The sequence below is a fragment of the Moschus berezovskii genome, chromosome 11, assembly GCF_049115385.1.
Source record: "Moschus berezovskii isolate FMDL1 chromosome 11, NW_MosBer_1.0, whole genome shotgun sequence".
Taxonomy (NCBI): domain Eukaryota; kingdom Metazoa; phylum Chordata; class Mammalia; order Artiodactyla; family Moschidae; genus Moschus; species Moschus berezovskii.
In genome coordinates this window covers 60,610,843-60,682,372 of record NC_142470.1, presented here as the reverse complement: position 1 = coordinate 60,682,372, position 71,530 = coordinate 60,610,843, and the positions used below count along the sequence as shown (strand labels likewise).

The 71,530-nt window shown below is 45.9% G+C and overlaps 1 protein-coding gene and 1 long non-coding RNA gene across 4 annotated transcripts; one reads left to right on the top strand and one right to left on the bottom strand.

Annotated features, from left to right (window-relative positions):
• Positions 1-20,493: 20,493 nt before the first annotated feature.
• Positions 20,494-41,003, bottom strand: LOC129539913 (uncharacterized). Its single transcript, XR_008682546.2, has 3 exons — positions 40,811-41,003; positions 40,007-40,097; positions 20,494-20,640 (listed from the first exon to the last, which is right to left on the bottom strand). It is a non-coding gene; the product is annotated as an uncharacterized LOC129539913 (long non-coding RNA).
• Positions 41,004-41,141: 138 nt separating this feature from the next.
• IL1RN (interleukin 1 receptor antagonist) lies at positions 41,142-62,551 on the top strand. Of its 3 annotated transcripts, none has more exons than XM_055400952.2 (5): positions 41,142-41,212; positions 55,671-55,722; positions 58,171-58,259; positions 59,838-59,950; positions 61,057-62,551. In XM_055400952.2, the coding sequence occupies exons 1-5, from the start codon at positions 41,203-41,205 to the stop codon at positions 61,267-61,269; spliced, it is 477 nt and encodes a 158-aa protein (XP_055256927.1). In that variant the 5' UTR covers positions 41,142-41,202; the 3' UTR covers positions 61,270-62,551. The 3 variants fall into 3 exon arrangements, with proteins under 3 accessions (XP_055256927.1, XP_055256929.1, XP_055256928.1); XM_055400954.2 differs by lacking the exon at positions 41,142-41,212 and adding an exon at positions 55,463-55,537; XM_055400953.2 differs by lacking the exon at positions 41,142-41,212 and having other exon boundaries at positions 55,552-55,722.
• The last annotated feature ends 8,979 nt before the right edge of the window (positions 62,552-71,530 follow it).

Genomic DNA, 71,530 nt, shown 5'->3' with positions numbered 1-71,530 from the left:
GAAGGAGGAGACCTGGAGGAAACATCCAAGTATTTTAAGTAGGACCCAGATTTCAAGTCTGGGACCCTGAGATAAGCCCTGGACCAACTGGGCTGTTACTAGGTCTTCTGCTCTCTCAGCTTCCTCTTTGCTCTGCCTCTCACCCCTCCCACCCCCTGCCTTCTGTTTGGCCCTGTCCTGGCATCAGCTTTGATGCTGTGGTCCCCTGCTTCATCTTCCCATACCAGCTCCTCTCCTTCACCAGTGATAATAACTCAACTTGACCCAGCTTGGAACAGGGCCAAGGAGTGGGAATTGCTTGGGTATGCCTGGGTGGGTGGCGGGCACAGTTCACAAGAGAAGGGCCAGCAAAGATGACTTGGATCATATTCTCTATTTAAGTAAAAAACATTTGGAATGTCTAATATATGTCAACGCAGTGTCAGTGCCTGGAAGAGGAAGAAGATATAAGAGGTTTAGAAGACATGGCCGCTATGCTTTAAAGATGAAGAGACCAGGCATTATGAATAAAAGCCAGCATCCACTGACTGCTTCCTATGGAATGAATAGAAAACACTCCAAACAGCACTCAGGGAACCTTGGGTTGAAATAATGACGGGGTGTTCTGGCCCTGGGGATTTAAGAGTAAGAAATGGAAGCAGCTTCTGACAGACATATTGGGATGCCAGGAATATATTCTTCGCCCTGCCCCAAGTATTGTCTCTGAAATTCTTCTTCCTTCCTGGTGACCACGCCAAAGGCTTCATTCCACAACCAGCCCATCAGAGCTGTTATTATGCAAATTCCTGGGAGAGGCACACTTGAGGTCTTATCCACCACTGACATCTCAGAATGAACTGAACTGGTAGGTCCGGAGCCAGAAACTAGTAAACAGGTGATTAGAACACAGTGTGGTAACCTCTCATTCAGGTAGCACCAGGGAGCTGGGCTACCGTATGGTCCCATCCCAAGAGGTCAGGGAAGGATTTAAGGGAGGTGACGCATGCATGAGAGCCAGCCAAGTGAGTGGCAGGAGGAGCTGTGGCAGACACAGGTTTGAAGGAAGTCCTGAGTGCATCTGTGCGTGTTAGTGCATGAATCTATGCATATGTACCTACCCGTGTGCACGTGTGTATGGTGTGCGTGTATGCATGCGTGAATCTGTGTCTGTTTGTGTGCATATGTATGCTGTATATGTGTGTCAACAGAAAGTTCCAGACATAGGCAGTGGCTTATGCTTAGAGGACTTTGTCTTTATTCTGAGAAGCTCTGAAGAGACTTTATACAAGAGGATGATGTGTTCAGGGTCTCCTATAACTTGTATGTCCAAAGTCACATGAACTGAAAACAATGTCACACTTCCTTCATGACCCAAATGTTCACTTTGGGATTCCATGCCCACCCTAAAGTCACTGTATTACTGTAGCCCCTGCAAAACAAATGCTGATGATATCACACACTCCATAGGGTATATAATACATGGAAGTCTGGGGAAGCCTAAACCCAAATTTAGGGAGGAAAAAGTAGAAGTGAAGAGGAAAACTCTAATGGAAACCAAATTTTCTTGAATGCTATTGGGTCCACTCACCTGTGCATAGTGAAGCCAATTTACTGACACCAGGTTGTGGTGAAGGCAAGTGTAGTGTTTACTGCAGGCACCCAGCAAGGAGTCCAGGTAACTAATGCTCAAAAGGCCCACTTTCAATGGTTTTCAGGGAAAGATTTTTAAAGACAGGGTGAGGGAGAGCATCCCGGGATCCTCCAACATTCTTCTGATCGGTTGGTGGTGAGATAACCAGGAATCAACATCATCAACCTTCTGTTCCAACCAGTCTGGGGTTTATGTGCTTGTAGGGAGCACGTACAGTTAATTTTTACCTGGTGAGGGTTTCAGTATCTGCTAAACAGCTCAAAGGACATGAGTCAGAATATTATCTATAACCCTTAGTGCAGTGAAGTCGCTCAGTCGTGCCCTACTCTTTGCGACCCCATGGACTATAGCCTACCAGGCTCCTCAGTCCATGGAATTTTCCAGGCAAGAGTACTGAAGAGGGTTGTCATTTCCTTCTCCCGGGATCTTCCCTACCCAGGGATTGAACCTGGGTCTCCCACATTGCAGGCCAATGCTTTACCATCTGAGCCACCAAGAAAGCCCAGGGAAGAAAAGCCCTTAAGGAGAAATTAATTGTCCTTAACTTCATTTAATGGCTAAAGTATTATTATTTTGTCATGGTTCACTGTTTTCCTTTATTTTTGCATTTTTTCACTTCTCTGATTAAATTTATTCTTTGGACCCTGGGGATGACCTGTGAGGCTCAAGTTTTTCTATAAACAAGAGGCAGGCAGAGGACATGTGAGGTTTGTCCAGGGAAAGCCCCTATGGGGTACTGGTTGGTAACAGGATTTTGCTACAGTATACAACCATTTCTTAAGTGAGCATGTCAGAACTTAACATGATGAGCATAGATAGAAAAACTAATGTCTTAGAAACACTGGCATTTGAGTTATTGTACTGTATTCCCTGGTGGCTCAGATGGTAAAGAATCTGCCTGTGATGCAGGAGACCTGGGTTCAATCCTTGGGTCGGGAATATCCTCTGGAGAAGGGACTGCACTATTCTTGCCTGGAGAATTCCATGGACAGAAGAACCTGGTGGGCTACAGTTCATGGGGTCACAAAGAGTCGGACACGATTGAGTGACTAACACTTTCACACTTTCCAGGTGGATTTTACATTTGTGTAATTAAAAGAGTTTGTTAGTGATTTGACCAAAACAAAAAATCTATCTATCCCCAATGTAAATTCCAATCTCTGCCTGTTCAATAGGCACAATCTCTGAGCAAATCCGGGATCCACATCCCATAAGCCTATTTTGAGGCCCAGAACTTGCAGTGTGGTCTCTGGGCTGCAGGTGGCGACAAAGATCAATTTCCTGCGGTGCTTTTTGGGTGCGGAGCTGGGTGAGCAATTCTGTCCCCTACACTTGAACAAATTACCCTTTGGCGATTGTATTCTTAAGTCCAATGTGTTCTAAGTTCAACAAAGTTAGCCTAGATACCCAACTAATACCGTACTGTAATAAGTTGATAATAATTTTCATACAAAGAATACATAAAAGACAGACACAAAAAATAAAACATTTTAAACCTTACAGTACAGCACCTTGAAAAGTACTCTAATACAGTTAACAGATAACATGTAGAGGCTAGCATTGAATGAACAGGCAGGAAGAGTTAGTGACTGGAGGAGGGAGAGGAGGTGGGAAACAGTAGCATCAGCAACAGGACACGGAGGGCAAGCTGCAATTTCTCTCATGCCTGACGTTAATGGCACAGGCTCTCCTTGCTGGGACCAGACGTGTGTTCATGCCTTTGAAAGTTCACAACTTGAAGGTTCGTATAGTGGTGGTGCATGTATACTCAGTCGTATCCAACTCTTTGTGACCCCACGAGCTCCTCTACCCATGGAATTTCCTCGGCAAGAATATTGGAGTGGGTTACCATTTCCTCCTCCAGGGGAATCTTCCTGACTCAGGGATTGAATCCAAGTCTCTTGTGTCTCCCGCTTTGACAGGTGGGTTCTTTGCCAGCTGAGCCACCTGGGAATATAGGGACCTTATTGTAATTCCTCCAGTATTTAGTACCCACTGTGTGTCAGCTCCTCTCCCCGTGATAGAGACGCTGCAGTGAATCCTCCTCTCCTACACTCATCCCCTCCAACTCCCCTGCTCAGACGCTGGTCACAGAATTAGAGGGACAGAGGAGGCTGGCAGCCTGAGGTTTTAGCACAGGCTCTTCTACACTGAACCATTTCCTGCAGACATTTTCTGAGGGCCCATCATTCTAGGACCTGAGACACAGCAAATAGCACAGTCATATGAGCCTGTCTGCTCTGAGCAGACAGGTTCTCTGCAGACTCAGGTATCTCCACGATAAATATTTTCCAGACTGGTTCCAGGGGACACTATTTTAATGAATGTTCATGGGTTTATGTGGAAAATAAGACAGTTAATGTATGTGTCAGCTTGGCTGAATTAGGGCTTCCCTGGTGACTCAGGCCATAAAGAAACTGCCTGTAATGTGGGAAACCTGGGTTCAATCCCTGGGTCGGGAAGATCCCCTGGAGGAGGGCATGGCAACCCACTCCAGTATTCTTGCCTGGAAAATCATACAGAGAGAGGAGCCTGGTGGGCTACAGTCCATGGGGTTACAAAGAGTCGTACACGACTGAGTGACTAACACTTTCACTTGACTGAATTAAGGGATGCCCAGAGAGTTGGTTAACTATTACTTCTCTGTGAGAGCGTTTTCAGAAAAGTTTAGCATTTTAAAAGACAGATTTCTTTTAAAATTTTTAAATTTATTTTTGGCTGCTCTGGGTCCTTTTTGGTGCATGTGGGCTTTCTCTACTTGCAGTTCAGTAGTTATGTCCCAAGAGCTTAGTTGCTCTGTGGCATGTGGAATCTTCCCAGACCAGGGATCAAACCTGTGTCCTCTATATTGGCAGGCAGATTCTTTACCATCGGACCATCAGCGAAGTCTGAGATTAACATTTCCATCAGTAGAACCAGTAAAAGAGATGGCTCTCACCTAAATGGGTGGGCGTCATCCAATTCACTGAGGGCTTGAATCCAACAGAAAGGCCGAGGAAGGGTGAATTTGCTCTCTTTTCTTGAACTCGGCTGTTTATCATCTTCCCCTGTCTTTAAATAGTGGAGTTCCTGATTCTAGGGTCTTTGGAGTCCAGGACTTGTACCAACAGTATCCCTATACACACACAGCCCCCTGGACTCAAATTATACCATAAGCTTTCCTGGTCCTCAAGCAGACTGCAGGGCTTCTTGGCTTCCATATATGTGTTATGTGTGTATATATATGTATCTATATAAATAATGCATATATATATATGGAATATATATGTGTCTATTATATAATATATGTGTGCTTTATATATATGACATATATATATATATACTATATAACACATAATACATTACATATATATATATATATATATATATATATATCTCCTACTCTTTCTCTGGAGAACTCTAATACAGCTGTCTGATCTGTTCTCCTCTATGACTTTCCCTGTTTACTCTGCTTCAGCCACATCACACTCCTTGCTGTTTTTCAGAGACAAATGCTCCAGGCCGACACCACCCCACGGCCTTTGCACCAACCTTCGGTGTGGAAGTCTCACTTCCACAGGGAAGGCTCCTCTGATCTCTTTATGTAAAACTGCAACCTGTACCCCTCTATGAATCTCAACTCTCCTGAGCCCCCTCTTGTACTCTCACTTTCTTTCGCAATCTATGATTTATTATTTATGCATTGCTCTGTTGACAAAAAGTTAATCAGTAGTCGATCTAAGAAAGAAATGGAAAATTTTACTCTAGCCAACCTGAAGATTATAACCCTAGAGACAGTCTTTCAGAAAGCCAGTTAACCAGTCAGAGGTCAAAGAACAGTGATACACATTTTTGAGATAGAGGGTTACGTATCAGATGATATATTGACAGTTTATACAATCCAGATCTGCATGTACAAAGTGAGTAGTGGGTCATCATGACCCAATTATGTACAAGGTTAGGAAGGAATGTTATCTGTTAAGAGGTCTGGTTAATGCAGTCGCACAATATACACTAAAGGGGGGAGAGAAGACCTAAATGGACACGGAAAAACACTGTTTTTGTTCAGTCGCGAAGTCATGTCTGACTCTTTGCCACCCCGTGGACTGCAGCACACCAGGGTTCCCCATCCTTTGCTGTCTCAGAGTTTACTCAAACTCATGTCCTTTGAGTTGGTAATGCCATCCAACTATCTCATCCTCTGTCATCCCCTTCTCCTCCTGCCTTCAATCTTTCCCAGTAGCAGGGCCTTTTCCAATGAGTTGGCTCTTCATATCAGGTGGCCAAAGTATTGGAGTTTCAGCTTCAGAATCAGTCCTTTCAATGAATATTCTGGGTTGGTTTGCTTTAGAATTGATTGGTTTGATCTCCTTGCTGTCCGAGGGATTCTTGCCATAAAATATGAAATTTATTTTTCATCAGTATATTTCCCTCTTCTCCTTCCACTAGAATGCAAGTTCCATAAGGTAGAGGTTTTTGCCTGCTCTGTTCATTTTTATTTCATGACATGAAAAAATTCTTATAACATGTGTAAGGCACTCATCAACATTTGCTGAATGGATATGGGAATAAATGAATAAGTAAGTTGCAGGACTACTTGTTATGGTCATGGTACAGAGCAGTCCCAGGAAACTCAAATAGTACTCCACAAATGATCTGATTTGGATGTCAGGCTCTATGGAGAATAGCCCCAGGACACCTATCCAGATTTGTGAGGAAGGACTTTGGCAGTGGAAGGGAGTAGTGGAGAAGAATCTAGTTTCCAGAAGGAGGGCTAGTGGGAATGGATGGGGCCTCAGGGCTCCCAGCCAATGACTGAGGCCTTTTGCATGGTCTCTCAGTTACCTATTGCTGTGTAACAACCAATCTTAACTTAGTGACTTCAGTTCAGTTCAGTCGCTCAGTTGTGTCCGACTCTTTGCGACCCCATGAATCACAGCACGCCAGGCCTCCCTGTCCATCACCAACTCCCGGAGTTCACTCAAACTCATGTCCATCGAGTCGGTGATGCCATCCAGCCATCTCATTCTCTGTCGTCCCCGCCTCCTCCCACCCCCAATCCCTCCCAGAATCAGAGTCTTTTCTAGTGAGTCAACTCGTCGCATGAGGTAGCCAAAGTATTGGAGTTTCAGCTTCAGCATCAGTCCTTCCAATGAACACCCAGGATTGATCTCCTTTAGAATGGACTGGTTGGATCTCCTTGAAGTCCAAGGGACTCTCAAGGGTCTTCTCTAGCACCACAGTTCAAAAGCATCGATTCTTCAGCGATCAGCTTTCTTCACAGTCCAACTCTCACATCCATACATGACCACGGGAAAAACCATAGCCTTGACTAGACAGACCTTGGTTGGCAAAGTAATGTCTCTGCTTTTTAACATGCTTTCTAGGTTGGTCATAACTTTCCTTCCAAGGAGTAAGCGTCTTTTAATTTCATGGCTGCAATCAGCATCTGCAGTGATTTTGGAGCCCCCCAAAATAAAGTCTGACACTGTCTCCACTGTTTCCCCATCTATTTACCATGAAGTGATGGGACCAGATGCCATGATCTTCATTTTCTGAATGTTTGCTGGCCCTCAAGCTTGTTGAGCTTCAAGCCAAATTTTTCACTCTCCTCTTTCACCCTCATCAAGAGGCCTTTGAGTTCCTCTTCACTTTCTACCATAAGGGTGGTGTCATCTGCATATCTGAGATTATTGATATATCTCCCGGCAATCTTGATTCCAGCTGTGCTTCTTCCAGACCAGCGTTCCTCATGATGTACTCTGCATATAAGTTAAATAAACAGACTTAGAACATCAATTTATTATTTTTCATGATTCTGTATGCTGCCTACAGCCATATTTATTATGATGAACGTACTTGTGCTATTCTTCTTATATTGCCTTTGTAAAATTTTCTTCCTTCTCTTCCTTCCATGCATATTTTTTAAACTTTTTATTTTGTATTGGTATGTAGCCAATTAACAATGCTGTGATACTTCCAGGTGAACAGCAAAGGGACTCAGCCATACATATATATGTGTCCATTCTCCCCTACGCTCTTTTCTCATCCAAGTCACCACATAACATTGAGCAGAGTTTCATGTGCTATACAGTAGGTCCTTGTTAGTTATGCATTTTAAATATAGCAGTGTGTACATGTCTATCCCAAACTCTGTAACTATCTCTTCCTCCGGCAAACCTAAGTTCATTCTCTAAGTCTGGGAGTCTCTTTCTGTTTTGTAAGTTCATTAGTACCATGTCTTTTTAGATTCCACATATAAGGGATGTCACATGACATTTCTCATTCTCTGTCTGACTTACTTCACTCAGTATGACACTCTCTAGGTCCATCCACGGTACTACAAATGGCATTATTTCATTATTTTGATGACTGAGTAATATTCCATTGTATATATGTATCGTATCTTCTTTATCCATTCCTCTGATGACTTCCATGCATATTTACCGAATCCTCCTTTACCTTCTGTACAAGGAGATATATGTAAGGTTTGACCTCCTAGTATAGGAGAGCAAAATTTACCACCCCAAATCTCTGGCATGTGGATTATTTTGAGCTGAAAACAATCAAAGCCCCAAAGATTTGGGGTGAAAGTTTGAACTTTCCCCTAACTGCCTAAAAGAATGTAGGCAAAGGGCCTGTTCCAGGAAGGGAGCTGTCCCCATAGATAATTACAGCATGAACTAGGTGTGTAATCAGGAAGGGACCTATCAAAGTCTGTTTTTTAAAATTTCCCTCTGTTTCCCCTTGTCTCTGCAAGGCCAGCAAACATTTGTTTTTCCATCTCCACGTCAACTGCCTTTCTCCCCTTTGGAATCCCAAAACACCCTCCACACCCTCAATATCCTCTTTTGTCTGTAGCTGATATTTAAGGTGAGGGTTTCAGCCATTTTGATGAGTTTCACAGGTTTCCTAGGTCTCTCCCATGTGTACATGTTATTAAACTTTTGTTTGATCTTCTCTTGTTAAGGCCTCATGTCAATTTAATTCTCAGACCATCCGGAAGAACCTAGAAGAGCAGAGGAAAATGTCTTCTTCCCTAATACCAGTCTTCTTAAATTCTTACTTCATTTTTTGTTTTTTCTAATAATAAAAAATTTTCATTTCTTGCTCTCCAAATCCCTGAGTTCAGTGCTGTGCACACAGTGAAAGCTTAATCAATGGCTTTGAACAATTCTAAGAAAACTGTAGATGCAAAGAACATTTTCATCAATATCCTCAAGAATAATGATGTTTGGGGTCTTCTTTGTAGTTGTAATACAAGGGCTTCTCTTTTTGAGGAGTGTGTGGGCTCAGTAGTTGCAGTGCTGGCTTCTATTGTTGTGGCCCTTGGGTTTAGTTGCTCTACAGCATGTGGGATCGAACCCACGTCCCCTGCATTGGAAGGTGAATTCTTATCCACTTGACTGCCTGGAAAGAACTGACAATTTGTTTACTACGTTAAACTATCACTTGGCCTTAGAGCACCAGAGGTTCTCAGAGTCTCTTGACCACTTATATCAGGATCAGCTAGTTAAAAATGATTCCTGGGTCCCCACCTCCAACTGGCTAATACAAAACTATGTGGCTGAGCCGAGGAACCTGAATTTCTAGGACACCTCTACGTGATTCTTGGTAAGACTCTAAGGATCCCCAGTGTACATCAAACTCCCCTCAGCATTACCCCCCCACAGAAATTAGGTCCCAATCAGAGTACATGACACTCTGTATGGGTTTGTTTCCATGACAAAAAAAAAAAAAAAGAATGACAAAAATAGGAAGTTAAGAATAAAAACATAACTCTCCTGTACACAAATATGTGCCTCAAATGTGACCCAAGATGTCATTCTCTGCTCAGGCTTATTAGTCATAGAAGATGGAAAATCATTCTCATTATGAGAGGCTGCTCATCAGTCATTACTTCCCCATAAGTCCTGCAAGAGAGGCCAAGGGGTTGACCAGTATGGAAATTCAGGGAAGCTTTGTTCTGAGAATTCACTAGAATAGACTCCAGTGGGGCAAGAGGTGCTTTGCCCAGGGACAGATTAGTGCAGGAAGAGGCATGGTTTTTGGGTGATGGTTCAGGTTAATGTTACATGCATGCTTTCCTGTTCTGGAGGTAGGGTGTCTCTCCTTATTGTGTTGTTCATGGGTACACTTTTGTTGTACCTTGTAGGTGGCATTTCCTGAGATAGGACCAACCACTTAACCAAAGAGATGGGAATTTCCACCCTGAAGAGATCCTGAAGAGGGAATGAGTATGGGTGTGGGAGAGCCTCTATCAACATTCATATTTTATGGCACCAGACTGAGCTCCTAAGGGGTGAAGACTTTGGCATTTTCATTCCCATATGCTCATAAATGAATATAAGCTTCTAGGATCACCTCATATAGTTATGTAGGTTTTATCCCTTGACTCCAGGGGTCCCACCCACATTTCAATATTATACTCTTTACTTTTTAAATTATTAATTAATTAATTTTTGGCTGTGCTGGGATTTCATTGCTGTTCGTAGGTTTTCTCTAGTTGTGGAGAGCAGGAGGTACTCTCTAGTGGCAGTTCGAGGGCTTCCTAGTGAGGTGCCTTCTCTTGCTGTGGAGCACAGGCTCTAGTTGCAAGGGCTTAGTAGTGGTCCCTCGGCATGTGAACTCTTCCCAGACCAGGGATTGAACCCGTGACCCTTGCATTGGCAGGGAAATTCTTAACCACAGGACCACCAGGGAAGTCATATCATACTCTTTATTATTTACTATGAGATTGTTTTGACAGTTGGCAATAAAGTGCCTTGTACTAAAAAAATCCAGTATCTCTAATGACTTTCCAGCTGATGAGAACAAAATCAGGAAAGGAAGCCTTTTGCTAATTCTCTCCAAGGAGCCACAAGTGGCTGGAGCAAGGCATATAAAGAAAGAGGATGAGGAAAGGATGTGGCTTGGAAGAAAATAGGGGCCAGATCATGAACTTAATCATGGCATGCTGAAAGCCTGCTCTTCAGCAAGAGGCCCCTATAGATGATTTCAAGCAGGGGAATGAGATAATCAGGTTTATCTCTGAAAACAGTGGCTTCTGGCTGCTGGCTGGGGAACGGATGTTGGCACAGCCTCTCAAGTGGTTTTTCCTTGCTCCAGCATTACTCTTGTCCAATCCAACCAAGAGATGAGTGTCCAATGACTGTTGCAGGGGTTTGAGAGAAGTCAATTAATTTAAGGAATTTAAGTAATTAATTTAAGTAAGAAGGTAGAGTCCATAGATTTGGGTGATTAATTTTATGCAGAGTGAGATTGGTCCAGTTGTTAAGACTTCACTTTCCAATGTAGCGTGTGCAGGTCTAATCCCTGGTTAGGGAGCTAAGATCCTGTATGACTTGCAGCCCCAAAATCCAAAGCGTAAAACAGAAGCAGTATTGTAACAAATTTGATAAAGATTTTAAAAATGCTCCACATTTAAAAAAAAAATCTTTAAAAAACAGAGTGGGGATACTGTATGGATTTTTGGGTAAGGACATGGGTTCTGGAGAACACATATCTTTAAATTTCTTCTCTGCTACCTCTCATCTGAGTAAATTGAATGAAATAGACTTACCCATTTTTTTTTAAATTATAAATGTCAGGGAGTCATACTCTTTTATCTTTCCATGATACATTTGAAACAAAAGTGCCAACAACCTTCCTCAGTCTTAACAAGAAATCTTTCAGATCTTTATATCATTGAAGGATCTGGAAATGCTTTTTCAGCATTATTTTCAAGGCAACTCTTTCATTAATCCATTGTTGTGAAATAAGCCATCCTGAAATATAGTGTCTTAAAGAAAGAAAGGAAAAAAAAAATGGAGGCTGTACTTATCCTGCTTGTGAGTCTACAATTGAGCAGGGCTCGAGGGAAACTTTTGTTTCTTATACACACAATATCAGCTGAAGGAGCTCAGAGGATGGGAGCTGGAGTTCCTGGGTGCTCCATCACTCACAGGTAGGGAGGTGATACTGGCTTTTTGCTGGACCTCAGTGGGATTGTTTCCCAAAACACATTTGCATGGTTTCTCCATGCTGGCTGGGCTTCCTTACAATATGGTGACTGGGTTCCAAGAGTGAGAGAGCCAGGCAGAAGCTGCATAACCTTTTTTTAAATTAATTAATTAATTAACTTTTGGCTGCCTGCACTGGGTCTTCATTGCTGCGTGCAGGCTTTCTCTAGTTGCACAGAGTAGGGGCTCTGCTCTAGTTGTGGTGACCAGGCTTTCCTTTGTGGTGGCTTCTTCGGTTGCAGAGCACAGGCTATGGGTGTGTGGCCTCAGTGGTTGTGGCACAAGAGATTAGTTGCTCTGAGGCATGTGGGATCTCTCCAGACCACGGATCAGACCGGTGTCCCCTGCACTGACAGGAAGACTGTTAACCACTGGACCACCAGAGAAGTCCTGGAAGCTGTATAACTTCTGATGACTGGCTTTAGGAGGCATTCAGTATCACTCCTACCTCACTGTATTCATTAGAAGTGCATCACTAATGTCAGCCCACATTGAAAGGAAGGGAAATTTGACTCCACCTCTTAGTGAGAAAAGTCTCAAAGAATATGGGGGCATGTTTCTAAAGAAAAGCAACACATTAGCCCTTAAAACAACACACTCAAATTATAGGTGTCTTTTTCTAGCTTAATTTTAGAGGACACAGCAAGTTCTGAAGGCTTCAATGCTAAGATCTTTTTGTTCAAATATGGCTTGCAAGGGGCATATTTATTTTAACTAAGAACAGAAAAGTTGGAGATAGTAATGAATATTCATACAGATCACCATAATGCACAGAAAAACAATGAATAGTCTTGGGGTTATTCTTAATGTTTCTCAACATGGATCCTTTGAATTAGTTTCTGATGTATAACCATTCTTTATCCTATGGAAGTTTGTTGGGGGAAGTGAACACCGCTGGTATTGCTGAGATTTTTTGTTTGTTCATTGTGAAGACTAGCACTGAGGGGCACATTATTTGTATGACAAGCAAACAGCAGGCCTTTGGTATAATTTTACCAGAAAAAGTGGAAAAAGGGACTAAACAGAATTTTATTTATTGATACTGGAGTAAGTAGCATAAAATGTATTTCTCTGCCACATATAAACTTGGACTGGTTAAGGGGGTATAAACTATGAGTGGCCACCACATCATAGACTGACCACAGTCTTTTGGAAGAAGGCTAAGTTAACACCCCAAGCTATTAGCATGGGGCATGGCACACAGGGAGTCACAAAACGATGGAGAATGACTGATGTCAGAAGAGCCTTGAGGAGGCTGAATGGGATGGTACTCAGAGTAGAAGTGTAGAGACTGACCTTGGATAAGAGTAGGAATCTTTCTTCTACTGGATGACAGGAGAGAAGAAAAGGATAAAGATTCAATAGGTTTAAAGTGGGTTGATGGGTGGTTAAGAAAGTCTTCTGTTACTCTGATCTAAAGTGAGGGAAGAGGAAGTAGGGTAGAACACTGAAGAACAGGAGGATAATTTCCTGTGGGGATGGGCTAGCCATCAAACTATGGAAACATGAAAGGGTTGCTAAGCAACCATATAGGCCAGTTGGTTATTGTATCATCAGTGTGCAATGGGGTCCATGTTCTATTTTTATTTTTTAATATTTATTTGGCTGTGCTGGGTCTCAGTTGTGGTGTGTGGGATCTAGTTCCCCAACCAGGAATTGAACCCGGGTCCCATGCATTGGGAGTGCAGAGTCTTAGCCACTGAACCACCAGGAAAGTCCTGAGTCCATGTTCTCCCAAAGTGCTCACTGACTTTGGTGTAGGACTTGAGAGGGCAGATATTTAACAGATCCAGAACTTTGCCAGGAAGAGCAATGAGAGGGCAGAGGGGCCAAGCAGAGGGGAGTAATTGACAAAAGCTTGTCAAATTGGTGGGGGGCTGAAAAGAAGTAAAGATTAGAGGAAATGATGGCGTCAAGTCGACCAAAGGGTTAGAGATCTCTGGTGGCTGAAATACACAAATAGTGGGGAAGCTGGAGAGAGAGAGGAACAGAGGGAGAAAGAGGGGCGGGAGGGAGGCCGCGGAGATGGTCCGCTGTGGTCAGAGAGTAGGACGTTTGAATGTGTTAGAAGTGAAGAGGTTAAGAGTGATGACAAGGCACAGGGTGTGACCCTGCGGGTAGATCGAAAAGAAAGTAGAAGCAGAAGTGACTGGAGGTGAGAAAGTCAAGGGGCTGAAAAGCTGTGGTGCTGGTCATCCAAATGGATGTCCAGGTTCCCTGGGTTTAGGTCAAAGAGGAGGACTTGGTTCCAGTTGCTAAATATTTAAGAAGTGGAGCAGGCTGATCAAGAGATCAATGGTTGAAAGTTACAAAGAGAGGTATACGATGGTCTAATGATCAAAGAACTGGGCTTTTGTTTGTTTTGGTGGGTTTTCATCTTACAAAGTTGCTGATGACATATCTTATTATCAGCAAAGAGGGGACTGATGCTGGCCCCCAGCTTCCAGGCTGGAAAATATCTGAGGGTGGAGGCTTGAGTTCTTTCTCTTGAGAAGGCTACAGGGAAGCTGTGACTCCCAGAGGACAGCCAGGTTTCAGCCCAGAGGAAAACTGAGGGAATATTTAGAAAAGAGGGACTTTCCTAGTGGTCCAGTGGCTAAGACTCCGAACTCCTAAAGCAAGGGGCCTGGGTCCGATTCCTGACTGGGAAATTGAATCCCTCGTGTTGCAAGTATCCCACATGCTGAGGGGAGCCAAATAAACAAATAAATATTTAAAAGGTATTTAGTAAAGAGAATGAAAAGATAGAGTCACCCTTTTAAAAAATAACTGTGGAGCATTTGCTTTGTGTATGATCCTGTTTTAAGTATTGGGCTGTATTAAGGAATAAATTCCAGTGGCAAGAAATGGAGAACAAACATAAAGCAAATATACACTGACTATAATTTCGTTAGACATAAAAGCTGTGATAAAAGATAGGGCTTTTAGATGGAGAGTAAACGGTGTGAAGAGGAAATGGGGATCTATTGTCACGAACTGTTCCTCCAAACGGACGGAGGGTACAGTGGTCGTTGTGTCAAGCTGGGTAAACCCAGATCAATGTTATTGGGTCAATGCTTGCTAGAATAAGTAGCTTTGCTGAGTAGCAGATGGAGAAAAGCATGTTAGGATTTGCAAATCCTCACTGTGGGATATGGGATTTTGCAAAGTAACTGCCAGGGTTTTCATAGAAATTATTTCCCATATTGTTGTTTTAGTCACCAACTCATATCTGACTCTTTCATGATCCCATGGACTGTAGCCCATCGGGCTCCTCTGTCCATGGAATTTTCCAGGCAAGAATATTGGAGTGGGTTGCCATTTCCTTCTCTAGGAGATCTTCCCAACCTAGGGATCAAACCTTCATTGCCAGGTGGATTCTTTACCACTGAGCCACCAGGGAAGCTATATGGCCCCCTGGAGAATTTCTGATCGGTGTATGACCTCTCCTACCTGCTTGACCTCAAGGTCAATGACAGACACTTGCAATTGTGTCCCTTGGTTCACAGAACTGTGTGGGGTTTGGAGGCAGCTTCTAGGACATCTCGGTTTGCATGCAGCTCAGGAAGCGATGGAGTAAAGGGAAGTGGACAGCACTTCAGACGTGACGCTCGTTGAAACTTAGAGGAAACATTTTTAGAACAAAGAAAAGGAAGTTTTCGTTTACCAGGGGTTAGTAAATATAGGAGATTTACTTTCAGAATCGATCACTAAATAAGGTCATAGTAAGACCAGGAACAGTATCTGAGAGATAGAGCTATAATTGGTTGGTAATGGGAACTAGGAACTTCAAGGAGGGCATCCTCCTTCCAGGTAGTCCAGGAGCATCCATTCTGGGTTCCTGTGAGCCTCTCTGGTGCCGAATGGCCAAGGCCTTGAGACAAATATATTCAGAGGCTTCTTGCAGCTTCCCAGGTGGCTCAGTGATAAAGAACCTGTCTGCCAATGTAGGAAACAAGGGTTCAATCGCTGGGGTCTGGAAGATCCCTCGGAGAAGGAAATAGCAACCCACTATAGTATTCTTGCCTGGAAAGTTCCATGGACAGAGTAGCCAGGTGGGTTACAGTCCAAGGGGTTGCAAAGAGTTGGACACAACTGAGCACTTGTATCTTGCACTTGGAAATATCACTCAGGCCCAGACTGGTGCCCCCTCCCTTGTCTGATTTTCCTTTTTCATGAATCCTATGTATGTCCTCATTCTGTCTTCAATGGTGCCTCTTCTTGAGGGCATGAGGAAGATATATTTTTCTAGCTATTTAAAACCTTTCCCTTTTAAAATGACTAACTTAACTCATTATTGATTTATTTATTCCAACTTTTTGAGCTCTTACTCCATTAAGGTACTATTATAGATAAAAGATTTGAAGAAAAAAATATTAGAGTTCATAACCAACATAGGAAACAGAACATTTTTTTAAATGACATTATAAACTAATAAGTGCTATGAGGAACTGTATTCAATAGCCTGTGATAAACCATATTGGAAAAGAATATGAAAAGGAATACAGGCATGTGTATAACTGAATGATACTGCTGTACAGCGGAAATTAGCACAACATTGTAAATCAACTATACATCAATAAAATAAGTAAAATAATAATAATAGCAAGTTCTGAAATGTTGGGTTGCCCTTCACTCTATGCTCTCTCTTTCAGGTATCTCTCTCAGGCTTCAACCATCACTTAGGGATCTTCATCTCTAGTGCAGCCTTCTAAATTCCAGGTGTGTATGTCCAACTGCCAACTGGACACCTCCACTGGTCATTCACATGCCAACACAAAAGGACTTACCTTGAATTAACCATCTCTCTCCACTACCCTCAGGAACAATCTTTTCCTCCTTCTTCTTGTATCTTCTTTCTCGATAAATGGTTCTAGTGTTCCCCTTGTTATCTAAGCCCCCAAATAAGAATATCATTGATTGCTACTGTCCTTCCATATTCAAGAGTCATGTCCCATATTCAGTAGTCACTACGTTCGATTGATTTTATCTCTTAAATGTCTCCAGGGTTTTCTGTCCATCCTGATGGTCATCATCATAGTTCAGAACCTTGTCTCAGCATCCATGGGTTCCTTGAGACAACTTCCCAATCAGCCTCCTGACTGCAGCTGGCCTTGTTCTACACCTTGGTCCGCACTGCTACACCTGGATAGTATTGTACCTATTCTGCAATGGCTCCCATGTGCTCTTATGATGTGATTTAATCCTCAGTCATGTCTGACTCTCTGCCACCCCATGCACTGTAGACCACCATGCTCCTAGGTCTATGGAATTCTCCAGACAAGAATACTGGAGTGGGTTGCCATTTCCTTCTCCAGGAGATCGTCTGACCCAGGGATTGAGCCTGAGTCTCCTGCATCTCCTGCACTGGCAGGCGGATTCTTTACCACTAAGCCACCTAGAAGCCCGAAGAGAACGGATGACTCTCCCCACAAGATGCATTCTAAATTCACGCCTCCCATGGATGTCTCAGTCAGAGACTTGATGTCATGGAAAATCTAAGGGAATCTGAGAGATGTGTTTTCAGCTTCCCAGGTTCTGCAAGGACAAGCTGGAAGGAAGCTAAAAATGAGGCTGAGAAGCCAGGCTACCATGTACACTGCCCCTTCCCATGCCTACAGAATCATAGTAACCAGGCATGGTTTGTTAAGACCACAGAAAGCAGGCAAAGCACTACTCAGGGCAGTTGCCTCCTGCTTTCATCCACCTGTCACTCACCCGGTCCAACTGTGCAGGCTTTGCTGGGTCTTATCCCATGGTATTTGAAAGTTGAGTCAACGTTCTTACATTCTTCTCGAGGGAAGTCCATGTTCCTTCCTGGGTTTTCACCTTGAAGTTTGAAGCCCAATTTAGAATCAGCATGTGTAGAACTCATGCTCATGTGGTGGCTGACTCACAGTGACAGATCTGATATCTTCCCGTGTAGGGGGGTATAGTTGGCAGAGCACTGGACCCAAGTGGGGAGTGTTGGGCAGAAGTCTTGTCCCACCATGAACTCAGCTCTGCAATAGCTCTGTGACTGTGGGCAAATTACTTTGACATTGATCTCATTCAGTACTTCATGTCATCAAGATGCTTACCCATAGCGAGGGTGATTAGGATAACAGCGGCTTCCCCAGTGGCTCAGCTGCAAAGAATCTGCCTGCAATGCAGAATATGCAGGTTCAATCCTGGGTCAGGAAGATGCCCTGCAGGAGGGCATGGCAACCCACTCCAATATTCTTGCCTGGAGAATCCCATGGACAAGGGTGTCTATAGACTATAGTCCATGGGGTCGCAAAGAGTCGGATAAGACTGAAGTGACTTGGCATGCACAGGATAACAGCAGTTGTTATTGCTGCCACAGATAATGCTTTTTTTAAAAAAAATTACTAGAGTATAATTGGCTTACAATGTTGTGTTAGTTTCTGCTGTACAACAAAGTGAATTACCTATACATATACACATATCCACTACTTTTTAGATTCTTTTCCCATTAAGTCATTACTTTAATGAGTATTGAGTAGAGCTCCATTGAGTAGAGTATTAATTAGAGTTCCTTTATGCGATAGAAAAGAAGGTCCTTATTAGTCATGCCTGGCGTGCTGTGATTCATGGGGTCGCGGAGAGTCGGACATGACTGAGTGACTGAACTGAACTGAACTGAACTGAATGTGTATATGTCAATCCCAGTCTCCCAATTTATCCCTACCCTCTCTCCACCTGCCAAAGCAGGAGACATCAGAGATGCAGGTTTGATTCTTGAGTAGGGGAGATCTCCTGAGGAGGGCATAGCAACCCACTCCAGTATTCTTGCCTGAAGAATCCCATGGACAGAGGAGACTGGTGGCCTACAGTCCATAGGGTTGCAGAGAGTCGGACAGGACTGAGATGACTTAGCATGCATGCCCATCTCCTCTGGTAACTGTAAGTATGTTTTTTACATCTGTGACTCTAATTCTGTTTTTGTAAATAAGTTCATTTACACCATTTTTTAAAATTCCGCATATAAGTGATATCATGTGATATTTATACTGAGTGAAGTAACAATACTTTCTGTTCCTTTGCGTCATTCCCTTGAGTTCAGAGTCCTCAGTCGGAGCACCCAATCATCCCATCCTTGGTCATGTCCCTGTCCCAGGCTCACTGTCTAGGGAAGAGGAAGGGAGTATTTGGTTCTTTCAAGTTATGAAATGGAAAGCAAAGCCCTACTTCCTTCCCAGACGTGATCGGTGGAAGATTTATCCTTAGCGGGAAGCTTGTTTGGTTGGTGGAAAAAAAACAAAAGAGCAACTACACTACAGGCATATATTTAAAACAGGAATTATCCACTTTAGCCTCTTCCTCCAATGACACCCTTGAAATAATAAGTTAAATATAAAAGCTGTTTCTGTTTCTATTTGGATTGGTCAAAATGTTTGCTTTTGGTTTTCCCAGAAGCTGCTATGGAAAGACCTGAACAAACTTATTGGCAAACCCAATATTACACCTAAAAATAAACACATAATTATACTATTGAAATATAAAAATATACTCTGAGATCTGAAATTGGCTCATGGACCACCGGTGAGAGCTGTCACATGTCTTGTGACCACAAATGCCTGCACGGCAAGTGAAGTGTTGACAATCATAGTATGAAAAGTCAATCACTGTTGACAGGTCTGTCTTTATCAGCCAGGTTCTGCGGGGAAAGTAATGGAAGCGAACTCAGACGAATGGAAACAGAAAAGTAATGAATTGAAAAAATTATCCGTTTCCAGACCTGACAGGAAGGTTGGAGAAATGGACAGAAATCAAGGGAGGCTTTTGGCAGGCATGGGGGTGGGGTGGGGGCAAACTGAGGAGAAAAGAACCAAGATAAACAAAGGATAGAGAGAAAAGTCACTCACAGAGGAGAGAGCATTTCACTACATTCCATTATAGCATTTTGTTCTTTCTTTAAAGCTGGAGATGTTTTGTTTCTGCGTGCGCATGCACACGCTCAATCACTCCATCATGTCCAACACTGTAACCCCACGGACTGTAGCCCACCAGGCTCCTCCATCCATGGGATTCTCCAGGCAAAAATACTGGAGTGGGTTACCATTTCCTTCTCCAGAGGATCTTCCCATCCAAGTGATGGAACCAGGTCTCGCACATTGCAGATGGATTCTTTACTGTCTGAGCCACCTGGGCAGCCCCATTTTGTAGTTAGATCCATCCGTATTCATACCATCAGGGGCTAATTGAATCCTGTCTCAGGAGAAAGAAAAAAGAAGCAGAAAATGCCAAGTTGTGGTACCAGGACAGAAGCTCACCAAGCTAAGGGCTGGATGTGGTGGGAGATGGAAGGAGTAGGTCCTCATCTTAATACTGATTACCTCTGCCTAATGGTTGACCTTGAAGGCGCTGTGTTGAGCATATTACCTCAGGGCGCCTCACATCAGGGGCACTTTCAGAACCTATCTGTATGATCTGGCCACTCAAGATGGCTGTTCTCTTGCTCTCTGGACCGTGCCTGACCAGTGCCTGCTTCACTTACACCTGTGTCCCTAGGTACCTGCCCCAGGCCCTAGCAAGTGATAGCTTATCAAAGTGGTGGTGAGGAGCATGCCCTTCTGCTGGTTTCCCTAGTAACTATGAAGCCATCTTACATCAATTCCCCTATAACTGGCCATTTCCCCTTCTCTTGGCAGATAAGATGGCCACCATATCCTGCCCTGAGCCACACATGGTGGGGTATTGCTCCAGGACCTTGCTTCAGATGTGTAAGTTTCCCCATCCATTAAACCACTGATATTTATGTTGCCAACTCCAGCCTCTTTCTTCGATCTTGTAGCTGGGCAAGCTCAGACCTTGTAAGGCCTGCTTCAGGGTGCAGCCCAACAGTATCATACAAATGAAGAAACTGAGGCTCAGATAAGTTAGGTCACTTGCCTTGGTGAGTAGTGGTGTAGAACGGATTCCAGTTCAGACCTTCCTGACCAAAAGCCTATATTTGTCATCATCCGTACTCACTCTTCCTCCAAGCAGAGGGTGACTACCAAGCTCAAATAAGCAAGGGTTTGGTGCTGCTGGGAAGGTCCAAACAGCCTGTGAGGAGGAAGAGACTGTGAATGGCTGGAGCATCATGAAGGCTTCATGGAGGAAGCAGCATTCTGTGGGGGCTTTGAGGATCCACCAGGATTTCAGCAGGTGAATATAGGCAAGAAGGAAGACCTGGCAGTTTGAGGGAGCAAAACAAACCTAAGGAGTGGGGAGTATGGAGAGTTTTTGATATGGTGAAGGGACTTCCCTGGTGGTCCAGTGGTTAGGACTCTGTGTTTTCACTGCTCAGGGCCAGGGTTCAGTCCCTGGTCAGGGAACTAAGATCCCACAAGTCACGTAGTGTGGCCCCCAAAATAATAATAATAAAGATAAATTTAGAGACAGTAAAAGATCCATGTGACACATGTGGGAATTCATGGAGTGGTCTGAGCAGGTGGGTACCCTGTGGTGAAGACCCAGGTTGGCATCACGAGCAAGATGGTCTCCTTTTGCAGTTGGAGAGAGATATTAACATTTTTAGATTGAGAGTGGGTTGGCGGCAGGAGGCTTTCTATGATCCGAGTGATTATTTAAAACAACTGCTCACAGACTTTTGAATAATTCACGCCAATAATTGTTTTAATTGGGGAAATCCTCTTTTACTTTTAACAAAGACCTTAAGAAAAAACAGCAAATTCTATTTAATATCACTATTACTTCATAAAAGAAAGACCATTTTTACACCCTTCCTCTCCCCCAATTAGAATTGTTTATCCAATATACTGTATTATTAGAGCTACTTGTCCAGGGACTTCCCTTGTTGTCCGGTGTCTAACGCCCACCTGCCAATGCAGGAAACACAAGAGATCCAGCTTTGATCTCTGGGTCAGGAAGATCCCCTGGAGGAGGGCACGGCTACCCACTCCAGTATTCTTGCCTGAAGAATCCCATGGACAGAGGAGCCAGGTGGGCTACAGTCCATAGCGTCTCAAAGAATCAGACACAACTGAGGTGACTTGACAGGGAGGCAAGACAGTTCACAACAGCTGGAACTTCAGGGACAGAAAAGAAGAAACAGTATTTTGAAAGGGAAACAAGTGGATAATTGATATATGAGTACCTCCAACATTTGTGGTTCTTCACCAAGTTATTGCATTTAATCCTCATAGCATCTTGAAGGTGTTTTTTTTAAAAACCTGATTTCACAGGTTAGTGGCCCAGACAAGTGGCTAGAGTTTAGAAAATGTGCTAAAAATTACTCAGCTACTAACAGATGGAAACCAGGCTCATCTCTGGGTCCATTCTGATTCCAGACTGTGTGATTTTTATTGTTATGTGTTGTTATGTTTCGACTGCAGTTCTGAGGAAGGAAGTCAAGAAAGTTCCTGACAAATGTAATGATTCCTCTCAGTAACATGGAAGATGAGGTCCCCAGCATGTAATGTCAGGGTTAAGGGGTCACTTAGAGGTAACTTAAGTTCAGAAAAATGGTAGTAGAAGCTGAGAAGCAAATTTTTGGTTACCTGGAATAGATTCTTCTCAGAAAGACAGTTTCTTCATGTCGTGAGGTCATTGACTCCAAGACCAGTGGGTGTCATGGGTGATGTGGTAGTGACTCACTGTCTGTTGGTCCAGGACAGGGAGAGGGGGAACCTGGACAATGGCTCGGGACTCTGACTCCTGCTCCTACAATGATCTATTCCTGGGCCTTCCTTGCTGTGGGGGCAGAAGGAGACAGGTGAAGGGATTTCCCCAGTGAAGGAGAAACAACTGCTGATTTTCAGAGCTGGACTCATGTTGGCTCAAGGAGCAGGAGGATCTGTGCTTCACACACCTCTTCCTGGCCCAGGAAGTGCACCACCGATCTGAGATTCAAAAGACTTTGGTCTCTGGACCACCCTGGTGGTCCATGGTTAAGAATCTGCCTTCCAGTGCAGAGGACACATGTTTGATCCCTGGTCAGGGAATTAAGATCACACATGCCATGAGGCAAGTGAGTCCATACACCTCAATGAAGAGTAGTCCTTACTTGCGGCAACTAGAGGAAGCCCTCATGCTGCAACAAAGACCCAGCTCAGCACACCTCCCCTAAAAAAAGAAAAAGGCTTAAAAACAGCAAAAAGACTTTGTTCTTGGTCTACACCAGGGGTTCATTGTCTGAGTGCATACCTAACATTTATTGGGCATTTCGCATGTGCTAATAAGCATGTGCTAATAGCCTAATAGGCTAATAAGGGCTTCCCTGGTGATTCAGTGGTAAAGAACCCACCTGCCAATGCAAGAGCCTTGGGTTCAATCCCTGCATCAGGAGGATCCCCTGGAGAAGGGAATGGCAACCCACTCCAGTATTCTTGTCTGGGAAATCCCATAGACTACAGTTGGGCTATAGTCTGTGGGGTCACAAAACAGTCAGACATGATTTAGAGACTAAACAACAACAGCAAAGAGCCTAATGAATAGGTTTTCTTTAACCTCTAGAGTACTGAACTCTGCGCTTTCACCCCATCGATAGAGGCCTTCGTGAACAGAGCAAGCCCCGTGCAGGGGCTTTATTGGCTTTCTGCCTAAACCAAGGAATATCAGCCTCTTTCTCTCTCCTTTACTTTCTTATCAGTCGACTCTGGACCACCAGGTTCTGGTCTATTAAAGGACCTCAACAAGTGGCTCCCAGAACAGGATCTTGGTACACGTAGGCAGATTCGGACAGAGGACCCCAGGGCCTATTGAGGCTGGTTCAATAAACTGTGGAAATGGCACCCCACTCCAGTACTCTAGCCTGGAAAATCCCATGGACAGAGGAGCCTGGAAGGCTGCAGTCCATGGGGTCGCTGAGAGTCAGACACGACTGAGTGACTTCACTTTCACTTTTCACTTTCATGCATTGGAGGAGGAAATGGCAACCCACGACAGTGTTCTTGCCTGGAGAATCCCAGAGACAGGGGAGCCTGGTGGGCTGCCGTCTATGGGGTCACACAGAGTCAGACACGACTGAAGTGACTTAGCAGCAGCAGCAGAGTACTGATGAAAGAACAGGAGTTCAGAGAGGCTCTGTAATTTGTCCAAGGTCAGAGTTTGTGTGTGCGGCCAAAATCTAAAACCAGCTTTATCCAACTCTAGATCCCATATTTGATCCATTTTGTTATGAACTGAACGTGATTCTGATTTGGGGAAACTCCCAGTCATAGTGAAGAAATAAATAGAATCTCAATTTACCATAACGCAGTATCTACGCATATATACTAAGTCAATTCAGTCGTGTCCAATCTTTATGACCCTGTGGACTGTGGCCCGCCAGGCTTCCCTGTCCATGGGATTCTCCAGGCAAGAATACTGGAGTGGGTTGCCATTTCCTCCTCCAGGGGATCTTCCTGACTCAGGGATCAAACCCACATCTCCTGTGGCTCTTGAATTGCAGGTAGAGCCTTTACCACTGAGCCACGGAGGAAGCCCATGTGGAAATAAAAACAAAAAGGCAGAGAAACTCTGGGAGAAAGCTCTAACACTGATGGAGAGTCATCAGGGAGGTTTCCCAGAGGAGGTGGCCTTTGAACTCAAGGGTAAATGAGTTTCTGGCCAGAAGAAAAGAATTCTGGGTTGAGGGAGAATTACACAGACATGAAGTTGGTGGATCAGTCCTGGGTGTTCATTGGAAGGACTGATGCTAAAGCGGAAACTGCAATACTTTGGCCACCTCATGCGATGAGTTGACTCACTGGAAAAGACTCTGATGCTGGGAAAGTTTGGGGGCAGGAGGAGAAGGGGACGACAGAGAATGAGATGGCTGGATGGCATCACCGACTCTGTGGACATGAGTTTGAGTGAACTCCGGGAGTTGGTGATTGACAGGGAGGTCTGGCGTGCTGTGATTCATGGGGTCGCGGAGAGTCGGACACGACTGAGTGACTGAACTGAACTGAACTGAACTGAAGTTGGTGGATGTAATTGGCAAAAGTGAGTTGGCTGGCGACCACAATGATGAGTCAAGAGCTGATGGCATCAGGGGCTACTGTTGGCATGAAAGACAGCTGGAGAGCCTGTGGAAAGAAAACTTCTCACCACTGAGTCTTAAAGCCTTGCTGGTTGTACACTGTCCCTCGTGAGAATAGAGTAGGTGAAAATTTTAGGTATACTTCTTATTCTGCTCAGGAATCACTATGTAGCTCATTTAGTATGTCCCAGAGTAACATTTTTGGTGAGATTTGTTTGCTGAGAACTGTAAACTCTACACATGGAGTCACAAGCCTCTCAGTTTGTTACTCACACAATAGGATTATCCAATCATGAGGCATGGCCATCTGCTCAGAGTTTTTTTTTTAGCAGAGAGGGAAATTTCATCCTAGGTCCACATCTTCTGAGAACTTTGCACCTCAGAAATCTCCTTCCTTTTTCTGAGCCTCTAAGATGAAAACTAAGAGTGTGCTTCAAGCATTTTTCATGTCTGCTGCTCAGTCTTTAAAATTAAACATTTTATGGGGGGAAAAATAGGGAGTTTGGGGTGGACATGTACACTCTGCCATATGTAAAATGGATAACCAACAAAGACCTACTGTATAGCACGGGGAACTCTGCTCAGTGTTATGTGGTGGCCTGGATGGGAGGGGAGTTTACGGGAGAATGGATACATGTAAGGCTCAATCCCCTCACTGTACACCTGAAACAAACACAACATTGTTAATCAGTTATGCTCCAATATAAAATAAAACGTTTTCAAAAGTTTAACACTTTAAATTTTTGTATAATTTTCCATAAATGTAGCATCATTAATGAATTTTTCTTTTTTGCACATTGAAGTCTCTCCTAACATTCTGCTGTTTTTATCTATGCTGAAATAATCATGTGGTTTTTAATCCTTTAGATTATTTCCTATTGAAAGATTCCCTGAAATAGGATTAAAGGATCAAAGATTTATAATACATTTTTTGGATACATGTCACACAGTCATCATTTGAAAAAGTTTGGACAAGAGCTAGTCACTGTCATCAAATTTCACTGCAGTCTCAACCACATTGGGAAGTGTGTTTTCCCTAATTTTTGTTGATTCATCCGGTGTAAATACTTTATTATGATTTCATTGTTAATGGTAGAAGCTAAGTATTTTCTAAATTTCTGTTTTCTATCTGATTTCAAATTTTTGAAAAATTTCCTTTGCTAATTTATGTGTTGGAATTTTAGTATTTTTCTTTCCATTTTGTATAACTCCAAAATCACACATGGGTAAAGAAGCTAAAAAGGTCTCTCTTGGAAGTTACAGAGATGAAGGAATGGATTAGGAATTAGAACAGCATGGAGATAGTGAAGAAAGACACAAAATATACCTGAGGGTTTATTTTCATTTCTGAAGTTTCTCCAGAGTAGTGATTCTTAACCTTCTTTGAAATTATATCTCCTTTTTATTCTAGGAGTATAATTGCTTCCCAGGCAGTGCTCTACCAATGCAGGAGACATGGTTTTGACCTGGTCTGAAAAGATTCCCACTTGCCACAGGGCAACTAAACCAATGTGTCACAATTACGGCGCCTGTGCCCTAGAGACCATGCTTCACAGTAAGAAAGGACTCTGCAATGATAAGTATATAAACTGCAACTAAAGAAAAGCCCAAGCAGCAATGAAGACCTAGCGCAGACAAATATAAATAAACAAATAAAATTATAAAAAAAGAAAAAGGACATAATAAGGGTATTTCCAGACAAATAATAAAATGAGTTTACCAATTAACCTTCATTAAAAGAATACCTAAAGGATGTTTTGAAAAGAGGGAAAATGATCCCACCTTCTTTCTGGGTGTATTAGTTTTCTATTAGCTGCTGTAACACACTACCATAAACCTAATGACTTAGAACTACACAAAATTATTGTCTTCCATTTTTCTAGGTCAGGATTCTGACACAAGTCTCATTGGGCCAAATTCAAGATGTCAACAGGGCTGCTGGTGGCATTAGAAGACAGTCTGCATCCTTGCTTTTTCCATCTTCTGGAGTTTGCCTACAGTGCTTGGCTTGTGACCTCTTCCTTCATCTGCAAAGTCAGCAATGGGGGTTGGGTCCTTCTGACATTGTATCACCCACTCCTCTCCCACTTTTAAACACTCTCTGATTACATTGGGCCCACCCAGATAATTCAGGATATCTCCCTACTTTAAGGTCAGCTGCTATCAACCATCACTCTTCCTTGTAATATAACACATTCACAGGTTCCAGGATGGAGCTATCTTTGGGGCAGGGGTATTATTCAGCCAATCACAAGACATCCAAGATTTAAGTAAGAACTGTAAGCCAAGAAACCAGTAAACATGTAGGAAAATCTAAACAAATCTTGTCTGTAAAAAAAATCTAAATGTGGGTTAGAGAAATGATAGAACTAAAATGTCATTCTACAATAAACTATGTGCTGAGAGGGAGATGATTGAATTTCAAAGTGTTCATAAATCCATGTATTCTGAGGGAAGGAAGTTTAGATATTTATTACCTCTGGACTCTGAAAAGGTTAAAATATTCCTGGTAAAATTTTAATAGCAGAAATAGCGTATGTAACTTCTAGACCAGTAGGAGCGGGGGAACTTGAATAAAAATAATAATAAGAAGAAGAATGCCTCCCAAAAAGGCACAAGATGAGAAATAAGAAGAGGGGTGAGATGGGGGAGTGACAGCGAGACTCACGAGGGAGGGTTTATATGTATACATATAGCTGACTTATGTTGTACAGCAGAAACTAACGCAACATTGTAAAGAAATTATACTCCAATTAAGATAAATAAATAAATGAACTTAGAAAAAAAGAAGCATTGAAAAAGGTCTAGGATACAATGCAAATTTGCTGTATGACTCAAGGAACTCAAACTGGGGCTCTGTAACAACCTAGAGGGATGGGAAAGTGTGGGAGGTCAAAGGAAGTTTCAAGAGCGAGGGGACACGTGTACACCTATGGCTAATTCATGTCGATGCATGGCAGAAAGCAAACCAATATTGTAGCAATTATCCTTGAATTAAAAAAAGAAAAAAAAGGGCTAAGATAGAAATTTTAAAAATTAACGTTAGTAAAGAAAGTTCAAGTATGTTAAAGATGACAAATAAATGAACATGAGCCAAACTTTCCAGTTGAAAGATTGTCAGAAGGGGATTTTTAAATCTGGCTTAATGCTGTTCACAAGAGACATGCCTAAAATAATAAACAGAAATCTTGAAAAGAGTAAAAGAACACAGTCAAGTGTAGACCGGAAGGGATCTGTGTGCTAAGTTGATTCAGTCGTGTTCAACTCTTTTTGACCCTATGGACTGTAGCCCATCAGGCTCCTCTGTCCATGGGATTCTCCAGGCAAGAATACCGGAGTGGGTTGCTGTGCCCTTCTCCAGGGGAATCTTCCTGACCCAGGGATTGAACCCAAGTCTCTTGCATCTCCTGCATTAGCAGGCGGGTTCTTTACAACTAGCACTACCTGGGAAGCCCAGAGGGGATCTGGGGCCATTCTAAATATCAGAGTAGGATTTCATTGCAAAACATAAACAGGAAGGGGGGGACCGTGACCGAGTGTCCAAGTATTTAATTCACCACAAATACATGACACTTCTAAACTTGTACGGCCACAAAATAAGTACATGCTTACATAAATAATAATAAATAAACAAATAAATAATCTCACCATACACAGAATTTTGGAAGAGCCATGCCCATCAGCTGACATGTACATATTATGTCCAAATAATATGAAACCTTTGTTAGTATTATTAAAGTGTTATCATGATTCCCATTTCCCAGAAGGGAAAACTGTCCCCACACAGGAAGAAGTTATACCTGGGCCATGCCTTGGCTTCCCCTGGGGTCTATTCCCTCCTCATTGAGCCCACTCCTCACCTGGAGAATTTTTCCTCATCGTCCATTTGGATGAGCATAGAGTACCTACCTTTACCCAAAGACCGCAGTCACTCTCCAAACCTGTTTAGATTGATCTAGATGAAGGTTTCTCTGTTTTTGAATTAGTCAAGAGACCCTGTGGTACGTGTGACCCAGGTCAATCATTGAAAACACACAGACACACACAGCCTTCTCTTGCGACCAGCTGTGGTGCCAACACTCAGATCCCAAGTCTCGCCCTGGAGCCCAGAACCACTGTCATTCTGGGCCGTTGGTGTGGTTCAGTCACTAACTCATGTCTGACTCTTTGCGACCCAATGGACTGCAGCACACCAGGCTTCCCTGTCCTTCTCCATCTCCATGCTCAAACCCATGTCCACTGAGTCACTGATACCATCCAACCATCTCATCCTCTGTCGCCTGCTTCTCCTCCTGCCCTCAATCTTTCCCAGAATCAGGGTCTTTTCCAATGAGTCAGCTCTTTGCATTTGATGGCCAAAGTATTGGACCTTCAGCTTCAGCGTCAGTCCTTCCAATGAATATTCACGGTTGATTTCCTTTAGGATTGGCTGGTTTGATCTCCTTGCTGACCTGTAGCGAGACTTCTTTTCTGTGCCCCTTTGTTCTTATCTTGGGGTTTCTTTCCATGCTGCTGCTGCTGCTGCTAAGTCACTTCAGTCGTGTCCGACTCTGTGTGACCCCATAGACGGAAGCCCACCAGGCTCCCCCATCCCTGGGATTCTCCAGGCAAGAACACCGGAGTGGGTTGCCATTTCCTTCTCCAATGTGTGAAAGTGAAGTCGCTCAGTCATGTCTGACCCTCAGCGACCCCACGGACTGCAGCCCACCAGGCTCCTCCATCCATGGGATTTTCTAGGCAAGAGTACTGGAGTGGCTTGCCATTGCCTTCTCCGCTTTCCATGCTAGGGGTTTCAAAACCTGGCTTTTACAGCTAGCAGCTTTCTCTGATAAACCACATCAGGTCTCCTAGCTTATTAAACCCATAAAGGGCCTCAGACCAATCCCCAAATTAAAGAAACAGATCTTGCTGCAAGAGGCAAAAGCTTTCACTCCCTTCCACCACTTCACCTTCCAGGCAGAAACAGGTTCAAGTTGGCCAGCTTGTGAAGCTTCCAGCACTCCCTCCATGATGACCCCCAAGGTCATCAAGCTCCTCGCCTGGCAGGAGGCAGTCAGGTGTGTTGATCCTTTAGACCACGGACTGTCCTGCATGTGTAGTAAGAATTCCATCTTCTATTTGTATAGGACTTAGTTCCCAAAGCACACCCACAAACCCAGTCTCATTTTTCATTGGTCTGGGCAACACTTCTATGAGGGAAGTAAAAAGTAGGTCAAGTGTTATGATCCCCATTTTAAAGCTGGGAAAATAAAATCCTAGAGAGAAATAAACACTTGTCTGGGAGCAGTCCATGGGTAAATGAGAAGTTAAGGCTTTCGGAACTGGAATTTCCTGACTACACAGTTCGTGCTTGATTTTTGAAGGAGGCATTTTGGTGGCTAAGTGATCTTCTCTGAGCCAAACATCTCCATCCCCCAGTTTCCTCATCTGTTAAACAAAGATATCAGTTATACATTCTAAAGACTGTTGTGAAAATTCAGTGACAGAGTTCATATGCTAGCATGACAGCTGTCATTACTCATTGCTACTCTAATCAACTCTAATCTAGCTGGAAATGCTACCCAGATCACTTCCCCCAAGCCTAATGGAGAATGGACCATAGCCAATGAAGTCACATCTCCTGTCCAAGGAAAGCCTGCATCCAATGACCAGTCAACATGGGTAAATACAGTCTTGACTCCCTTGCCAGGGCCACCCTAGCTCCAGATCTCCTAGAGGATGGGTGGAGACCTGTGTGACTACATTGCAGCTCAGCTTTTCTTTCAACTTAGTTCCTTCTTTCTTTGTCCCATAGAGGTGTGGTTGTTGTTGTTTGGTCACTAAGTCATGTCGACTCTTCGCAACCTCATGGACTGCATCTAATCAGGCTTTCCTGTCCTTCACTTTTCTGTCTCCTGGAGTTTGCTCAAGCTCCTGTTCCTTGAGTCAGTGGTGCCATCCAACCATCTCATCCTCTGTTGCCTCCTTCTCCTCCTGCCCTCAATCTGCCGTTTCACAGAAGTGTGGATTCTGAATTAACTCCACAGTCAATGTGTGCTCAGCCACTCAGTCTTGTCCCACTCTCTGTGATCCCATAGACTTCGCCCCACCAGGCTCCTCTGTCCATGGGACTTTCCAGTCAAGAACACTGGAGTGGTTGCCATTTCCTACTCCAATCAATGCCTGCAGCCTAATCTCCATTACTTGATTCCATGCACATGTGTAAAAACCACCTTTTATCAGTCAGGTGTGAACCACAAATGGGAGTGAGTTTGCATAGAACCAGTGATATGAACCTTGCTTCTATCCATGAATCAAGGCAAATTGGAAGTGATCAAACAGGAGATGGCAAGAGTGAATGTCGACATTCTAGGAATCAGCGAACTAAAATGGACTGGAATGGGTGAATTTAACTCAGATGACCATTATATCTACTACTGTGGGCAGGAATCCCTTAGAAGAAATGGAGTAGCCATCATGGTCAACAAGAGTCCGAAATGCAGTGCCTGGATGCAATCTCAAAAACGGCAGAATGATCTCTGTTCATTTCCAAGGCAAACCATTCAATATCACGGTAATCCAAGCCTATGCCCCAACCAGTAACGCTGAAGAAGCTGAAGTTGAACGGTTCTATGAAGACCTACAAGACCTTTTAGAACTAACACCCAAAAAAGATGTCTTTTTCATTATAGGGGACTGGAATGCAAAAGTAGGAAGTCAAGAAACACCTGGAGTAACAGGCAAATTTGGCCTTGGAGTACGGAATGAGCAGGGCAAAGGCTAATAGTATTTTGCCGAAAGAACGCACTAGTCATAGCAAACACCCTCCTCCAACAACACAAGAGAAGACGCTACACATGGACATCACCAGATGGTCAACACCAAAATCAGACTGATTATAATCTTGGCAGCCAAAGGTGGAGAAGCTCCATACAGTCAGCAAAAAGAAGACCGGGAACTGACTGTGGCTCAGTTCATGAACTCCTTATTGCCAAATTCAGACTTAAATTGAAGAAAGTAGGGAAAACCACTAGACCATTCAGGTATGACCTAAATCAAATCCCTTATGATTATACAGTGAAATTGAGAAATAGATTTAAATGACTAGATCTGATATAGTACTTGAACTGTGGACAGAGGTTCATGATATTGTACAGGAGACAGGGATCAAGACCATCCCCAAGGAAAAGAAATGCAAAAAAGCAAAATGGCTGTCTGAGGAAGCCTTACAAATAGTTGTGAAAAGAAGAGAAGCGAAAAGCAAAGGAGAAAAGGAAAGATATAAGCATCTGAATGCAGAGTTCCAAAGAATAGCAAGGAGAGATAAGAAAGCCTTCCTCAGCAATCAATGCAAAGAAATAGAGGAAAGCAACAGAATGGGAAGGATTAGAGATCTCTTCAAGGAAATTAGAGATACCAAGAGAACATTTCATGCAAAGATGGGCTCGATAAAGGACAGAAATGGTATGGACCTAACAGAAGCAGAAGATATTAAGAACAGGTGGCAAGAATACACAGGAGAATTGTACAAAAAAGAGCTTCATGACCCAGATAATCACGATGATGTGATCACTCACCTAGAGCCAAGTGGGCCTTAGAAAGCATCACTACGAACAAAACTAGTGGAGGTGATGGAATTCCAGTTGAGCTATTTCAAATCCTGAAAGATGTTGCTGTGAAAGTGCTGCACTCAATATGCCAGCAAATTTGAAAAACTCAGCAGTGGCCACAGGACTGGAAAAGGTCAGTCTTCATTCCAATCCCAAAGAAAGGCAATGCCAAAGAATGCTCAAACTACCGCACAATTGCACTCATCTCACACGCTAGTAAAGTCATGCTCAAAATTCTCCAAGCCAGGCTTCAGCAATATGTGAACCGTGAACTTCCAGATGTTCAAGCTGGTTTTAGAGAAGGCAGAGGAACCAGAGATCCAATTGCCAACATCTGCTGGATCATGGAAAAAGCAAGAGAGTTCCAGAAACACATCTATTTCTGCTTCATTGACTATGCCAAAGCCTTTGACTGTGTGGATCACAATAAACTGTGGAAAATTCTGAAAGAGATGGGAATACCAGGCCACCTGACCTGCCTCTTGAGAAATCTATATGCAGGTCAGGAAGCAACAGTTAGAACTGGACATGGAACAACAGACTGGTTCCAAATAGGAAAAGGGGTATGTCAAGGCTGTATATTGTTACCCGGCTTATTTAACTTATATGCAGAGTACATCATGAGAGATGTTGGGATGGAAGAAGCACAAGGTGGAATCAAGATTTCTGGGAGAAATATCAATAACCTCAGATATGCAGATGACACCACCCTTATGGCAGAAAGTGAAAAGGAACTAAAAAGCCTCTTGATGAAAGTGAAAGAGGACAGTGAAAAAGTTGGGTTAAAGCTCAACATTCAGAAAACTAATATCATGGCATCTGGTCCCATCACTTAATGGCAAATAAATGGGGAAACAGGGGAAACAGTGTCAGACTTTATTTTTTGGGCTCCAAAATCATTGCAGATGTTGATTGAAGCCATGAAATTAAAAGACACTGACTCCTTGGAAGGAAAGTTATGACCAACCTAGATAGCACATTAAAAAGCAGAGATATTACTTTGCCAACAAAGGTCCATCTAGTCAAGGCTATGGTTTTTCTAGTGGTCATGTATGGATGTGGGAGTTGGACTGTGAAGAAAAGCTGATCGCCGAAGAATTGATGCTTTTGAACTGTGGTGTTGGAGCAGACTCTTGAGAGTCCCTTGGACTGCAAGGAGATGCAACCAGTCCATCCTAAAGGAGATCAGTCCTGGGTGTTCATTGGAAGGACTGATGCTAAAGCTGAAACTGCAATACTTTGGCCACCTCATGCGAAGAGTTGACTCATTGGAAAAGACCCTGATGCTGGGAGGGATTGGGGGCGGGAGGAGAAGGGGACGACAGAGGGTAAGATGGCTGGATGGCATCACCAACTCGATGGACATGAGTTTGAGAGAACTCCGGGAGTTGGTGATGGACAGGGAGACCTGGCGTGCTGCGATTCATGGGATCGCAGTCAGACATGTCTGAGCAACTGAACTGAACTGAACTGAGTGATATGAAGCCTCCTTCTTGAAGCAGCAGAGAGGCTGGTCTGACTTAGGTGCGCACCCTGTGCTCTTGCAAGAGACTGAGACAGGCAGGCCCTCCTGAAGGACTTGACCCTGGCCCCCCAGCACTGTTGTGCAGCCAACTGGGGTAGCCTCTAGGTCTGGGGCAACCAGCGTCTGGGCTGTTCTGTTCCTGGGCACAGACTTGTTTCCCCAGTGATGCAATACCTTGTAATAGACCACAGGTCAATTGCACGTTCCTGTTACCCAGCACAGAGTGGCTTGTTATTCGTTCTCTCCAGGAATTCTGACGCACCGCAAGACCTTGTGGTTGAAATGCTTCTACATTCCCTGTGAAAGTCCCTGGCCTCAGAAAAGGAAGCATTCTCAGGTGACTAATACGTGGGTCAGGGCTTCCCAGTGTCTGGCCCTCTTGGGACATGAAACAAACAACATAGATACACTTTAGCTCAAGTTTTTTGTTTTTTTTTTTTTGGTGAGGAGAAGGTAAGAGCCAAGAACTACTATCAACTTTATAAACCCCCCATCCTCCAGACACTATACGATGTAAGAGGGAAAATGTCAGCCTTTCCCTGACTTCCAACCTTATTGCCACCCCAAGTCCTCCTTGTTGGGAGTTCTGGATCCCCTAGTCCTTCCAAAGTCCAGAGCCCTTGATGGGGTAGATGAATAAGGATTTGGATGCCAGGTCTCCATCACTCTGTAGGCTCTTCCCCTGGAACTTGACATTCTGGATCTGGCTATTTGACTTACTTAGACCATAAAGAAATTACTTACTGAACCATAAAGAAAACTGAGCCCCAAAGAATTGGTGCTTTTGAACTGTGGTGTTGGGAGTCCCTTGCACTGCAAGGAGATCAAACCAGACAATCCTAAAGGAGATCAGTCCTGAATATTCATTGGAAGGACTGATGCTGAAGCTGAAGCTCCAATACTTTGGCCACCTTATGTGAAGAACTGACTCATTGGAAAAGACCCTCATGCTTGGAAAGATTAAAGGCAGGAGGAGAAGGGGCAACAGAGGATGAGATGATTTGATGGCATCACCAACTCGATGGACATGAGTTAGAGCAAGCTCCGGGAGTTGGTGATGGACAGGGAAGCCTGGCGTGCTGCAGTTCATGGGGTCGAAAAGAGTCGGACATGACTGTGCGACTAAACTGAACTGATGTGACTTACTTATAATTGCCTGAAGCCCCCAGCAATGCTTTCTCTCCCTTGGGGCCTCTGTCTCTTTCTCTTCTTCCTTTACCGATTGTCCCGTGTCTCTCCCTCAGCCCCATTTCCAAGCCTGGTGGTGGTGCCTCTGCTCTGTGCTCCCACCAAACCCTGTGCTTCTATTATCCATGCACACAACATGCTGTGCTGTTCTTTTCTTTTTCTTTTAAAGTTTTTATTTTGTGTTGGAGTATAGCTGGTTAACAATGTTGTGATAGCTTCAGGTGGACAGCAAAGGGACTCAGCCATACATATACGTGTATCTATTCTTCCTCAGGGCTCCTGGTGGGCTACAGTCCATGGGGTCACAAAGGGTCGGACACAACTGAGCAACTAACACTCTCATGTTTCATTCTGCCCCGAACTCCCCTCCAGTCCAGGCTGCCACATAACATTGAGCATGTACTGTGTAATAGTTCCTTGTCGGTTATCCGTTTTAAATATAGCAGCGTGTCCCTGGCCATGTGATGTCCTTTTTCTGAAGGCAGGGAGACAGTCCCGTGAGCACAAGGACACGCCCACCTCACTCACCTCTGTGCCCATGGGGTCGAATGCAGCACCTGGTGGGGGCGGGCGGGGAGTGAATCTTATTGGAGCAAATGTGTATTAGGTTTTATCATTGGTTGTTGTTTATTGTTGGCTGTCACCACAGGGACCCAGCCCACCTTGAACTAGCTTACAGCTCTACCACTGAGCTGCTGGGAAAGCTCCAGAAACTGCTTCTCCTTTTTCAGGTACAGCTTGGACAACACCAGGAAGATGCCGCTGTTCTGACTCTGGTCCTGTGCCCCATGCACTATGGCCGAGGATGGAATGAGATGGCTGGAGTAAGAAAAGGAGGAGAGTCTTGCTAATGCAAGTCAGTGTGCCCAGCAGACAAGCCTCAGGTGGCACTATGGAAGCAGGGACTCTCCCAGGAGCTTGTGGACTGGATGTACTGCCCAGATGCAGGAAATTATTCTTCCTGTCATCCACCTGTGCCTTCCTGGACTGTCCCTTCTAGAGCTTCATGTTGACGGACTCCTCAGTTTCCTTATGTGTTGTTTGTTGGCTTTTATGGGATTATTTAATCTAAGCCTTTGGTTGCAGGAGACAGACATGCTTGAGCTAGCCTGTGAGCTAGCTAGAGACAAGACATGGTGGCAGGAAGTATAGCATATCACATGAGACTAACTGGGAATGTTAAGGTTATGAGAAATGAGGCATTATCGTCTGACAGCCGAAAGCCACTGTCTTCTCATTTCTGCATCTGTCTATCTGTCTGCTCGATTCTTCCTTTCTGTAAAATGGCTTTCTCTGCTTCTCTGTATACCTGCGAAAAGTGGCCCCTCTGAAGCTGATAGATTTCTAAGTCCTCTATTTGAGAGCAGTAACACATGGCCTGGCTTCTCTGATTTTTTTACTTCCTTATTTCTGGCAGTGGGTAAGTTTGAAGCAGCTGTCCCCGGAGTCCAATCAGCTATGGGCTAGGGACAAAGTTGGGCTTCCCAGGTGGCTCAGTGATAAAGAACCTGCCTGTCAGTGCAGGAGACATGGGTTCGATTCCTGGGTCTGTAAGATCCCCTGGAGAAGGAGATGGCAGCCCACTCCAGTATTCTTGCCTGGGACATCCCACGGACAGAGGAGCCTGGTGGGCTACAGTCTGTGGGGTCTCAAAGAGTTGGACACAACTTAGCAACTAAACAACAATAACAAGGGCAAAGTCAGGACATTATAAGTGACTGACCCTGTGAGCCGTGATGGTGGTGATGGGGGTAGTTTCCAGAAGAGGGGATCATGGGTTAAGCAGTGTTTGCATAACTTGACCTTGATCGATGTGAACTTGTGTGCTTCATTCAACGTGTGATCATTTATGAGTATTATGCTTGGAAGGCTTGTTTATCTATAGAGTGTGTGTATGTATGTGGGTGTGTGTGTGAGAGAGAGAGAGAGAGGCATGGTGTTCATGCCTGGTGACTTCCCATCCTGTCTTTGTTTCATTTCTCTGAGGCAGTTCCTGTGCTATGAGTCGGGGACTCAGTGGTGAACAAAGAAGACACAGTCCTTGCTGTGACCTACCAGGGAGGCAGATGTTGCTCAGGGTATCACACAAATAAATGTTTGAACTGAGGTCTTAGGGGCAAGGAGGGTTGAGCAGTTCAATGCAGCGGACAAGTGATGCCAAGGTTCTGAGGTTGGAGGAAGAGGTGAATTTGAGGAATCAAAAGAAAGCTTGTGTGGCTGGAGTTCAGAGGACAAGGAGACAGCTGTTAAGCAAGTGCAGCCCGGACCTGGTGGCGCAGACTCTTAGGGACACTGTAAGGGCTTTGCATGTGTGCTAAAGTCTCTTCATCATGTCCAACTCTTTGTGACCCTCTGGACTGTAACCCACCAGGATCCTCTGTCCATCGGATTTTCTAGGCAAGAATAATGGAGTGGGTTTCCATTCCCTTCTCCAGGGGATCTTCCCGACCCAGGGATTGAACTCCAGTCTCCTGCATTGCAGGCAGATTCTTTACCGTCTGAGCCACCAGGAAGTAAGGGCTTTAGGGTTTATCTAATAAGACTATGGGAAACAGCTTGAGGGTTTACAGTCATCAGAATTGTAAAAGCAATGCCATCTCTTTTTACAACTCTGATTCTGTGTCATGGTCTCATATCCCTAGACTCACAGGAACCAGGTCGTCCCTGGGTGCTGCTCCTTGGCTATGGTGGAGGGATTCCCCACAGTCTTCCCACAGTCCCCAAGAGCCCTGCTGTTGAAGTTGGTTGTGGCTCAGGCTTCTGTTTCCAGTGTAAGACTTCCCTTTGGAGCCTTGGGGTCTCTCCTGCCAGGAAACCTTACCTGCAACCATCTTAGCCCGACACAGGGCTTCTAAAGACATGCAGCCTCAAGATCTCACCCCCATTCCTGACACCTGGTCCCCTGGTCCCTCCTGCTTCCACCCTTCCTTCCAACACTGCCCCCCGCCCCCGCCACTGCCACCCTTACCTTTCTTCCTTGTGCGGAGCACTGGCCCAAAGCGAGTCAGTCACTGTCACTGGGGTTCTTAAGAAACACCCCCACCCTCCATGGCCAAGGGTCACCATCCACCAGGAATCCCCAAATTCCCTAATGCCAAGTCTTCCCAGAGCCATCAGTCCTCTCCACCTCTGGAACATTCAGCTCCAGGTTTCTCAGGGGCTCTGGGTACCCAACGCCAGGTTCTGATCCTTCAGAGCCCTACAGCTTTGGAGGAGTGCTGGCAGGCCTGGAGAGGAGAGTTTGGGAGTGGACCAGATAGTTAGAGGTGCTGGGGTAGTTAGAGTGGACCAGGTAGTTAGAGGTGCTGGGATAGTTAGAGGTGCTCTCAAGTGGTCTTTCCACCCCTGGATGTGCCCCTTGTCAGGGAAGCCCCAGCCTATGCTCTGATCCACATGCTATCCCTTGGTCCTGATAGGCAGCCCAGTGTACCATCTCTGTACCGACCCCAGGCTAATCCAAGCCCCTGGCTTCCCAAGGGAGATATCCGACCCATAGCCTATAAGAATATAGCTTAAACTGGCTTGGCCAAAATGTTCATTCAGGGTTTTGATACCATCTTATGGGGGCGGGAGGAGAAGGGGACGACAGAGAATGAGATGGCTGGATGGCATCACCGACTCTGTGGACATGAGTTTGAGTGTACTCCGGGAGTTGGTGATGGACAGGGAGGCCTGGCGTGCTGTGATTCATGGGGTCGCGGAGAGTTGGACACGACTGAGCGACTGAACTGAACTGAATATGGAGAAAAACCAACCCAACACCTAAATGATGTTTCCTGTGTCCTGGGCACCTTCCTGTGTCCTGAGTTTATTAGCTCAGTCCTCACCACCCCCTCCGAGGGGAGGCCACAGTCTTACCCTCATTTCCCCAGATGTTTCCAGGATCACACAGATGTCATTCACGAGGCCAGGGAATCTGAACCTCCGGGCACTAGGGCCCACCTCCCAGGACTGCCCTCCTGATGCAATAACAGATTCTCACCACCCTCGCCTGCCCCGTGGCCCAACTTTCCACATTTACAAAATTGAGTTCCTGATTTCTTTTAGCCAACAAGCGTTTATCTCCAAAAACTGTTTCAAAAATTCCCAGCCAGCCCCAGCTCAGGGACCCTGGCATTCTAGGTGGTGAGGCTGGGCTACAGAGAGCAGGAAGTGAGGCCCCATGGGAAGTCCCTGTGGTCGGGGCCAGGACGTGGCCCTGCCTGGCTCTGATACCCGGCACCTTGCACCATGCATCCCCTGGCCTGACTTCAGGTCCCATCACGGACTGAGACGAGGAGCTAGCCCAGGCCCCAGAGACATGGTTGGGGGACCATGAACTGCTCCTCCCAGACACATCTGAATGATAAATCTTCCTTCAAACCACTGGCCTGTCCTTCCCGGACAGAATAGACACGCCTGAAGATGGTGAGATCCGAATGGGGGACAGACACCAGCCTGGCCTCCGGTTCACCTGTGGCCTAAGCAGTGGTCCCCAACCTTTTTGGCATCAGGAACCTGTTTCATGGAAGACAGTTTGTCCATGGAAGGGGTTGGTGGGTGGGATGGTGATTCAGGTGATAATGGGAGGGATGGGGAACGGTAGATGCCCGAGGGGTTGGGGACCTGTACCCTAAGGCATTGATGACAACAAGGCCCTATTTCAAAGCACGCAATTTATAAAGCCTTCCAGAGGCTGACTGTCATTCCTTCTTGCAGTCAGCTCCTCACCTCAGGTGGGGCAGAGAGTGACTGCTCCCTTTGCAGTTATCAGAATAAAACCCAGGGAATAGAAGGGACCCATCCAGGGTCACACAGCTCTTTAGCTGTAGACCTGGGATGAGACCCATGATGTAGAGCCTTGTGGGAAGGCCTTGCCTCTGCTCCCATGTACCAACCTGGATAGTTTTAAAGAATCCTGAGCTATCTGTTCCCTGCTGGCAAGGTCTGGGGACCATGAAGATATTAAGCTGGTCAGTTCTGAATGGCAAATGGGAGGAGTAGGTTGGGAACACAGAATCTTCCAGAGAAGGTGGGGAGAGCCTGACCTCTTGGACAGCATCATGCCAGCAGTTGGGCATAAGGTCTGAGGGTAAGGTGGCTATTCCCTGCTCCCTAAGCCAAGCCCCAACCATACGGGCTTCAAACCCACAAAGATCTTACCTAAGAGCCTTTGTGTTTGCTGTCCCTCCACCTGGAACATTCTTCCTCTTCTTTAATCATCCAGGTCTCATCTCAGCAGTAAATATTCCACCTGCAATGCAGGAAACATGGGTTTGATCTCTAGGTCGGGAAGATCTCCTGGAGGAATGTACAGCAACCCATTCCAGTATTCTTGCCTGGAGAATCCCATGGACAGAGGAGTCTGGACAGAGGGCTACAGTACATAGCTTGCCTTCTCAGAGAGGTTTCCCCGGACCACTTTCTCTAAAACTGCAGCCATCCCAGGTCCCTTGAAAACCTCATGTTTTTTCTTTCCCCTCTAGCACTTACTGCTGTCTGAAGTTAGTTTACTTGTTTCTTGTCAGCCTTCTCCATAAGAACATCAGAGAGAGGTTTCCCTCATGGCCCAGTAAAGAATCCCCTGACCAATGCAGGAGACATGGGTTCAATCCCTGGTCCCACATACTGTGGAACATCTAAGCCCGTGCACCGTAACTACAGAGCCGGTGCTCCAGAGCCTGGGAACCACAACTACTGTAACCCAAGCACTCTGGAGCCCGTGCTCTGCAACAAGAGAAGCCACGGCAATGAAAAGCCTGAGCACCACAACAAGAGAGCATCCCCTCCTCTCCACAGCTAGAGAAAGCCCATGGAGAAACGAAGACCCAGCACAGCCAAAAATAAATCAATAAATGTATTTTTTAAAAGATCATCAGGGACCATCTGTGGCTTTCCCTGGAGGCTTGCCAGAAGAGAATCTTCTTCTGGTTAAGGTTAAGGACACACAGGATTAAGTTTACCCACATTGTCTGGATGAAGGTGCCCACACAGGAACAGACTGGGGGTGACTGGGGTTGGGTGGGAACAAAGGTCCAGCTCCACTAATCCAGCTCAGCTTCTCACATGTGACCTCCGATTTTATGCAGATCAGAACCCGTCTGGCTTCTGTTAGCCTGAGTCACCGTTCTGGAAGCTGGGCTTGCCCACCTCCTTGCAGTGGCCAGCCCTGTGTGGGTATGTGGGAAGGCAGGCTGGGGCTCCTCCTCCCACCCGCTGCCAGGAATCGGGTAGGAGGGAGTGGTTCTGCCCTAGGAGGGGCTGGTGGCCCAGGTGTGGCCTGGCTGTGCCTCCTTCCTGTGTCGCCACTCCGTCTGGAGCCAGAGCCTGGAAGACCTTGGAGGACCTCATCTTTCACCATGGCTTTAGGTAAGTTCTTTCTGCGTCTATTTTTCTATCTGTAACATGGGAATGAAAAGTGTTTAACCAATGCTTTCAGACTCTGAAGAGCAAGCTTCAAGGGGAATGCCACAGGCATGGAGCTCCTGGCCTGTCTGAGAGACCTGGCCACCATGCAGACAACAGCCACCATGGGGAGACTGTGCAGATGTTCTGAGGCAGGGGCTGCAAACCCCATGCATGCTGTGAGGAGGCGGCCCAAGGAAGCATGCATGCACGAGAAAATAATCATGAAGCCCTTGGAGCCCATTGGTCACTTCCTAGTGTCAATAGAGAGGTGGAAAACTGGAGAAATGCTTCTGTAAATCATGAGAAAGAACACTGTGAGCTCAATGAGAAATACTAATATAATCTGGTCCTCAGCCATAGATCTGAGGGGTAATAGAGAAGGGCAGGGACTGTGTAGAATTAGGGGCTGTCACTAGTCAGTACAAGCACGTGGCTGTCCCATGAGAACGCAGGCCCAAGTGGCCACAACTTCTCATTTTTCTTTTTTATTTTTTTTTTGGGGGGGCCACATCATGAAGCATGTGGGATCTTAGTTCCCTGACCGGGGATCAAACCCACAACCCCGCAGTGAAAGCATGGAGTCTTAACCACTGGACTGACGGGAAAGTCTCAGAACTTCCCAGTTTTCAAAAAGAATTGGATATTCTGATGTTGTGATGTATAGCATTGTGATTAAATGAAACAGGAGTAGTGGTGTTAGTCGCTCAGTCGTGTCTGACTCTGCGACTCCACAGACTGTAGCCCACCAGGCTCCTCTGTCCATGGGATTCTCCAGGCAAGAATACTGGAGTGGGGTGCCATTCCCTTCGCTAGAGGATCTTCCCGACCCAGGGATCGAACCCGGGTCTCCTGCATTGCAGGCAGATTCTTTACTGTTTGAGTTATAGGGAAGTCCCAAAATGAAACAATAAAGAAAGCAAATAAAATATTCAGTCTATGAGCTATTGGTTTGCAACTTCTGGTTAAAATACATATGGGGCAGAGAAAAGATATTAAAGTTGGTGGTCTGAAGATCCAATTTTTAATTCTAAGTTGGCCTCTAGGGGGTAACTTTTTTCTCCTTTCTGGATCTCACTTTCCTCAATGTCAAGAGGAGGCTGGCAAACTCAGGGTTTCAAGGACACAGTAATAACTAATGCTTCCATAGCGCTTGCTCCAGCTGGGTATTCCGCTGAACTATTTACATGGTTTAATCCTCCCCATAACCACATGAGAAAGGACTACTATGGTTCACATTTTCAGAAGAGGAAATTGGGCCCAGAAAGGTTAAGTAATTTGCTCAAAGCAAGACAGCCAGTATAAGGGAATGAGCTGGGCCTGACAGCAGACAGTCTGTTTCCAAACCACGGAATATACTCTAGGGGCACAGATACCAAATGTGATCATGGAGGGAGAAATGCTTGGTAAACCACAGCCAGGATTCCTGAAGCAGCCGACCTTCCCCCTTCCCCCAGAGGGTGTAACAGTCTCCAGTGGGCTGTGTGAAATAGCGCATGGTCTTGTGTATCTTTCACATGTGTAAAGGAAGATGCAACTCCCAGGAACAGACAGTGATACCCTATGAAGAAATCACTATGCTTATAAATGGTTCATGCCAAAATATTTTCACCTGGCACATAGTAGATGTTAAATTAAAACTTGGTGCTAAAGTATAACTTGGACTGGATTGAATTCAACAACAAATGTATGTGAACCCAGTAAAGATACTGTGATTCCTGGGAGGAGGAACCCACATTCTCTAACACCTGGAGCATAGGTGGTACCATTGATGCCAACCAGAGAGGACCCAGAGATAATCATGGTTTGACAGAAGAGCTGTAAAAGTGAGGAAAGAGACAAGGATGAAGATGGAACTGCCCTGCGTGCACTCTGTGTTACCCTGGACAAGCTATTTACTTCAGTGGGACTCTGTTTACACTGCTGACCTTATAGCTGATGCGTGTGAAGGAGGAGGAAGAGGAGGAGGAGGGGATGAAGATGATGACAGTGAAAAAGTAAATATTTTCTACAACTTAAGTCTGAAAACAATTTCAGGCTACCAGATGGTGACCATGTCTTGATTACATAGTTGGAGCAAGTCAAATATGAATGGCTTAATTGAAAATTAACTTTGTCTGAATGAAAGTGATTGAGTAACACTGTATCTGCTATAGTCTCTTTTCTTGAGTGGAAGACTTCCCACGGTTTTGGAGTACTCTAGCATGCTTTACCTACCTGTCTATTCATGTAATAAAATGGACAGTATCTCTGCTTCTAGGTTACTTGGCAAGGGACAATGATTAATATTTAATTGTGCCTGCAATTTGCAGCACTAGCTACCAGATGATGCCAGCACCTTCTGAAGTTTTCTTGTGTTAGTCACTCAGTCTTGTCTGACTCTGTGACTCCATGGACTGTACCTCGCCAGACTCCTCTGTCTATGGGATTTTCCAGGCAAGAATACTGGAGTGGGTTGCCAGTTTCCTTCTCCAGGGCATCTTCCTGTCCCAGGGATCGAACCTGGGTCTCCTGCACTGTAGGCAGATTCCTTACCATCTGAGCCACCAGGAAAGGTTTCTTAAGTGTGAGCAATCATCTGTTTTCCAGGAACTGAAATGTTCCCAGGATGCAAGGCTTTCACTGGGGCTTCTCCAGTGGCTCAGCAGGTAAAGAATCTGCCTGCCATGCAGGAGACACAGGAGATGCAGATTTGATCCCTGGGTCGGGAAGATCCCCTGGAGAAGAAAATGAAAATTCATTCCAGTACTTGGAGCCTGGCGGACTATAGTCGAATAAGTAAAAAATGGTTGGATGAGACTAAGCACAGGGATTTAAGTACTGAAACCAAGAATATCCTGAAAAAACTAGGGGAATTGGCCATTCTAGTCCATAACCAGGTAAAGAGGTTTGTCTTTAATCTATGTAAGGTTTTAGAATCATCCTTTCTTTACTAGCAAAAAAAAACCTAATATTTTCAAACAGTTAAAGAATAAATCATTGCTCTGTATGATGTGAGTTCAAACACACAGGGAACAGTATAAGAACAAATATAATTCTTGTTCCTGTTAACTATGCGATGAAGCAGAGAGGAAAAGACGTCACCTGCTTCTCTAGTAGGACTGCAGTGTGGAGGCATTGGGTTCAAATCTTGGCTCAACCAAGATCTGGGGCAAGTGATCTAATTTGGCTGAGCCTTGATTTTTTTATTCTACAAAGTGAGTATATCCCCATCTTGAGAGCGTATCTCTCAAAGTGTATCTGTACCCACCTTGCTCAACTGTTGTGTGTGTGTGTGTGCTCAGTCACTCAGTTGTGTCTGTTTCTTCGTGACCCCATGGACTGTAGCCCACTAGGTTCCTCTGTCCACAGGATTTTCCAGGCAAGAATACTACCAGCACTTGGGCTTCCCTGCTGCCTCAGTTGGTAAAGAATCCACCTGCAATGCAGGAGACCTGGGTTCGATCCCTGGGTTGGGAAGATCTCCTGGAGAAGGAAATGACAACCTACTGGGAAATCCCATGGACAGAGGATCCTGGCAGGCTACAGTCCATGGGGTTACAAGTGTCAGACACGATTTAGCAACTAAATCACCACCAAACAAGACCTGTATAAAAGAGCAGAACACAGAGGCCAAAGCACTGCAGGCGAGAAACAGAGTTGCCCCCCACTCCATGTTCTTGTCTCCTCGCCCCTCACCCTGTCTGCAGAGACCTAATCTATCATCAAAGCCCAGAAGGCAAGAGCAAACCAGTACCTTGGAAAACAGGAAGAAAACTTAGATAAATAGTGGCGTTCAATGCCGATCCATATCAAACCCAGAAACTGCTGGAACAGAGATCATCTTGGAAAACTCTGAACCTCAGAAAGGACTCATGGTGAGTTTACCATTCGTATCTGGTGATAAGGTCCACATGGGATCTCACTGATAAGATGGCTCCTTATGTCAACCTCGCAAACAAAGAATAAATCACAGTGATCCTTGAGACTGACCAAATTGCCCAAATGGCATCCTGTTATCTCACTGGCGCGTATCTTCTCAAAGCTGGGAGACCATCAGATTCCAGACCTCAGGCTACATGAACATCCCTTCAGAGAATTTTTCACTGGTGGGGTATAAGAAGGACTCCATCAGAAAAGGACTTCCAGGCTTTTGATTTAGGATAAGGGCTGAAGGTCAATCTGCTATAACTGCTTCCTGTGGGACAGGGGTGACATGGGGATAAGATAAGAAAAGGCTGGAATGTGGGTCAAGGGGATTTGTGTGGGGTTGAAGTTTTTGATAATCTGAGTGAGTCAGAAGTAGCTCATGGATAGTTCAGTTGGTGAAGGCTTGTAAACAATCCTGAAGAAATTTTTAAGAAAGACACATTAATCTTGGGCTGAAAGTTAGAAAAAGGGTTAAATAGAAGGAGAGGGCCTAGAAAAGGTAGGACCAGGGCATCCAATTCCAATTGCTTAACCAGTTTTCCCATGAATTACTGAGGTGTTGGCATATTCTCGAGGCCCTATTTGTCAGATTTCTTGCTGCTTCCTTTACAAAACCTGATGTATTGGTGTAGAAGCATCAGTCTTCCTCCAAAAATAGGCATAGGCCTCCTTTTTCTGCTATGAGGAGGTCAAATCCTCTTCTGTTTTGGAGGATCACAGCTGCCAGGGAATCTAGCTGGCTTTGGATAGTGATAAGGCTGTTAGGTATTTCTTCTAGGCTGTGAGTGAGGTCTTTAGAAAGGTTTTGATAATAAGTTAAAGAAGCTGTGAGTCCTGCAGTCCCTGTCCCAATCCCAGCGGCTATTCCTAAACTGATTAACAGAGAAATGAACTGAATTTCCAGTCTGGGTCGGTTATGAGTTAGTGGGATAGGAAGGGTCCGATTGTTAGGAGAAAGAGAAATATCTGGGGCCAGATATACCAGGGTGCATGTTCCTGTCCAGTTAGCGGGAAGACATAAATAAGCAGTGGTTCCACATAGGAAAAATATTCCAGGAATAAGAAGACAACAGCTGAAATTGATAGCAAATAGGAGTTTTTCTGGGAACTTGTTAGGAGTCTCTGAAACTGACAGTGAACTTGCCAGTGTAACCCCTTCAAGAGGAGTATTTACACCATATGCAGAAGGGAGTCTCCCTGACAAAGTAAGAGAATGTCCTGCAGTTCCTGAGACATGATAGACAGATTGGCCTGAAAGGAAGGAGAGATGTGAAGTGTGATCACAGAGGTGTGGCGGTATAATTCCTAGTTGGGGGTAAGAATTGTCTATAGAGTTTTGTCTGGAAAAACAGAAAGGAGCCTGTTGTTGTAGACAAACATCAGAAGTGGTGGGTGTTGAGGAGCAGTTACCAGGCTAGATCAGAGGGTGGGCTTGGGACAGTAACAGAGGCTTTGAATTTTGAGAGAAGGTCTCTCCCAAGAATAGGAGTGGGGCATTTGGGGAGTATGAGAAAATAATGGAAAAATGGGGTATCTTGAAGTGTGCAAGGTAGATGCTGGGTTATTCGTGGTGTAGATATGAAACCATCAACCCCTATAACAGAGAACTGAGAGACCTTGATTTTTCCGGAGTAGGCAGGCATAGCAGACTGAATGGCCCCTGTGTCAATGAGAAAGGAGATCAGCTTACCTGCCACTGTAAGAGTTACCCTGGGCTCCATAGAGGTGATGAGAGTCGGAGCATGGGGCCCTGGGCACCTTCAGTCTTCAGCGGTGAGTCTGAGGAGGTTGGGCAGAACTGGGTCAGAGCACTCCTGCTCGGGACCAGGAGGGAATGTCCAGATCCCTAGAGGGGGATTTGGGCAGTCAACCTTCCAATGTCCCTTCCATGTCCAGCTGGGACATGGACCTGGAGGGGGCCTTGGCTTTAGGTATGAGCAGGCTCGGTGACCTTCTTTGCCGCATTTGAAGCAAGGCTCAGGTGGCTTCCTTTCTTTGTTGGTTAATGGAGGCTTGGAGCTATGTAGGGCAGTGGCTAAAAGGTGGTATTTGGCCTGATCTCTTTGGGCCTTCTCTAGCTTTGCCTGTTCTTCCCGGTTACTGAAAATCTGAAAGGCTAAATTTAAAAGGTCTCTTCTGCCTTTTTTAGTTTCTTTTGGATATCTGGGGGTGACTGGGAGATAAAATGGGTGTTAAAGACAGTGGTGCCCCCTGCTGAAGTGGGGTCTAATTTTGTATATTTTTGTAGGGCTTCCATCAACCTGGCTAGAAATTGTGCCAGGTTTTCATTCAGTCTTTGAGCTATTTCCTGGAGCTTATCAAAGGTGACAGCTTTATGCCCTGCCTCTTGAAGGCCCACAGTGAGGCAAGCAATCATATGATTACAGGCTGCTCATCTAGGTCTCTTGCCTGATAATCCCAGTTGGGGTCATCTTGGGGGACAGCCCTTGCCCCTAAGGGCTTAGTGTCTGTCCTGTGTATTGCATCAGCATGTGCCTGAGAGACTTGTTGCACTCGTTCCTTCTGTTCTGGGAGAGGAGTAGAGGAAAGGATGATGTAAATATCATGCCAGGTTAAGTCATAAGACTGGGTAAGACACTTGAATTCTTTTAATTATCAGGGTCTGAGGAGTTGACTCACTGGAAAAGACTCTGATGCTGGGAGGGATTGGGGGCAGGAGGAGAAGGGGACGGCAGAGAACGAGATGGCTGGATGGCATCACCAACTCGATGGACGTGAGTTTGAGTGAACTCCGGGAGTTGGTGATGGACACGGAGGCCTGGTGTGCTGTGATTCATGAGGTCACAAAGAGTCGGACACGACTGAGCGACTGAACTGAACTGAGGAGAAGGAGCCAAGATGCTTTTCAGTCTGAGACAGATCTGTAAGGGAGAATGGTACATGAACCCAAACAATACCTTCTGCTCCAGCTACTTCCGGTAAAGGGAGGAGTTGGGTAGGGGAAGGACAGCGGTCCTGCGGTGAAGTTTCCTGTTTAAAGTTGTTCGGGACCAGTATGGGAGGGGATCTAGGGAGGTTCAGGTAAAGCCTTGGGACCCTCAGGGTAGAGGGCGGGGCTGAGGTCTCAGAGCTTATCTCAGGCACAGTCTGGGAGGGGTGTTGGGAGCTGTGGCAGGTGGCCAAGGCCTGCTCTTGAGGAGGGAGGGAGGAGGGGACATAAGGTGGAGGTTGTGGAACTGGATCTGGAGCAGCTGCAAGGGGATTGGGAGCGATGGAGGGTGGCCTGTGGTCGGAAGGGTTGAAGGAAGAAGAAGCAAAATCTGAACAGGGGTCGTGAGACATTGTATTAGGAGGATGTGGCCCAGAGTGGCCGAAGAGTATTTGAGAAGCAGAACAGGATTCACACAGAGAGCGTCGAGAGCAGAGAGCCAATGAAACCTGAACATAAGGGATTTCTAACCACTTGCCAATGCAGCGGCAGAAGCTATCGAGGTCCAGAGAAAATTACACTCGGCCACTGGGACCTGTTATCAAGTCTGTATTGCAGCCAGACAGTGTTAGAATAGTAAATAAGTCTTCTTGGTCTTATCTCCCCTTGGAAGCCCAAGGCTTTTCGATTTCAGAGAAGGAATCCTAGAGGAGTAGATTTTGAGGGCTGGGATTGAGAATTTCCCATTGTGGCTGAATAGGGAGGTTAGCCAAGGGCGAGAGAAAGTGAGGAGAAAGGTCCGAGAGAAAAGGCATCCCTGTGCTCAGGACTTTCTCAGAGAGTAATTTAAAAAGACCCTGATGCTGGGAAAGATAAAAGGTGGGAGGAGAAGGGGACGATAGAGGATGAGATGATTGGATGGCATCACCGACTCAGTTGGTGATGGACGAGGCCTGGCACGCTGCAGACCATGGGGTCACAAAGAGTCGGACACGACTGAGCAACTGAACTGAACTGAACTGAATGATAGTCTGCTTTGAAATGGGCGTCCCCTATTTCAAGGTCAGATGGGGCACAAGGCCGAGGGCCCGAGGGCCTAGGGATCCTCCCGCCTAGGGCTAGGACTTGGAAATGAGGCAAGAGAGAGGATCCAAGAGAATGGGATTTCACTCACCCTTGTAATCAATGGATGAAATGTGGGCGGGTGTGTGGATGTCAGTCCAACAAGGCAAGTGGAAAGTCCCGTCCTGGAGCTCTTCTCAGTTTCTCAGCAAGGTCCAAGGGAGGGGACCATCAGAGGTGGGCTTGTGAGAGGAGCCCACCCAGTTGAGGTGAACCTTCTTTCCTGGGTTTTGGCACCAGAATGGAAGGCACGTGCAGAGAAAAAGAGAGCGAGCTGGCGGTCAGGCAAGAAAAGGGAAATTTATCAGAGGGAAAAGAGAGGGTGACTGGAGAACCAGTATCCTTCCTTTCTGACAGAGTCCTTCTTATACCCCGCCAGTCTCTCTGAAGCGATGGTCACGTAGTTGGAGGTCTGGAATCTAGTGGTCTCACAGCTTTGAGAAGATAGGCACCAGTGAGATAAGAGGATGCCATTTGGGCAATTTGGTCATTCTCAAGGATCACTGTGATTTATTCTTTGTTTGCGAGGTCGACATAACGAGCCATCTTCTCAGTGAGACCCTACGTGGACCCTATCATCTGGGAGGAGAACAGGCTTCTTATAAATCAGCAATCAGCCACAGTTGGCTTTATGCACAATCTCCCGACCTTCACCAACTGGTCACTGTGAGGGCTGCAGTTTGGTGGATAGAGATGCTCAGGAGAACACTTGTCTCCAAACCTGACCTGCTGCTCTTGTTTTTTTGTTGCTTAGTCTCTCAGTCATGTCTGACTCTTTGGAACCCCATGGACTGGAGCCCTCCAGGCTCCTTTGTCCATGGGACTTCTCAGGCAAAAATACTGGAGTGGGTTGCTATTTCCTTCGCCAGGTGATTATCCCATCCCAGGGATTGAACCCACATCTCCTGCATTGGCAGGTAGGGTCTTTACCATTGAGCCACCTGGGAAGCCCGACCTGCTGCTATAGGGAGCTTCTTCTAATCAGCTACCATAATTGGTTAAAATTAACTTGGCTGCCTGGCAGGGCCGGGTAGGTGGAGACTGACCAAGAGGACAGCAGATTACACTATGGGGACTTGTTTTTCTCGTCCTTTTCCTCCGCTTTTACTCATCTCTTGGAGAGAGTAACCGGAGTCTTTGTTCTATTATCTTAGGAAAACTTTACAAGGTTTGGACAGTAGTGCTGACTGTATGGTGTATGCACTGTACCACTCAGGCATTCAAGAATTAACTGAAGATTTGAAATATGAGATTAAGTCAAAGGTCCACACCTGAACACCTAAAGCCAGCAGCTTAAATGTTTCCCAAGAGTCCTTGGATTGACATCAAAAACAACTCCAGGAGACACAGCTGAAAATTCGCATCAAGATTCATTGATATTTCCTGATAAACTGGACTCGTCAGTAAGCATCCCTTTTTGCACTTCCCATGCAGCGCTAGTAGTAAAGAACCTGACTGCCAATGCAGGAGACATAGAGACAGGGGTTTGATCCTTGGGTTGGGAAGATGCCCTGGAGGAAGGCATAGCAGCCCACTCCAATATTCTTGCCTGGAGAATCCCATGGTCAGAGGAGCCTGGAGGGCTACAATCCACAGGGTTGCAAAGAGTTGGGCACAACTGAAGCAACTCAGCATGCACATTGCTTTTTTGCAAGGGGGACGGGACCCATGTGGCAAGCCATTTGGGCTAAAGAGGAGGAAGACTGGAGTCGGGAAATATGAAGACAATTTCTCTCTAGAAAGACTCAAGAGCTGTCAAATCTCCCTGTACCTTTAGGGTGCAGGAGACAGCAAGATCCCATCTCTTCCCCAACTTATTCAGTGAGATGGATAGGTTGAAATCATCCATGGTGGGCATATATACCCAAGAAGTTGGCCAATGCTACAAGTCAGAAGAACACCTTTGGAGATTCTGCTGTTAACACCCACTGCCAAGATCTGTGTCACCCCATTGTTTCAGCTCCAGTCACCCCCAAGCTCAGTCCAACTCTGATCCATCTGGACACTATTCCTAGGTTGATTTTAATAAGACAAATCTGACACTGTCACCCTCTGATTCAGTTTCCTTTTAGATAAATGCCCTGCTCCTTGGAGAGGAATTAAAAGTCCTTCCTTCTCTGACTCTTGCTCAACTTTTCAACCACTTCTATCAGGCAGACTCGTGGGGCTCAGGGCCAGAGAAGGACACAGTTTGTACTTTATCTCCCACTGAGTAGGAGAGACCCACCCCACCTTAAACAACCCAGGTTTGGACTGGGACCTTGGAACACTGGGAATGAACAGAAATGGAGCAGCCTGCACAGTTCCTGAAACCCAGTTCTGAGTCATCTCAAGCCCTATTTGGGTGAAGTTACCTGGGGCTGCAGTGCTCTTGACCTTGGTGCCCAGCAGAAGCGCCAAGTTCCATCCCATGTCTGGGGAGATCCCACATATCGCAGAGCAACTAAGCTCATGCACCATGAACACTGAACCCGAGCTCTAGAGCCCAGGAGTTGCAACTACTGAAGCCTGGGTGCCCTAGAGCCCGTGCTCTGCAATAAGAGAAGCCACCGCTATGAGAACCCCATGCCTCACAACTAGAGAGTAGCCCCTGCTCTCTGCAACTAAAGAAAAACCCACTCAGCAACGAAGACCCAGCCCAGCCAAAAATAAATAAATAAGTTATTTTTTAAAACATACTATTTTAACCATATTTAACTGTATACTTCAGTAGCACTAAGTATATTCATTCCAAAAAATTGTCCCATGCTTCATCATAGTCAACACCCTCCCTAGACCCCCTGATCCAGACAACTGAGAATTTTATCATTATAGTTTTACCTTTTCTAGAATTTTATATACATGAAATGATACAGTACATTGTCTTTTGTACTTAATTTTTTCATTCATCACCAAGTTTTGGAGATTCATCCATGTTGCTGCATGTATCAATGTTTTGCTCCTTTTTATTGCCCAGCAGTGTATCAGAGGATAGGGCTTCCCAGGCGGCTCAGTGGTAAAGAACCCACCTGCCAAAGCAGGAGAAACGACTCTGATCCCTGGGTCAGGAAAATCCCCTGGAGAAGGAAATGGTAACCCACTCTAGTATTTTTGCTGGGAAATCCCATGGATTGAGGAGCCTGATGGGCTACAGTCCATGGGGTTGCAAAGAGTCGGACATGACTTAGTGGCTAAACAACAACAACAATATCATAGGATAACTACAGTTTGTCCACTCATCCACTGATGAACATTTGGATTGTTTTCGGATTTGGGCTGTTAAGAATACGTGGCTGTGAATAATGTTGCTATAAATATTTGCATACAAAAAAAATGAAGTGTCTCTGAGGGCATACATTACCCAGAGTCTCAAATGATCCCACAGTTTTTGCTACAGTGTCCAACAGTTAATAAAAATAATCAGCATATGCAAGACAATATGTGCAACAGATAAAAAGGGACAATAGAAGGAAACCCAGCAGGGATTCAAATGATAGCGTCAACTGGAGCAGCCTTTGTAAGAACCTGAACGAATAACAGGATCGAAGGTATAAAAGACAAGATTGCAACTTTTGGCAGAGAACTAGAAACTCTACAAAAAAAAGGAAGCAACTAGAAATCCTAGAACTGAAAAATGCCATTAACTGAAACTGAGAAAGAATTCACATGTATAAGATACTTCCTATGTGGGCAGACTGCCCTGAACACTTTACAGTCATCCACAATGAAGATTCACCCGTGTGGTCTCCGTGGAGCCCGTCTCGTGTCACTCTTAGGACATGGATTTCGCCTGAATGTCCTGTTTCCCTTGAAGTGGGTCTTAGTTATTTCTGTTGTCACTGGAGGCTAGCAGGGCAGGGCTTGGCCCGTAGCAGGCACCAGTTACAGCGGTGCTATCTGGAGCTGGGAGGGAAGCTCAGGGTGCTGACAGGGGTGGCAGAGTCCACTCTGTGGCATGGTCATTAACCTCAACTCAGGAAGCGGAGTGAAGGCTGAGCACCAGAAGCGAGACTACATGTAGTCAGAGATGCCGGTAAGGGGTGGCTTCCCAGGTGGTGCTGGAGGTAAAGAACCCTCCTGCCAATGCAGGAGACGTAAACGACGCAGGTTTGATCCCTGGGTTGGGGAGATCCCTGGAGGAAGGCATGACAGCCCACTCCAGTATTCTTGCCTCGGAAATCCCACAGACAGAGTAGCCTGGCGGGCTACAGTCCATGGGTTCGCAAAGAGTCGGGTCACAACTGAGCAACCAACACACACATGGATAAGGAAACAGATCCAGAGAGCCCTGGCTCATTTCCTGGGAGCCCCAGTCCGAAGTGACTTCACTGCCCAGCCCCAGGGACTCCTACCCCCCTGCCCAGAAAGGGCCTACGTGCTGTTTTGTTCCACTCAGGGAGGTGACACAATTTTTGCAGAAATGTTGCATTTGCTCTGAAAGAAGAGCTCTTTAAAGATCTGAGAATGTTCATTTGCAAACTTCCTCTTTAAAAAAAAAACGTTTTTATCAAGGTATAACTGACTTATGAGGTACAAATGACATAGGAAATGGCAACCCACTCTAGTATTCTTGCCTGGGAAATCCTATGGACAGAGGAGCCAGGCGGGCTACAGTCTTTGGGTCGCACAACAGTTGGACATAACTCAGTGAGTAAACAGCAACAATTGATGTATTACGTTAAGTGAGTTTCAGATGTACAACACAGTAATACAATTAATTTTTTGCTTTTGCTCGTGATGAGAACTTTTAAGATCCACTCTCCTAGTAACTTTCAAATATGCCATGCAGCCTTCCTTTTTCACAGATCTTACCCTCATTTGAACACAACCTCTGATGGGTTGGCTGAAAATAAAGTCAGACTCCTCAAGATCTGCAGCTGTAATAGGGTGTCCCTTGGGTGGGAACAAGGAGACCTGGATTTTTGGCTGTATCTTGCCATGGACGAGCTGTGTGACCTTGGAAAGATGTCTTCCCTTCTCTGGGTCTTCTTCAGAAACAAGGATGGGGTGAGGCAGGATGATGCTGAGTGCCCATCAAGTTCTCAAATGCCACAATCTATTCCTCTGCACTAGAGGTCCATCCTCCTACCATTGAGATCATGTAGGACCCGCTTCAACTCTTCTCTGTCCATGAAGAGGAATATACTTTCCTTTTCCCTAAGTGACTAGAATGTAGTAAGAAAGGAAGTTAATGTTTCTGAGTGCCCACTCTGACCCAGAGCTTTCACCCTCCAATCAACCAGTGTCTCTCCTACCCTCCATTTCCTCCTCCCTTCCCACATTCCTTTGTTCCTTCCTCCCTCTCACACTTTCTTCTCTCCCTGTACCCATAAGGACGACACAATCGACCTCATTCTGAGTATGAAGGGGTAGAAGCAGAGACCCAAACAAACGATTTGTTCCAAGTCACACAGGTGGCAAACAGCACGTGCTAGAGGCAGATTTTGGATTCATTTCCATCCCAAATGGTATGTGGAGTTCATCCCATTTTCCCAAGACTCTAACTTCAAAGACATGGATAACAGGAATAGAGTTGGTTTCAAAGTCCGCTCTCAGGAAGTTTACTCTAGAACAGGAGAAAGCAAGCCTCATGCCAAATCCAGCCACCACCTGTTTTATAAATAAAGTTGCCCTGGAACCCAATTAGCTTGTGGGTTTGCAGATTGGCTGGGCTTCCCCAGTGGCTCAGTGGGGAAAAATCTGTCTGCCAATACAGGAAACATGGGTTTGATCCCTGGGTCAAGAAAGTCCTCTGGAGGAGGAGATGGCAACCCGCTCCAGTATGCTTGCCTGGAGAATCCCATGGACAGAGGAGCCTGGTGGGCTACAGTCCATGTAAAGAGTCAGACACGACTTAGTGACTGCACACAAGCACACATTACAGATTGTCTAAGATTACTTTTCAACTATGACAGTCGAGTTGAGTAATAATGACGTGTGGACCCAGAAATCCTAAAACGTTTGCTATCTGATCTTTGTCTGATAGAGTATTTGCCAGTCCCTGGTCCAAGGTCCAGCAAGGCTGTCCCTCTTTCAAAGAACACCAAATGGCCCAAGTCTCTGATGTGCACTGGGAACCCTGCCACTTGGCTTCTTACAAGAGGGGGACATTTCTACTCACATTTGGTTTTTCAAAGCCTCAGGATACCTGTCAGGCAGATGAGGGGCTTGGGTTTTCATTGTGCCCTTCTTCCCAGGAACTGGGTGAAGGGGAAATAGAAATCTCGATTTTGGGGAAATTGCACAGAGGAAAAGGGGAGGGAATGGGTTACGACATCCCATTGCGACACTCGGCAGGGTTGAAAGTGACAACAGCAAGGTTTCTCGTTTTGGAAATGTGCAGGCGTTTCCGTTCATTTTCGTGGGACAGGCGCCCGCAGCCCAGCTGGGTGAGCGACTCTTTTCTTTATAAGCAGCTCCTCTAGGTCCGAAATGGCAGTCTACCATAGCCTCGAGGTCACAGGATGGACATCTACATCCACGGTTACCTAATCTGTCTCCTCCTCTTCCTGTTCCATTCAGAAACAGCCTGCCACCCCTTGGGAAAGAGACCCTGCGAGATGCAAGCCTTCAGGTAAGGCTGACCCCAAGGAAGTGGGGCTGGAGGGATAGAAAAGCAACAGAGGACACAGCCGTCTGGGGCTGCCCTGGATTTGGGCTTGAAAGTGAAGTGAAGAAGTGAAGCCGCTCAGTCGTGTCCGACTCTTTGCGACCCCATGGGCTGTAGCCTACCAGGTTCCTCTGTCCATGGGATTTTCCAGGCAAGAATACTGGAGTGGGTTGCCCTTTCCTTCTCCAGGAGATCTTCCCCACCCAGGGATTGAACCTGGGTCTCCTGCATTGCGGGCAGACGCTTTACCGTCTGAGCCATTAAGCATCATCCCTTAATATTTAAGGTTAGGGTTAGCTGCCTAAGGCTACCTAACTAAGGTTGGCTGCCACATCCTTGATTTTCGGCATTTGTGTTTAAAAATCTCCCAGATGTACAAAGCATGGCTGGAAGAAGCCTGACTTACTCGCCCAGGGGCTCAGGCATCTTGGTGACAGAAACGTGCCCGGGAGCCATGCTGGGGCTGAAGCCTGGCAGAGTGCTCTGGACAAAGAAACAGAGAGGGCACTGTGGACAGGACACGGTCCAGAGTTCCAGACTGATGGTTAACAATGCCTGATTGTGTTGGTACATCAGAGGGTCCAGCTCCCCTGGGGCCTCAGTTTCCCCATCTGTGACCTGGGTTGACTTCTAACCCTACGTGCATAACAAGGTTGTGAAAGCCAAAGGCACAGATAACGTTGTGACAGTGTTTGTGAGCAGTAAAGCATCTGAAAACTATTGTGGTGGACAGGGCTTTCTGTCGTGTCTGACTCTCAGCAACCCTATGGACTGCAGCCCATCAGGCTCCTGAAAATTATTACGATTATTAAAAACTGTGTCAGGAATGTGGTGAGGTGTCACCATCCCTGTTGTAAAAATAGCAGGCTGTGATGGTGATAAAAACAGAGCGCTGTCTTCATGTGGCCTCTGGGCTCTGATGTCCCAGGACTTGTCGGGATGACCTCACCCTCCAGCTCTCAAAACACTGTCTCACAAAACACTGTCACAGTGTTATCCATGCCTTTGGCTTTCACAACCTTGTAATGAACATAGGGTTAGAATTCACCCAGGTCACAGATGGGGAAACTGAGCCCCCAGGGGAGCTGGACCCTCTGATGTACCAACACAATCAGGTGTTGTTAACCATCAGTCTGGAACTCTGGGCTGTGTCTTGTCCACAGTGCCCTTCTCTGTTTCTTTGCCCGGAGTTTCTCTCGCCTGAGGCTACAGGCTGGGGTTCTGCGTGCCTGTGTGGGTCCCAGAGAAGCCCTCCCCCTCCCAGGGGTCTGCCTCGACCTCCCATTGGCTATGATCTCCAGAAGTTACCACTGGAGACCTCTAGAAAGGAACGTTTAATCCCTTCAGATGGAATTCAACTCATCCAGGACCTTAGAATAGTCATGAAAGGTCAAATGCTCATTCCAGCCAAGAACTTTATGGATTGACTGACCCCCTCTCGTTGAGCTCATGGGCTCTTCAAGGTCACCTGATGAGATGGGTGTTGCCAGCCCCCTTTCACAGGTGAGGAGATGAGGCACAGGTCCAAGGTCATGCTGGGGGATGGAGGCAGCATAGAGTGAAGTGTCCACGTCCTGGCGGGGCCCTGTTACTCCATCTCACAGCTACAAGCCCTGCTCTCAGACAGAGAGGCCCTTCACCAAGAAGAAAAAACAGGGGGCCAGAAACAGGCCACAGGGTGAACTGGAAGGGAAGCTGTCTTGCCAATAGGGAAAAGACTTTGGGGACAAGTCTTCATGGTCTAAGGGTTGGAGTGAATTAGCTGCAATGGGGCCTGACCCTTGAAGCTTCCAGTTCTGTGCTGTGGGGGCCACTAATCTCAGATGACTCTTTAGATTTACATTTAAATTCATAAACATACAAGAAAATAAAAAATCCGGGACTTTTACTGGTGGCTCAGTGTTTAAGACTCTGTGCTTCAATGCAAGGGGTGCAGGTTTGATCCATGGTCAGGGAACTAAGAGTCCCACATGCTGCGTGACAAGAAAGAAAAAATTAGAAAATATGTGGATCCTCAATCACACCACATTTCAAGAGCTCAATAGCTGCACGTCTCAACAGCTGCAAGTGATTGATGGCTACCATATTGGGTGGTGCAGACAAAGAACATGTCTATACCCAGGAAGTTTATTAATGGTCCTAAACTAGAGTCTGCTTTGCTGAAGTAGGAGGTGGCTGCTTGGAAGCCGAGGAGCAAGGTGAGAAGACGGGTAGAAGGCAGGCACGTGGCCTGCCAGATCTGGGATTTGGGTCTGTCTCTTAACCAGTGTGGACCTCAGTCTTCACATCCATGCTATGGGTGTGTTTAATTCCACACCCCTGGGAGAAGACTGAACACACTCTGGGGAATACAGAGAAGGGGTTGGGCACACAGCAGCTGTTCACTATAGCTGGGTCCTTCTGTTTTTTCAGGATCTGGGATGTCAACCAGAAGATCTTCTACCTGAGGAATAACCAACTAGTTGCTGGATACTTGCAAGGACCAAATACTAAACTAGAAGGTGAGTGGTGGCCAGGAAGGTCAATGCTGAGTGGGCACCGGTCACTTTGCCCAGGGCTCTGCAGCATTGTGACTTGACCCTGGGAATTTTAGGTACCATGTCTTAATCCCTGTTGGTCCTTTGTGGCCACGTTTGAAGCTAGAGAGGCCTGGCCACTGAAGGACACATATGAGGGGAACCTCAGGAAGATAAAGAGGGAAGAGCCTAGGTTGGGAGCCACCACCTACAGACACCGTGATCCCCAGGCCACAAATGGGAGGGCAGGGCCCAGAAGGCAAGACCAGCCTTTTTCTTCCTCCAGTGCCTAGGAAGCCCATGTTTCTGTGTCTAGGAAGCCCATGTTTCTGTGTGTTCAAACTCTCACTCCCACCTAAAACTAATACTCCATCCACAGGCTGGGTTATATCCCTTAATCTTGGACACCACATTGAGTCATGTTCCAGATGCATGTCAACCTGGATGAATTTGAACAAGGTTCAGTCACTCTGTTCCTTGGTTTTCCCCTTAGTAAGAGGAGGGCAATTGGATGATAGGATGTGGGTTTCATCCAGCGCCAGCCCTCTGGGATGTTTTCACATCCTTGCTGGCTGGTTTGGTATTGTAGAATAGCGTGATCCCCATTCTGGTTCTCTGCCCCTTCCTCACCCTAAAAGGGCGTGAGACCCTCTTTTCCTGTGCTCTGGTACCTCTCCAAATAAGGATGTTAAAGCACAGAGAAACTGAGGTCTTCACTCCCAATGAGTGCATGGAGACCACCAAGGGGAAAAAATGGGTTCAAACCCAGCCAGCCTTCTGTGGACCAAGCACTGGGGCCCCACTCATGCTATTGTGTACTTGACCAGCATACCTGTGTACCTAGAGCACAGGGGTCCTGGGGAAGGTGGTGTGTGCATGTGCTCAGTCATGTCCGACTCTTGTGACCCCATAGACTGTAGCTCACCAGGCTTCTCTGTCCATGGGATTTTCCAGGCAAGAATACTGGAGTGGGTTGCCATTTGCTCCTCCAGGGGATCTTCCTGACCCAGGGATAAAACCCTTGTCTCTTGCGTTACTGCATTGGCAGGTGGATTCTTTACCACTGAGCCACCTGGAAGCCCAGGGAAAGAAGGGAAGGGTAGCAATCACTTGGAGCAGAATTTAGGTGCCTTGGTCCTTGAGGAGTAGCTAGATAGTATGCTTGGTTTGATCTTCTGTTTGGATCCTGACCAAGACGATGGGGCCTCACTGTCCTTCTGAGCTTGGGGTTTTAATCTGCTTGTTTTTTTAGTTGCTAAGTTGTATTTGACTCTTTCACAACCCCATGGATGGTAGCCTGCCAGGTTCCTCTGTCCATGGATTGCCTAGGCAAGAATACTGGAGTAGGTTGCCATTTCCTTCTCCAGGGGATCTTCCCGATGTAGGCATCAAACTCTTGTCTCCTGCATTACAAAAGTATTCTTTACCACTGAGCCACCAGGGAAGCCCAGGATTTTAGTTAGGGGGACAGAAAAGTCCCCAGGGAGAGTCCAGCCTGCTGTGTCTTCTTCATCTTTGCCTCCTCTTCTCTACAACCTGAACTTCCCCTTTGTTCTTCCCCAGAGAAGATAGATGTGGTACCCATCGAACCTCATACTATGTTCCTGGGGATCCATGGTGGGAAGCTGTGCCTGGCCTGTGTCAAATCCGGAGATGAGATCAAGCTCAAGTTAGAGGTAAAGACCTGCATCAGACAACAACCTCCGCCAAACTCAGTGGCTTAAAACAAGCACAGTGTGTCCTTTCTCATGATTCTGTGGGTTGACTAGGATCAGCTGGGTAGATCTGTGCCCCATGGTGTAGCTGAGTTCCCTCCTGCAGCCACATTCAGCAGGGAGTTTGGCTGGGGCTCATCCTCCAGGTTTTCATTCCACACAGTTTCTCGCTGATTTCAGTTGTCAGCTTGAGCTTCCTTACAGCGTAGCAGTTGGTTTCCAAGAGGGATAACTCCAAAAAGGCAAGCCTTAGTGTGCAAGCACTTATTAAACTTTTGTTTGTATCATACCATTAATGTCCAGTTAACTAAAGCTTGCCATGTGGCTAAGTCTAGCCTCAATGAGAGAGAGGATTACCAGGATGAGGACACCGGGAGGCATGGCTCCTTTGGGGACCTCAGTCTCTGTGTGTCACTCTCTTGCCTAAGGGCCACTAATCCACTTGGACTTGCCCTCTTCCAGTAAAGCCAACCTTTGGGACCATTCTTTTCCAGCCCTTATCTACTCAAATCCATGAGTTGGCATCCCCTCCAGGGCCTTGTGCGCCGGTGCAACATTAATGGGCTATCAGCCCTGGAAAAAGAGAACTTTCTATCAGGGGACTATTGGACAAAATCTTAACCCAAATGAGAGTGGCTGTAACTGTGGCATTGTCCTTTCTGTCCACTAGTGAACAGGCACTTTAGTGGAAAGTGACCACCTGCTTTGTGTTGAGTAGCAATGACCAGGATATTGTGAATAATATGGACTGCCATACCCTGCCCAGCTGCTGCACTCTCCCATCTCTCAGAGGGGCAGACGCAACAGAGTCCAGCCTCCACAGGCCTTGGCCTCTGTTGATGGTACCATGTGTTTACCAAACGTATTGACCCAAGGCTACAGTGGTCAAATGTCCCCAAATCAAGGTGTAAGCATGGGACAACCTCCTTGTGTCAGGCTGTCCTGAGACCAGGACACTTTTGCCAGGCCAGCATTTCCCCAGCACTTACTCTGGCAGCCAGATGGCCAGGTGGGCTGCAAGGACCTCTCTGCTCCTGTGCCCTCACTTGCTTCTTCTTGACCTCCAGGCCGTAAACATCACTGACTTGAACCAGAACAGGGAGCAGGACAAGCGCTTTGCCTTTATCCGCTCCGACAGCGGCCCCACCACCAGCTTCGAGTCGGCTGCCTGCCCCGGCTGGTTCCTCTGCACATCGCTGGAGGCCGACCAGCCTGTGGGCCTCACCAATATGCCCACAGAGGCCATCAAGGTCACCAAGTTCTACTTCCAGCAGGACTAGTCATGGTGCTCAGCCTTTCCTGTCCCCAGTCCCAGCACTCCAAGACTCCAGAGATGCCTGTCCAGCCTGCTTAGGGTCTCCCAGGTGTTATGGGGCTCAGCAGGGTGGCCTTGGCTGGGGGGATCTTCAGAAGGAGGTACAAGAGCCCTGGGAACAAGACTCCGTCTCCAACCTCCTCTGCTCACCTAGCCTCCCTCCACAAGGTCTTTCTAAAGTGCAGATGGAATCCCAGCCCTGCTCAAAGCCCTCGGGGAGGCCTGTGTCTTCAGGGTAAAGTCCACACCCTGTGGCCAACTCCAGTTCTGTCTCCTTTCTCACCCCAGATCCCCAGGCACTCACTTCCCTCCCCAGAAGCGGCTTCCATTTCCTGTTTTGCAAAGTGGTGCTACTCCAGGGGCAAGATTTTTAGGGTCTGTAGCAAAATGGGAAATAAGGATTTCTTGGTATCTTTTTCTTTTTTTAAATTTCTTAGTATCGTTTTGTTAAATTAAACCAACTTTGAAAGACAGTCTTTTATTTGGAAATGATGTCCTTTCTGGAAGGGAGTAGAATATTAAAATAGTCCCATGTTTAGGAAGTGATGTTGAAAGGAGGTGATAGCGTTTCCTTTTTTATCTCCTATTTTTGTGAAGCCCTAACCTGTACCTGGGTTGGGAAGATCCCCTGGAGAAGGGAATGGCAGCCCACTCCACTCTTCTTGTCTGGAAATTTCCATGGACAGAGGAGCCTGGCGGGCTACAGTCCATGTGGTTGCAAAGAGTCAGATACGACTGAGCAATTAATGCTTTCACTTTTCAACCTGTAACAATGAAAAGTTAGCATAATGCATTGGTCTCCTAGCTTTTTTTTTTTTTTTCTGGAATGTTCCTGAAAGTCTAGAACCTCTGGCCCAGGCCCTGAGCATGCCCTCCACTCCAGACCTCCTGCAGCTGCCTGCAGTGCTGACCCCTCCCCACCCTCTCATCAAAAGTCCCCCAGCCCCCAAGCCACACAAATGTGGCTTCTCCTGACCTCCCGGGAGGAATGAATCACTCCTTGACTATTTTAGCACTTCTGATTCCCTGAGACTTGTTTGGAAGTTATGGCCCTACTGTCTCCTCACCAGCCTGTGAGCCTCTGGAAGCAGCGACCGTGACCTCCCCCATCCCAGGTCTCCCCTGGGTCTGAGCACACAGCCTGGCCTCAGCAGGTGCTTAGTGAATGTGTGTTGTATGTGTTGAGTGGAAAACGTCCTGTTCTCTGTGACTTAAGCTTTGTTTTATGATAAAACCTTGAAAACTCACCATCTGTGGCCTTGCCAGGCTTGGGGCAAGAGAACTGGAAGTGGGGGTGGGGCAGGGACAGGTCTTTTAAACCCCTGGGGTGGGCCTGGCTACCTCTCCTGAGTCCCTTTCTCCTGGGGTCTCACTCTCCTTGGAGAACAGAAGAGCAGATCTCTCTGCTAGAAGGTTGCAGCACCATCATCCACAATAGCCCCCAACTAGAAACAACCCAATGCCTACCCCAGAAGAATGAACACATGGAGACTTCCCTGGTGGTCCAGTGGGTAAGACTTCCCACTTCCAGTGCATGGGGTCCAGGTTCCATCCCTGATCAGGGAACTAGATCCCACATGCTACAATGAAGATCGAGGACCCTGCATACCACAACTAAGACCCACTGCAGCCAAATAAATAAATAGATATAAAAATATTACAGAAAAGAGTTAACATGAAAATCATGTACACATAAAATGATTCATGTACATTCATACATGTATAGTCATTCACACATACTCAATTCATGTAAATCATGTACATTCATACACCTACATTCATTCATACACACTCAACAGCAAAGAAAATGGATAAACCAAAACTGGCTGTGGTCACAAGATGGGTGAAGCTTATAGACATCATGTGGGGTTTAAGAATCACAGAAGGATGCAGAGAGCACAATTTCATTTATATAAAGTTCAAAACAGGCAGATGGAGCGGTTGTGGGGAGAGCTGCAGAAAGAGTTGTGCCCACTAACAGCAGCAAGGATGCACAGCCTGAAAGCTGGGCAGTGGCCAGAGGGGCCAGGCAGCATTCTATCTCTTGGCATGGATGTGGTTGGGGGCTTTCTGAATGTATGGTATATTCACAGTTTTGAAATGTCTGAAAATAAAAAACCTTGCCCCCCACACCTCCATCCTGGTATGTTAAGGGAAGGGGGCATCTGGGAAATGGTGAGATTAACAGGTGAAGGACTTCCCTGGTGGCTCAATGGTAAAGAATCTGCCTGCCAATGCGGAAGACTTGGGTTCCATCCATGATCTAGGAAGATCCCACACACTGAAGAGTAACTAAACCCGAGAGCCACAGCGCTCTAGAGCGCTGGAGCCACACATACTAAGCCCATGTGGTGCAACCACTAGAGCCATCTCACCCTAGAGCCTGTGCTCTGCAACAAGAGAAGCCATCCCAATGAGAAGCCTGAGCACCGCAAATAGAGAGTAGGCCCCGCTTGCCACAACTAGAGAAAAGCCTGAGCAGCAACCAAGACCCAGCACAGCCAAAAATAAATAAACAAGATTACAAAAAACATTCACAGGTGCAGTGTTGAATTTGACCCCATGAGATGGAAATGAAGGATTATAAAAATGACGGTTTATCAAACATATCTTCACTAAATAGAGTTGGGCTAGCAAGGGGCGCTGTCTTTCCCTGGGACTAGGCTGACCTCTGGGCTTGGGTGAGGGATCCCTAGATTCAGACCCTGCTGGGTCCAGAGCCTGCTGTGTGATTTTGGTCAAGTTGCCTTTCTCCTTAGGCCTTCTTCCTCCTTGTCCCAGGAGAGTGTTGATTCAGATTAGGGTTTTCCAAACAGAGCCCCGTGCATGCCTCTCTGAGGTCCCTGGAAACAAAGTCTGTAGAGAGGAGGCTGAGAGGCTGGGCTCCAAACCTAGAACCCCACTCCCACCCAGCCCTCTGCTTCCCTAACTCAACTTCCCTGCAGGGCTTTTGAAAAGGAGATGTCAATGCTGAAAACAAAGGAAACCAAGTAGATGAAAGGCAACTAACTGGAGAAAATCTATAAGATCTTGTCTAGATGCTGGATCCTAAGATGATAATGAGGTTGCCCTACCTTAGCTTTCTCTTCCTCCTGTGTAACAAGGAAGGAACCTCATGATCCATGGGGATGATACAGGATGAAGTGAGACAATATGAGTGAAATTCTGTATGTGACAAAAGTGTGAGTGTCGCGATATTTTCAATCATGGTAAAAGGAGTAAGTTCAAGGCAGAAGACTCTTCCAGGCCTAATGGTGACAATTATGTTAGTCACTCAGTTGGTCGGATTTTATGCAACCCCACAGACAATTGCCCATCAGGCTCCTCTGTCCATGGGATCCTCCAGGCAAGAATACTGGAGTGGGTTGCCATTTCCTTCTCCAGGGGATCTTCCTGACCCACAGATCGAACCCGGGTCTTCTGAATTACAGGCAGAGTCTTTACTCTCTGAGCCACCAGGGAAGCCCAGCAGCTCCCAAATGAGACTGCAGGTGCTATACCATGGACCACACTTTGAGCAACAAAGTTTTTTGTTTTTTTAAATATGCTTATACAAGTAACATAGTTTTAAAAAAATCATTTATTTGATTGTACTCAGTCTTGGTTATGGCATGCTGAATCTTTAGTTGCAGCATGTGGAATCTAGTTCCCTGAGCAGGGATCAAACCCTGGTCCTCTGCATTGGAAGCATGGAGTCTTAGCCACTGGACTACCAGGGAAGTCTCTGAAGTGTTCTTAAGAGAGGAAAAGCTTTAAGCCATCCTCATGCTGCTAGAATGCCAGATACACAGAACTTTTGCCTGTTTAGTTCCATGTTATAACCCAAGATGGGCTTCCCTGGTGGCTCAGATGGTAAAGAGTCTGTCTGTAGTGTGGGAGACTGGGGTTTGATCCCTGGGTTGGGAAGATCCCGTGCAGAAGGAAATGGCAACCTATTCTAGTATTCTTGCCCAGAAAATCCCATGGATGGAGGAGCCTGGCAGGCTACAGACCATGGGGTCGCGAAGAGCTGGACACAACTGAGTGACATGTCCGTATCCCAGGAACTCAGCTTGGGAGATACTGAGTGCTCCATAAACATTTGATGAATAAATAAACTAGCCACTGACATCTCAGCAGGGATTAATGTATTGTATTGGCCAGAAAAATTGAGCAGACAGAGGGCTTGGACCAGGGAACTTTTGAAAGAAGCCTAGAAAAAGGGAAAGCACTCAGTTAGGAGGAGGTTTAAAGGATTAGGAGGCTTTGCAATGAAAAGATCTGACCATCAGGTGGCAGTAACACACACAAGCTTTACTGGGTGTCCCTGATGGTTCAGTGGTAAAGGACTCGCCTGCCAATGCAGGAGATGCAGGAGACAAGGGTTTGATCTCTGAGTTGGGAAGATCCCCTGGAGGAGGGAATGGCAGCCCACTCTAGTATTCTTGCCTGGGAAATCCCATGGACAGAGGAGCCTGGCAGGCTACTATCCAGGGGATTGCAGAGCTGAACATGCCTGAGTGACTGACCAAGCACACACGCTTTTCAGGAAGTACGTCACAGCAGGGGTCTGTCCAAAGGCTGCGCAGAAGTGGGTCTCTCCTTAGAAGGAGGAGAGCAAGCGGACTCAGGGGAAGGGGCTCCTGTGTGTGTAAGCAATGTCACTCTGTAGTGCAGTTGGGAATCTCTGGGTCAGAAATCTCCAAAGGACAACAGCAGCTTGGGGACTTTGTGACCTGGGGCTTATCCCCAGCTAGCAAATGCTGGGTACACTTTCACAGGATATGCAAAGCAGGTAGGCTTGAAATGGCTCAAAATCTCTTTATTTGGGTGATACTTAACAAAGTTGGTGGTCTTCCCTGGTGGCTCAGAGGTTAAAGCGTCTGCCTGCAATGCGGGAGACCTGGGTTTGATCCCTGGGTCAGCAAGATCCCCTGGAGAAGGAAATGGCAACCCACTCCAGTGTTCTTGCCTGGAGAATCCCATGGATGGAGGAGCCTGGTGGGCTACAGTCCACGGGGTCACAAAGAGTCGGACACAACTGAGCGACTTCACTAACACAGTTAGGCAGTGGTAGACTTTGGAGCTCACAGATCTCAGCCTGCTGTGAAGAAATCACCACCCAGGGACCAGCACATACAGGCCATCTTTGGCTCACGGATAGAACATAGGGTCTGGGCAACAAGGAAAGTGAGGCTTTGTTGGGACATCCCTGGTGGTCCAGTGGCTGAGACTCCATGCTCCCAATGCAGGTGGCCCAGGTTTGATCCCTGGTTGGGGAACTAGATCACATGTTGTTTATTCACCAAGTCATGTCCAACCCAATGAACTGTAGTACCCCCAGGCTTCCCTATCCCTCACCATCTTCCAGAGTTTTTCCAAGTTCATATTCATTGAATCAGTGATGCCATCCAACCATCTCATCCTCTGTCGCAACTCATCCTTTTGCCTTTATTCTTCCCCAGCATCAGGATCTTTTCCAAAGAGTTGGCTCTTCAGATTACCTGGCCAAAGGATTGAATCTTCAGCATCAGTCCTTTCAGTGAGTATTCAGGGTTGATTTCCTTTAAGAGTGACTAGATCAAACATCAGTTCAGTTCAGTTCAGTTCAGTCGCTCAGTCGTGTCCGACTCTCCGCGACCCCATGAATCACAGCACGCCAGGCCTCCCTGTCCATCACCAACTCCCGGAGTTCACTCAAACTCATGTCCACAGAGTCGGTGATGCCATCCAGCCATCTCATTCTCCGTCGTCCCCTTCTCCTCCCGCCCCCAACCTTTCCCAGCATCAGAGTCTTTTCCAGTGAGTCAACTCGTCGCATGAGGTGGCCAAAGTATTGCAGTTTCAGCTTTAGCATCAGTCCCTCCAATGAACATCCAGGATTGATCTCCTCTAGAATGGACTGGTTGGATCTCCTTGCAGTATAAGGGACTCTCAAGAGTCTCCTCCAACACCACAGTTCAAAAGCATCGATTCTTCGGCGGTCAGCCTTCTTCACAGTCCAGCTCTCACATCCATACATGACCACAGGAAAAACCATTGCCTTGACTAGACGGACCTTGGTTGGCAAAGTAATGTCTCTGCTTTTTAATATACTATCAAGGTTGGTCATAACTTTCCTTCCAAGGAGCAAGCGTCTTTTAATTTCATGGCTGCAATCAGCATCTGCAGTGATTTTGGAGCCCAAAAAAACAAAGTCTGACACTGTTTCCACTGTTTTTCCATCTATTTCCCATGAAGTGATGGGACCAGATGCCATGATCTTTGTTTTCTGAATGTTGAGCTTCAAGCCAACCTTTTCACTCTCCTCTTTCACTTTCATCAAGAGGCTTTTGAGTTCCTCTTCACTTTCTGCCATAAGGGTAGTGTCATCTGCATATCTGAGGTTATTGATATTTCTCCCGGCAATCTTGATTCCAGCTTTTGCTTCTTCCAGCCCAGCGTTCCTCATGATGTACTCTGCATGCTGCAACTAAAAAAAAGAGAGAGATCCTGCATGCACAACGAAGATCAAGGATTCCATGTGCTGTAATGAAAATAAAATATTTTAAAAATAAAGTGAGGCTTTGCACAATTAAAATGTAGGACAAGGGTGACTAGGAGGCGAGGGACTCAGGTGGGAGAAAAAGTAACCTAAAAGTCTTCTCCTGTTACTTCTAGTCTGATTGTACTATAAGATCACAGAATCGAAGAACAGCTAATTTGTAAATTTGACACTGAACACACATGGCTCCAGTCTTTAAGACTTTCACAGACTAGTCAGGGTTTCTTTACTAACCAGCTGGTGAACTTGCTCAAGTGACCTCTCCTCTCTAGGCCTCAATTTTCTCACATAAAATAGGAAAGGGTTGGATCTGTAGTTCTTATTAGGTTCATGGGCAGAACTTAAAAATAAATGATGCCAACACCCAGTCCCAATTCCCAGAGACTGCCTTGGGGGTGGGCTAGGAGTGAAACTTGGGCATCAGTGTGCCAGCGCCAAGACCCCCTGGACCAGAAGGCTCTTGACTCAAGGACCCTGACACCAAGACCCTCTGCTGCTTCTTCCGAGTAATCTGTATCTGGCCCCTGGCAGAGGCTTAAAATGCAAAGAAGGGAAATGGTCCTTGACTTCAGAGAAAGCCTCCAGAGAAAGTCAGTCTAACCTTCTGATCATATTTTAATTTGGGTTGAAGATGGTGTTACTGAACTAAACTTGGACCTCTGTTCACCTGCACATAGGGAAGTCAATCCACTGACTTTCAGTTGTGGTGAAGGAAAATTCAGTGTTTACGGCAGGGCATCCAGTAAGGAGTCCAGCAGGTGATACTCAGATTAAAGAAAGGGTGAGAGAGAGAGAGCTGGGCTTCCCAGGTGGTGCCAGTGGTAAAGAACCCACCTGTCAATGCAGGAGATGTCAGAGACGCGATTTCGATCCCTGGGTCTAGAAGATCCCCTGGAGGAGGACATAGAAACCCACTTCAGTATTCTTGCCTGGAGAATCCCATGGACAGAGAAACCTGGCGGGCTATAGTCCATGGGGTCGCAGAGTCAGACATGACTGAAGCGACTTCACGCGCACGAGGGAGAGGGTTACTGAGTGTGTGATCAGCTTGTGACCATCAACATTCTTCTGATTGGTTGTTGGTGAGGTAATTGGGAGTCAACGTCATCACCCGTCTAGTTCCAACCAGTCTGGGGATCTATGTGCTTGTGAGTAGCATACAGTTGACTTCTTCTACCTGGTGAGTGTTTCAGTGTCTGCAAAATAGCTCAAGAATATGGTTCAGAATATTATCTCTAGCCCTTGAGAAGAAACTAAAGGTCCTTGACTTTATTTAATGACTATTCTATTATTATTTTGTTTTGCTTGAATATTTTCCTTTGTTTCTGCTTATTCCCACTCCTCTGATTACATTTCTTCTCTGGAACTCAGGAAAGGTGTATAAGGCTAAATTTTTTCTACATTATAAGTGGCAGGCAGGGAACACTGTGTGGAGGCGGGCTCTGTCCTGGGATGATCTCAGGCTTTTGCTAGGTTACAACTCCTCCCCCCACTTTTCTTTGATACTCTTCAATCTTGAGGGGAAAGAGGTATGGGACAAGAAAGAGAATAAAGTTTTGGATAGAGAGGTTAATCATAAACTCAGCAGGGGAACTCAGTTTTAGGGGAATTCAGCTTTAGTAGAAGTTTTTCTATTTTCTCAGTCTGAGACAGTTTGAGCTTAACTTCTGGGGGGCATAGATTGTGCTCTAATAGAAGGTGTTTGGTCGAGGCAAAAGTTTTGCAAATTTTTGGGAAATCAAATTATTTTGTTTTTTCTTCATATCACTATGAAATCCCTAAGTCATAATGGCAAATCTCAACATGCTTGATATTAAACCCAGTTGTCAGAAAAGTTTGGATAGAGAGTGAAATACTCTATTTCTCTTGGGGTTCTTAGCCTGAGAAAACTTAAATAGAGGGATGGTCAACTTTCAAAAGAAAGTTTTGTCTCTGGGTTTACCATCCATACTGTGGCGGTTGTTTAAAAAGCAGTTCAAGAAATGTCCACCAGGGGTCAGCATTTTCCTGAAGATAATCCTATTATTCTCTTCCCCATCTTCAGTTCAGTTCCGTTCAGTTCAGTCGCTCAGTCGTGTCCGACTCTTTGCGACCCCATGAATCACAGCACGCCAGGCCTCCCTGTCCATCACCAACTCCCGGAGTTCACTCAGACTCATGTCCATAGAGTCGGTGATGCCATCCAGCCACCTCATTCTCTGTCATCCCCTTCTCCTCCCGCCCCCAACCTTTCCCAGCATCAGAGTCTTTTCCAGTGAGTCAACTCGTCGCATGAGGTGGTCAAAGTATTGCAGTTTCAGCTTTAGCTACCCAGGATTGATCTCCTTTAGAATGGACTGGTTGGAACTTCTTGCAGTCCAAGGGACTCTCAAGAGTCTTCTCCAGCACCACAGTTCAAAAGCAAGGCGATCAGCTTTCTTCACTGTCCAACTCTCACATCCATACATGACCACAGGAAAAACCATAGCCTTGACTAGACAGACTTTTGTTGGCAAAGTAATGTCTCTGCTTTTTAATATGCTATCTAGGTTGGTCATAACTTTCCTTCCAAGGGGTAAGCCTCTTTTAATTTCATGGCTGCAATCAGCATCCGCAGTGATTTTGGAGCCCAAAAAAATAAAGTCTGACACTGTTTCCACTTTTTCCCCATCTATTTCCCATGAAGTGATGGGACCAGATGCCATGATCTTTGTTTTCTGAACGTTGAGCTTCAAGCCAACCTTTTCACTCTCCTCTTTCACTTTCATCAAGAGGCTTTTGAGTTCCTCTTCACTTTCTGCCATAAGGGTGGTGTCATCTGCATATCTGAGGTTACTGATATTTCTCCCACCAATCTTGATTCCAGCTTGTGCTTCTTCCAGCCTTGCGTTCCAGAAAAACATCTATTTCTGCTTCATTGACTATGCCAAAGCCTTTGACTGTGTGGATCACAATAAACTGTGGAAAATTCTGAAAGAGATGGGAATACCAGACTACCTGACCTGCCTCTTGAGGAACCTGTATGCAGGTCAGGAAGTAACAGTGAGAACTGTACATGGAACAACAGACTGGTTCCAAATAGGAAAAGGAGTACGTCAAGGCTGTTTATTGTCACCCTGCTTATTTAACTTCCCATCTTAGTTCTGGGAAAAATCTTGAGAAGAAAAATAAATAGTTCAATTCATGCTCTCGGGAGTGAAGGTCAAGTCTTTTAAAGATTTCCTAAGAAAAAGCTGTTGTTTTTTTTTTTTTCCCTCCAGGGAAAGTTTTTTTGCCTATTAATTGAGCTGTAGTTTAATCCTGACTTGGACTATTTACATATTAGGTCTGACCCTTGACAAATATCCAGCAAATGTTGTCTGTTACCTATGTCTAGTCACCAAAGGGATTCTGAGGGATTCTCTTCTCCCAAGAGATTCTAAGGGTCTTCTTATACATACTTGAAAGTCAACATGGACTTTTCTGCTTGTTCAGAGGTTAAGACACTGCCTTCCAATGCAGGGGGCATGGGTTCGATCCCTGGTTGGAGAACTAAGATCCCACATGCTGTGCAGTGTGGCCAAAAATTAAAAAAGAAAAAGAAAAGAAAGCCAACAAACTGTGGTCCTGTTTCTAGCTGAGGACCTCTTAACTGGACCATTGATTGACATGGGGAATGAACCATACCCTACCTCCATCTTGGGGAGTACACACACCCATCTTGCCAGAACTCAACACAGGAGTT

Coding starts and splice junctions, on each gene's coding strand:
- IL1RN (XM_055400953.2), top strand. CDS start 55,613: ATGGACATCTACATCCACGGTTACCTAATCTGTCTCCTCCTCTTCCTG. Junction 55,723..58,170: donor TGCGAGATGCAAGCCTTCAG/GTAAGGCTGACC, acceptor CTGTTTTTTCAG/GATCTGGGATGTCAACCAGA. Junction 59,951..61,056: donor AGATCAAGCTCAAGTTAGAG/GTAAAGACCTGC, acceptor CTTGACCTCCAG/GCCGTAAACATCACTGACTT.